At 38.2% G+C, this 60,948-nt stretch overlaps 1 protein-coding gene across 2 annotated transcripts; it reads right to left on the reverse strand.

Moving 5' to 3' along the window:
• Nucleotides 1–8,530: 8,530 nt before the first annotated feature.
• On the reverse strand, nt 8,531–58,545 carry HIKESHI (heat shock protein nuclear import factor hikeshi). 2 transcript variants are annotated; one of them, XM_003254563.2, is made up of 5 exons: nt 58,294–58,545; nt 54,283–54,520; nt 17,079–17,230; nt 9,809–9,927; nt 8,531–8,877 (listed from the first exon to the last, which is right to left on the reverse strand). In XM_003254563.2, exons 1-5 carry the CDS (start codon nt 58,321–58,323, stop codon nt 8,823–8,825), a joined length of 594 nt encoding a protein of 197 aa, XP_003254611.1. In that variant the 5' UTR covers nt 58,324–58,545; the 3' UTR covers nt 8,531–8,822. The 2 variants fall into 2 exon arrangements, with proteins under 2 accessions (XP_003254611.1, XP_030685254.1); XM_030829394.1 differs by lacking the exon at nt 58,294–58,545 and adding an exon at nt 58,177–58,209.
• Nucleotides 58,546–60,948: the final 2,403 nt, after the last annotated feature.

Here is a 60,948-nt window from a genome sequence, read left to right on the forward strand (position 1 = left end):
GCTTCTGCCTCCCGAAGTATTGGGATTATAGGTATGAGCCGCTGTGACCAGCCAGGGTTGCATTTTTATTTTTGACCATAAATATTCCTTCATTTGAAAATAATTTTTCAGGCTGGGTGCAGTGGCTCATGCTTGTAATCCCAGCACTTTGGGAGGCTGAGGTGGGTGGATCACGAGGTCAGGAGATGGAGACCATCCTGGCTAACACAGTGAAACCCTGTCTCTACTAAAAATACAAAAAAAATTAGCTGGGCGTGGCAGTGAGCGCCTGTAGTCCCAGCTACTGGGGAGGCTGGGGCAGGAGAATGGCATGAACCCGGGAGGTGGAGCTTGCAGTGAGCCGAGATCATGCCATTGCACTCCAGCCTGGGTGACAGAGCGAGACTCTGTCTTTAAATAGATAAATAAATAAATAAATAAATAGTAATTTTTCACCTTTAAAGTAAAATTTACCTACTCATAATCTGACTACTTTTAGGTCCTAGTTTTTCATAGAATGAGTTAGGAAGGAAGGACTCCCTCTCCTATCTTCTGAAAGATATTGTAGAGAATTGGAAAAATTTCTTCCTTAAATGTTTGGTAGAATTCACCAGCAAACCTATCTTGGCCTAATGCTTTCTGTTTGGGAAGATTAACTATTGACGCCATTTCTTTAGTAGATATAGTCCTATTCAGATTGTCTATTCTTCCTTTTAAATTTCTCCCTAGTGACCCACGGCTTTTGAAGGATTTTTGTCTCCACTGTCTTTTTCATTTTTTCCCAAACTCCAAGTACCCAAGCCACAAGAAAATAAAATTCCAAACAAGATGAGGCCGAGGCAGGGGTATCAGGAGTTCGAGACCAGCCTGGCCAACAAGGTGAAACCCCGTTTCTACCAAAAATACAAAAATTAGCTGGGTGTGGTGACTCATGCCTATAATCTCAGCTACTCAGGAAGCTGAGGCACGAGAATTGCTTGAACCCAGGAGGTGGAGGTTGCAGTGAGCCAAGATCGTGCCACTGCACTCCAGCCTGGGCAACAGAGTGAGACTCCATCTCAAAAAATAAAATAAAATTCCAAACAAGAAACAAATGCTTTGTTATACTATGCAACCCTATTGTTTACGCAGTTCTCTTTAGGCTTTTAGAAATATAATACATACCTAGTGTACAAATAGTTGTCAGACATTTTATCATTCAAAAGCAGCCCCAAAGGAATATGACAATTTTAATTGATCTTTGATGCTGGTATGCGGTGGGTTACTTGGCCAGTGAGTGACCCTGGCTGATATCAAATATGATATACTTCAACAATTTGATTTCCAATACTTAGCACTAAGAATGCATCAGGCATTATTCTAAAAGTTTTATGTAAATTTATTCCTTATAACAAACTAAAGATATATACTGTGGTCACTTCATTTTACAGATGAAGAAACTATGACACAGAGAGGCGAAGTAACTTGATAAGATCAAAACAGTAAGTAAATGGTATAGCCAAATTTTGAACACAAGCTACCTGACTCTAGAGGCCATAACCTTAACCACTACACTATAATGCAATTTTGTAGTTCTCTAGGCATCACTGAAGAAAAAAAAGACGCTCACATAATTTTTTCTTATTTTGTTTCTTTGGGAAAATAAAGCCAATTGGCTAATGCTATTGAGATCTAAGAAAACTTCTGTTCTTGCTTAGAAATGTTAGTTCTTTTATCCATTAAACACACACAAAAAAGCTGAATTTAGTGATGTCTCATATTATCTCATACATATCTGTCCACCACAGGCTCTAAACAGAAAAGGAGAAATAGCAGGTCATGAAACTGTTTTAATGAATGTTTTAGCCAGAAAATGTATATAAATGACTTTTATTCCATATTTAAACTTAAATTTTTATATAGGTTTTAAGTGTTATCTCTTTTCCACAAATTATTTATTACAAAAAGCTCAAGTTGTATTTAACAAAATGGACTTATAACAAATGTCTTTTAAAAGATTCTAAATTTGTTAATTCTTAAGCTACAACCATAAGGACTTCCTATGTCAGCTTCATTTGTGATTTCCAGATCCTTAGTTAACTTTAAGGATATGAATATTATTTTCTTTCATAAGTAACCTTGGAAAATTGGACAATTTTATGACATGTGCTTTAATAACTGCTGTAGCCATTAACTACCAGGTTAAAAAGGATGTACAGATGGCTTTATGTTGATGTGAATATTTGTTTTGAAGATATTTTTTAAGTGTGGATAGGTAATGGGATGTGTATGCAAGGTAATGAATTTTATGTATTTAGGTAAAAAAGAATTATTTTACCTTAAGGAGAGTCTGGTTATGCTAGCCTAGAAGAGTATTTTTTTTATTATACTTTAAGTTTTAGGGTACACGTGAACAACGTGCAGGTTTGTTACATATGTATACATGTGCCATGTTGGTGTGCTGCACCCATTAACTCATCATTTGGCATTAGGTATATCTCCTAATGCTATCCCTCCCCCCTTCCCCCACCCCACAACAGTCCCCGGTGTGTGATGTTCCCCTTCTTGTATCCATGTGTTCTCATTGTTCAATTCCCACCTATGAGTGAGAATATGCGGTGTTTGGTTTTTGTCCTTGCGACAGTTTGCTGAGAATGATGGTTTCCAGCTTCATCCATGTCCCTACAAAGGACATTAACTCATCATTTTTTATGGCTGCATAGTATTCCATGGTGTATATGTGCCATATTTTCTTAATCCAGTCTATCATTGTTGGACATTTGGGTTGGTTCCAAGTCTTTGCTATTGTGAATAGTGCCGCAATAAACATACATGTGCATGTGTCTTTATAGCAGCATGATTTATAATCCTTACAATGAACTCAAACAAATTTACAAGAAAAAAAAAACAACCCCATCAAAAAGCGGGCGAAGGATATGAACAGACACTTCTCAAAAGAAGACATTTATGCAGCCAAAAAAACACATGAAAAAATGCTCATCATCACTGGCCATCAGAGAAATGCAAATCAAAACCACAATGATACCATCTCACACCAGTTAGAATGGCGATCATTAAAAAGTCAGGAAACAACAGGTGCTGGAGAGGATGTGGAGAAATAGGAACACTTTTACACTGTTGGTGGGACTGTAAACTAGTTCAACGATTGTGGAAGTCAGTGTGGCGATTCCTCAGGGATCTAGAACTAGAAATACCATTTGAAGAGTATTTTTTAAACTTAAGAGTATTCTGGCCAGGCACAGTGGCTCACATCTCTTAACACCAGCACTTTGGGAGGCCAAGGTGGGCGGATCACTCGAGGTCAGGAGTTCGAGAGCAGCCTGGCCAACATGGTGAAACCCCATCTCTACCAAAAATACAAAAATTAGCCAGGCATGGTGGCAGATGCCTGTAATCCTAGCTACTCAGGAGACCGAGGCGGGAGAATCGCTTGAACTCGGGAAGGCTGAGATCACACCACTGCGCTCCAGCCTGGGTGACAGAGCGAGACTTCGTCTCAGAAAAAAAGTATTCAGAGAGTATAGAAGTTCTGAGGAGTAAACTATATTTGACAAGTTAGGGGTTGGAAAGGATCAGAAAATGTGTCAACATTTTTGACGAAGTTGGTTAAATGCGACAGATGTATTCACAGGAAGAAAGGCTTATGAAGCCATTACTACATATTGTTAAATAGAAGACAAGTAACAAGAGTAAAACTATAATCTGGATTTTCTTTCTGATAAAACAGCAAAGCTATCTCTGGTGAGATACAAAGATTTCTTCTATCACTATAACGTTCTATCACTAAGCATTTTGACATATTAAGTCATTTTTTAAAAAAGCTAAAATACTAATTTGGAAAGACTAAAATACATAATAACCCTAGTCACATATTCTTTTATCTTTTATGTTTGTGCACCAAAATTAACTTGATATGGTTCAAATGTAGACTAACAGTTCAACAAATGATGTTGGGAAAACTGGATATTCACACACAAAAGAATGTGCATATTCATTTACCATTCATAAAAATTAACTCAAGATGAATCAAAGACCTAAATGAAAGAGAGAAAACTATAAAACTCTTAGAATAAAACACAGGAGTCAATCTTCACAACCTTGAATTAGGCAAGAAACAAGAAAAGAAAAACAAAGATAAACTGAATTACAACAAAATTAAAAACTTTTGTACTGCAAATGATATCAACAAGAAAGTGAAAAGATAACTCACAGAAGAAAATATTTGCAAATCCTATTTTTAAGAGACTTGTATCTATAATAAACTCCTAGCCAGGCACAGTGGCTCATGCCTATAATCCCAGCACTTCAGGGGGCTGAGGTGTGTGGATCCCTTGAGCACAGGAGAGCCTGGACAACACAGTGAGACTAGATCTCTACAAAAAAATACCAAAAAAAAAGTTAGCTGGGCATGGTGGTGTGCACTTCTAGTCCCAGCTACCGGGAAGCTGAAGTGGGAGTATCACTTGAGGCTGGGAGGTCGAGGCTGCAGTGAACCGTGATCGCACCACCGCACTCCAGTCTAGGCAACAGAGGGAGACCCTGTCTCAAAAAATTGAAAAGAAAAAAGATAAAAAGAAATGAAGTACAGATACATGCTACAACATGGAATAATCTTGAAAACATTATGCTAAGTGAAGGAAGCTAGTCACAAAAGACCACTCTGTATGATTCCATTTATATAAAATATCCAGAAAAGGCAAATCCAGAGACAAAAAGTAGATTAGTGGTGGCTTAGGGATGCTAGAAGCTGGGAGATGGGGATTAACTACTAATGGATATGAGGCTCCTTTTGGAGGAACAAAAATTAGATTGTGATGACATTTGCACAAACCTGAGACTAAACTAAAAAGCATTCAATTGAGACAAGGTCTCTGCTGTTGCCCAGGCTGGTCTTGAATTCCAGGGCTCAAGCAATTCTCTCACTTCACGCTCCAGAGTAGCTGAGATTACAGCTGTGCACCACTGCACCTGGCTCTTTAAATGGGTTACCTTTAAATGGGTTAACTGTGTGAAATATGAATTATATCTCAATAAATCTTTTTAAAATTAAATTCTTTAAAAAAAATTTTTTTTTGAGACAGTCTCATTCTGTCACCCAGGCTGGAGTGCAGTAGCACGATCTCGACTCACTGCAGCCTCCACCTCCTAGGTTCAAGCGATTCTCCTGCCTCAGCTTCCCGAGTAGCTGGAATTACAAGCATGCACAACCATGCCAGGCTAATGTTTGTATTTTTAGTAAAGATGGGCTTTTGCCATGTTGGCCGGGCTGGTCTTGAACTCCTAGCCTCAAGTGATCCGCCCACCTCAGCCTCCCAAAGTCCTGGGATTACAGGCGTGAGCCACCATGCCCAGCCACCTTTATATATTTTTGACTAATATTCATATCTTGTCTCCTCTGATAACTCTTTATAATTTTCGCCTTTCCCAAATTCAGGCACAGTAAGACTATGAAGATGTCTTCTATGCCTGAACTCTTCAGGTTTCCTTCACATTATGGAAGAAAAGACAATAGGAAAAATTGTTTGTCTGGCACTCTACAAATTTTAATTAATCTCAAATCATTTTAAGAGGTTTTTTTAAAAAAATCAAACTTAAAAGAAAAAAAGAAAACTTAACAAATCAAGAGATTAGCCTTCTCACGTTAATGATGCCAGGTAAAATTTGTTGATAAAAATGTTTCAGTGTTTCATTTCGGGTAAAAAGAAACAGGCTCATGTTCATGTAAAGACTAACACAATAACTGTCTACAAGAAGATACATTTTACGAGATTACAGACCAAGAGAATTTTCACTGCATATTGTCCATAATATGTTGTACTCTCATCATCATTTTTTATAAATTGTATTGTTCCTCAATAGTGGATTCCACTCTTCTCTAATCTAGAAAAACATCATTGTCTGCAACATCCTCAACTATCAGCAAACTTAGTCTTCTGGAAGAGACGGGAAAAACTGGCCTCAGTGAAAAATTATCTTAGCAGATACTATAACAAGTAGCATGGCAGTAAACTCCAAGATGATGATCACTGGGTTTATGTTTCCCAACTAAATGACAAGTACCTTCTCCAGACAGCTAAACAACCACTCCATCAGGAGACCTTAAACCAATGATTCTTAGGAATCCTCCAGAAGCCAACATCTTTGGTGGAAGACTGCTAATCAAGACCCTCAAATCAAACAAATGACAATACAAAGTAGACAGCATGGCAACAAGGAAGGCTACAAGGCAACAAGGAAGATTAATTTTCTGATACCTTTGCTACTTTCCCTCTTCTGCTTATTACAGTTTGGTACTCCCTAGAGATTGCCTAAAGGTTTCTCAGTATTCTCTCACATTTATCATTTTATACTTAATTCTTTATGGTGTTTTTTGGCCACCTTAAGACTTTTGAGCAGTTTTCTCAAAATATAGCTACTCCCTGAATCTTTCAAATTCCACCATAAAATATATATGTATATATGTATGTGTATATATACATATTTACAGCTGTGTACATATATGTGTGTGTGTGTGTGTGTGTGTATATATATATATATATATATAGTTCCTTTAAATTCTTGAGGAGGCCAATTAATTCCCACAAGTCCCTTTCGATATTTGAATTTTCTTCATATCATTAACCTCAGTCCTCAGTCTTGTAAAAACTGGATCTTTACCTTAATTAAACAAACATACTTCTGCTACAATCATTACAGCACTGTCAGCAGACAGAATCAATCTCACCAAGGCAGGGGACAAATGCTGGAGCTATCCTCACTGCACTAGTCAGTTTTCTCCAGATTTTCCAGACTTCTCTGTAGGAAACGTTTAACTCCTCTGAGAATATGCCCACCTCAGGGAAACAATTCTTGGCTCACTCCTGTTGTGATAAATATTTATATTTCTACTATCTTCTGTAACCCATTAGGGCATTACTTATGTCAACACCAGGTTTTCACCTGCCTCCTGTACACAAACCTACCTTACATATATAGAATAATTGTTAGATGTTCAGATATTTAAAGCCCTTTTCTTTCCAGCATATCACGTGTCTCCGAGAATAACCAGAAACTTCCAAAATGAGGCAGGTATAGGCTACTCAGGAAAGCTCCCAGAAGTGATGACTCCTTATGCATACTGTGCAAGATACTATTCTAAAAGTAAGAATAATACTAGAAAATGTGGCCCAAAATTTCACTCCCATCATCTGCTCTGGAAGCCCAAGAAACTAGTTCAAATTCACTACCACCCAAGATTATCATGAATAATCATATATTCTTTTGATTTCTTAGCAAACCAAGGAATAGTCTGTGTTTACTTAATACTTCCTGTTGTATCACTACAAAAATCACTGGGAAGTGGCTACCTGACTGTAGAAGAGGCACAATTGAACTTCAGGATGTTTTTTCAGCTTGGGTTTGGCAATCTAGGTCCTAGATACAAGTTGCAGTACATGAATAATCATTTTGCTTCTGGAAATTGTATTGCAATTAGCTGATGTTTTCTGTGCAGAGTATTAAAGACTGTTGTGTAGCCATTGCCAAGTCTCATGATTCAGCAATTGCTATGGTTTGAATACTTGTCCCTTCCAAAACTTACGTTGAAATTTTAACTCCAATGTGGCAGTACTGAGAGGTGGGGCCTTTAAGAGGTGAATGGATCAAGACGGCTCTGCCCATAGGTTAAGTTATCACAGGAGGGGAACTGGTGGATTTATAAGAAGAGGAAGAGTGACCTCGGCTGGCACAAAAGCATGCTCAGCCCCCTCACTGTGTGATACCCTGCACTGCCTAAGGACTCTTCAGAGTCTCCCCACCAGCAAGAAGGTTCTCACCAGCTGCAGCCCCTTGGCCTTGGAATTCTCAGTCTCCATCATTGTAGGAAAAAAAAAAAATCCTTTTCTTTATCAATTACCAACCCAGCACTTTGGGAGGCTGAAGTGGGAGGATTGCTTGAGCCCAGGAGTTCGAGCCTAGTCTGAGCAACACAGTAAGACTGTGTCTCTACAAAAACATCAAAAACATTAGCTGGGTGTGGAGGTGCACGTCTGCGGTCCCAGCTACATGGAAAGCTGGGGCAGGATGAGCACTTGAGCCCAAGAGGTCATGGCTGGAATAAGCTGTGATTACGCCACTGCATTACAGCCAAGACAACAGAGCAAAACCTTGTCTTAAAAAAAAAAAAAAAAAATTTAAGTCAAAAAATTACCCAGTTTTGGGTATTGTTATAATCAACAAAAAAATGAACTACTAACCATCCATTAACAAGAAGAATCCTATATTCTAAACATAAATACCTAACAGTATTAAATAAAAGCTGACCAATATGGCAATTTTATTAAACTTATTTGAATCTGCAGATACAAAAAGTGACAGCCAACCTGTATTAATTGGAAAAACTGACAAGAAATAATCTCTGAAAATAATTTTTCCATATTTAAAAATGTATATTTCATATGTTTTTCAAGCCTCCCAAATTTTGAGATAGGTAACTGAAAAGATAACTACTCCAGCAAACTTCTGTTTCATTTCAATAAATGAATGATTACGCATGCAATGGTATTTGGCACACTACTGTTTGGAATAGGTTTTATTTTTTAGTAAAAAAATGAATCATAGCCAAAACAAAATGTTTTCCCTCTGAATAGTATTTAAAGCTTAAGGGGAAAAAAGTCTTTAATGATGAACATGTTTTCATTTTTCAATGTTTTTAATTTTTAATAAAGATTTTTAATTAAGCTTCAGTCCCTAAGCAGTTTTTAAACTTAGGTTTCATGATCCTTTGACTTCATACTTTTAGATGGAGTCAGTTATCTTCAAAACATGACCAATTTCAGAATCCATTAAAAATTATTTTATTCAAATTATGTTTTCCAAAAGAGAGGGTTCTGTGCTAGTCGTCTTTGAAAGTTTTCATACCTAGAAAAGAAAACACATATATTTACATTCACAAGAAAATTAAAATAGGATCTTTCATTAACTGCCAAATGACTTATCCAAAACAATTTTACATGTCATTTCTAAAAAGCTATAAAAAAACTAAGAAGATAATCTGGAAATGTAATTATTCTTATAAAAAGACAGCAAGCATAGGAATTTAAATATCGGGGCAGTTTTGATTAGCTTTTATCAGAGAGCACAAATCATAAGAAATAATTGTTTATCTTCTGGAAATTTAAGAGCTAGAAGGGACCTAAGGAAAAAAATCAAATTCAACTCCTATTTCCTCATTCCACAGATGAGCAGATGAGAGAAATTTGCTCAGGGTCACACAGCTACATTATGCCAAAATTCAAACCTAGTGCATTCCAGTGCTCTCCATGCTACACCATGGTACCACTTCTCAACAAACTCTTCCTAGGCATCCTCCCATCTCTAGGATACTCAAAGTGAAAAGAAATATCTATAAAACATGGGAAAGTTGGAAAATAGATTCATTAGCCATTCATGTACACGGTGCAGTATAAACTACTCTTGTACCCTAAAGGTACATGTTTACTGTAGATCTTCAAAACAACAGAAAAAAAGTTTTGATTGATATTTCAAGTCTCATAGATGGTACTTCTAAATGAAAATACACAAATACTTACAAGCTTTAATAGTGGTCCCTAAAACATAGGCAATTATATTTTCCTGTCTTTAAAAATTCATGATGGCTACTATATAACAAAATATTTAGGGTAAGAACTGTTTCTCATCAGATCTCTATAGTACATACTTTAATGGCATGCAGTGCTGATGTCCACAATAAAAGAATATGTTTAAATGTCAAAAAAGGAATATATTCACAGGCAAAATAGATATTCAGTTATAAAAAGCCTTAATATTAGAGACAGAAAATGCCTCATACCATTTCAGAACCACATTTGCTGGAATGAACATTTCAGATGGGCTTGGTGTCATCTGGGCCTGAGAGACAGCAAATGATGAAGCAAAATTGTAGAAATTGTCCAACATCTTTTGTGTGAACTGAAAAGTTAATAGATTAATGGATTATACTAAATACTTCATTTAGAACTCAATATTTTTAAATTAAAAATGTTCTCACATTAACTTGTTTATAAAGAGTGTCAGTTCTAAGACAGTCTAATGCTGAAAGTTGGCTGGGTGCGGTGGCTCATGCCTGTAATCCCAAAACTTTGGGAGGCTGAGGCAGGAGAATCACTTGAGGCCAGGCGTTCAAGACCAGCCTGTGCAACAAAGTAAGGCCCTGTCTCAAAAAAATAAAATCAAATAAATGAATAAAAAAGAATGTTAAGAGCAATCATACATACAATGACACTGTGAAATATGCTACTCACTTTGGGGAAAAAAAAAAGAAAAAAATTTTTCTTCAAAATATTTTCTTTCATCTCCACGTCTGCATCCACTGTGTCCCTTCTCAATTATCACTCTCCTCAAATCAACCTGTTTTCTCACATAAAATAGTAACCATCTCTAAGAGGCCTTTTACCTGCCAGAAAGATAAGAGTTTACGTATTATAAAGGAGCAACTGGTTATTTCCATTGCTGGAAAGAAGATAAAGGCAGCACTATTCCATTTCCTCTGTTTCCTAATCTGTTTCTTTTTTTTCCTTGACTCTAAAATGATCAAATTCACTAACAAACTCCAAGTCTCCTTGGTAGAAGCTAGAAGTAAATGGATTCACATTTCCTGAGAATCAAATGGGCTTAAGTACTAACCCTAAAAGTAACTGAACTTCTGAAGATAATACTACCTTCTACTCACTCAAAAATAATCTTCCCAGCATCACTTTCTCAAATATACAAAATCAGCCATACTGTCTCTTCTCTACACAAGAGAATTGATCTTATTAGGTTTTTTTTATTTTGTTGTTGAATAATATGAAGGCAGTATAATCCAAGAGACTCTACTGTGAAGGTACCTGATTAATATCAAAAGCTCAGTAAAGTCACTAACAGTTTGTTCGTTTGTTTTTGAGACAGGGTCCCACTCTGTCACCCAGGCTGGAATGCAGTGGCACAATCATGGCTACACTGCAGCCTTGACCTCCCAGGCTCAAGTGATCCTTCTGCCTCAGCCTCCCAAGTAGCTGAGACTATAAGCATGCACCACCATGCCTGGGTAATTTTTTATCTTTTTATAAAGACGGGGTCTCACTATGTTACCCAGGCTGGTCTCAAAATTCTAGGCTCAAGCAATCCTCTCATCTCAGCCTCCCAAAGTGCTAGAGTTACAGGCATGTGCCACTGTACCCAGACTAAAGTCACAACTAAAAGATCAATATTAGGAAAAAAAATAATAAACAGCACTAAAATCACAACTAAAAGATCAATATTGGGAAAAAAAATAATCAACAGCAGTCCTCCACACCAGTGACAATAATTTTTAAGTGTAACTTTAAAAAGATTCCATTCAGAATATAAACAAAGCATTTTCTCCAATACCTAGAAAAAATGCTAAGACAAACTAATAAGATTTTTGTGGAAAATATTATAAAGACTACTGAGGGACAGAAAAGAAAACAAAAGGACCTATATATACCATATTCAATGGAAAGATATACCATGTTCAATGGAAAGATATAACATGTCACATATGGGAAGACAATGTGGTAAAGGTGGCCAATTCTCCCCAAATTAAACCTATATATCCAATGTTATTACCAACAAAATTCCAACAAGTTTCTTCATGAAACTTGACAAGCTAATACTATTTCATGAACAAGCTGATATAATTATTATGAAGAATATCTACACAATTATTATGAAGAATACCTATACATATTTTGATGACTATGAGGAGGAACTTGCCCCACTGGCAAAGAGACAGGCAAATAAACTAATTGGAATAAAAGAGAGAGCCCAGAAATAAACCTAAGCATATATGACAAAGATGCTATTACTCATGGTTAAAAAAAAAAAAAAAAAATGGGACTAATTACTCAATTCATGGGGCTGGGACTAGTTTTCCATAAGGGGAAAAATGAATTTAATTCCCTTACCATACTGCACACAAACATATTCAAAAAGTAAACCTTAAGGCTTTAAGAACTAAAAGAGAAGATCTTAGGCTCTGCTTGAGGCCAGGAGTTCAAGACCAGCCTGGGCAACATAGCGAGACCCCCACATCTCTATGCGCGTGTGCGTGCGCACACACACACACACACACAAAGGGGCTGAGAGAGAGAGAGAGAAGAGAACATCTTTACATCTTTGCATATCAAGATAGAGAAGGATTTCCCAAACATTAAAAAACCCACAAATCCACAAATCATAAAAGAAACAATACATTTATCTATATACAAATATAGTATATCTGTATGTAAAAGTCATTACAAGCAATGTTAAAAGACAAGCACCATGCTAGAAGGAGAAAAATGCAATGTATTTACAAAGGATTATTATCCAGAACACATAAAGGCATCTTAGGTTTTTTTCCCAAAAGAGTAAATTTAAAAAGTGCCAAAAGCAATACAACAGAAAATTGGACAAAATATATAAAGTCAATTTCTATAAAAGGAAATACAAACACAGCCCAAAAGTGTGCAAAGATGCTCAATATCACCAGTAATCAAGAAACACAAACTAAATATGATATCCTAATTTTCACTCATCAGTTTGGCAAAATTTTAAAGGTCTGATAAATGTTAGTGAGAACATATGAAAAAGGAAATGAAAAAAACTTTGGCTCATTTATACAGTGGCATACTATGAAGCAATCAAAACAAAGTATATTCCATGTATCAACATAGATAAATCTTTAAAATAATGTTGAATGAACAACAGCAAGTTATACAGAATAATACTATTTATATTCATTTTTAAAACATACAAAAGAACAAATCAACAAGAAGGAAAAACAAAGGATTCAACACAGAAGAGAAACAAAAAGACTTTCTGTAGTAATGGTGAAAGGAAATAATACCTTGTCTATGGCTATACAATAGGTCCAGAGAATAGTCAGTCAACAGTAGAACAAAAAAGAAAGGACAGTCTGGGCAACATCATGAGGCCCCATCTCTACAAAAAATTAAAAAGTTAGGTGGGTTTGGTGATGCTTGCCTGTAGTCCCAGCTACTTGTGGGAAGATTGATTGAGCCTAGGAGTTTGAGGCTGCAGTAAGCGGTGATTGCACCACTGCGCTCCAGCCTAGGCGACAGAGTGAGAGCTTGTCTCAAAAAAAAAAGGAGAATTCCAAGTGGAATGTTTCCGAGACCAATTTGAAACTGATATGTTTAAATAAACTGAATGAGAATTTACACTTAGTAGAGTTTGAGCATAAATTAGAAGTAGAAACATAGAAATCTATGCAAAGGAAAAAAATGAGGAAAAATGAAAAGTTATACAAGAAAAGAAATGTAATCATTGTACCACACATAGCTCAGTGCTGAAAAATATCTACCTTCTCATAATATTGTAAACTTTTAATACTGATTTAACAAAAATGTATACTGATAAGGTGAGGAGAAAAGAAGTGTGTACATGTTGGGAAGCAGGGAAGTGAGAGTTTCATCATGTCTTATATTAGTAAATAAATAGAAAATATCTATAACAGAAAAACTAACAGATTAAGCAAGGTTTTTTCCGATATATGGAAATAATAGACACTAGGAAAAATAGATTAAAAAGGGGAGGGGAGTTGAAGATCATAGCTTCTAAGTAGCAAAATAGAAGTAGAATGTAAGAGTCATAACAGAGGACAGCTGTTTCACATATTAAACTATTTGAGGCCTGGCACGGTGGCTCACGCCTGTAATCCCAACACTTTGGGAGGCCAAGGTGGGTGGATCACGAGGTCAGGAGTTTGAGACCAGCCTGACCAACATGGTGAAACCCCATCTTTACTAAATATACAAAAATTAGCCAGGCCTGGTGGCACACGCCTGTAATCCCAGCTACTTGGGAGGCTGAGACAGGAGAATCGCTTGAACCGGGGAGGCGGAGGTTGCAGGAGCCGAGACCGCGCCATTGCACTCCAGCCTGGGCAACAGAGTGAGACTCCTTCTCAAAAAAACTTTGACTAATATCCAGAATCTACAAAGAACTTAAACAAATTTACAAGAAAAAAAAACAAACAACCCCATCAAAAAGAGGGCAAAGGATATGAACAGACACTTCTCAAAAGAAGACATTTATGCAGCCAACAGATACGTGAAAAAACGCTGATCATCACTGGTCATCAGATGCAAATCAAAACCACAATGAGAAACCATTTCACAACAGTTAAAATGGTGATCATTAAAAAGTCAGGAAACAACAGATGCTGGAGAGGATGTGGAGAAATAGGAATGCTTTTACACTGTTGGTTGGCCTATAAACTAGTTCAACCATTGTGGAAGACAGTGTGGCGATTCCTCAAGGATCTAGAACTAGAAATACCATTTGACCCAGTGATCCCATTACTGGGTATATACCCAAAGGATTATAAATCATGCTGCTATAAAGACACATGCACACGTATGTTTATTGCGGCACTATTCACAATAGCAAAAATTTGGAACCAACCCAAATGTCCATCAATGACAGACTGGATTAAGAAAATGTGGCACATACACACCATCGAATACTATGCAGCCATAAAAAAGAATGAGCTCAAGTCCTTTGCAGGGACATGGATGAAGCTGGAAACCATCATTCTGAGCAAACTATCGCAAGGACAGAAAACCAAACTCCACATGTTCTCACTCATAGGTGGGAATTGAACAATGAAAACACTTGGACACAGGGCAGGGAACATCACACACGGCGGGTGGGCCTGTCGTGGGGTGGGGAAACAGGGGAAGGGATAGCATTAGGAGAAATACCTAATGTAAATGACGAGTTAATAGGTGCAGCAAACCAACGTGGCACATGTATACATATGTAACAAACCTGCACGTTTTGCACATGTACCGTAGAACTTAAAGTATAATAATAAAAAAAAACTATTTGACATTTAAACCAAATACATGTAATACTCATAAAAATTTGGAGTAACTAAGTAATTAAATTAGAAACATGTTTAAACATATACAGATAGTATTATACATATGTTGTGGATACACAGGAATTTTTTTAAGTTCTAAAATATGAATAGGAAAGATATAAAAAGTTAGAAGGTAAAAGGGAGGAAGAGAAGCAGGCAGCAGTGGGCTATACCTATAATGCCTTAATTTCTTTTTTAAAAATTAGTGGCAAATAAGACAAAATGTAACAGTTAAATCCAGCGGGAATTACACACTTCCTCCAGGGGGAAGTCTTAATGTATACCCCATCATAAAGAGAGCTCTGTAAAAACAGGTGTTATCCTATTTTGTGGACCTATTTGTATCTATGCGTGCTTAGAAATGCCTGGTACGGGCTGGGCGCAGTGACTCATGCCTGAAATCCCAGCCCTTTGGGAGGCCAAGGCGGGCGGATCACGAGATCAGGAGATCGAGACCATTCTGGCTAACAGAGCAAAACCCCGTCTCTACTAAAAAATACAAAAAAAAATTAGCTGGGCATGGTGGCGGGCACCTATAGTCCCAGCTACTTGGGAGGCTGAGGCAGGAGAATGGCGTGAACCCAGGAGGCGGAGCTTGCAGTGAGGCGAGGTCACGCCACTGCACTCCAGCCTGGGCTACAGAGCGAGACTCCGTCTCAAAAAAAAAAAAGAAAAAGAAAAAAAGACATGCCTGGTACAGAGTAGTTACATAATAACTATTTGTGGAAAATATAAGTTACTCTATTTTCTCTGTATTTAAAATATTTCATAATACATTTAATTAAAACTATAGTTTTATTTAAAAACTCAAATAATTTATAAACATGTACAGTAAAAAAGTCTTCTTACCCTTCTCCAGGGATAACATTTTAATGTGTATTTTGCAGACACTTTTAAAATACTGTCTACACAGGATACTATGATTATTTTATAGTTTGTTTTCAGCACAGCAGTTTATTTGTAAAATTATGGGAAAAAAACATTTTTGAGACCCAGAGTCTGTTATTCTCAATTCAGTCCATTTTCAAAGATGTGACAAATCCACCTTTAAATTCATGACCACAACCTTCAAAAGTGCACCTCTGGTACTGCCAGGCAAACACATATGGTTTCTCTAATCCATTCACTCCTCCTCTGCTAGAGGACTTATTTAATAGTCTTTTTTTATTTCAATTTCTACTACCTCAGTCTTAGCTCATGATCGTCCTTTCTATTGCACTAAGCAAGAAGAAATCAGGAGAGAGCCTGCACAAGTTCTCATCACCACATCTACCAGCCTCCTGAATCTGTACCCATATATCCATTATCCTGTCTAAAGTGAAGACCTCCATATATGCTATTTTCTACTCAAGGACACTGCTTTAGCAGTTCTCCTTGCTCTCCTACATCATCAATTTTTCCTGTTGACAATAGGCTAATAAGTCAGGAACAGAAAGACAAATAGCATGATTGATCTCACTTATATGTGGAATCTAAAAGTTGAACTTACAGAAGCAGAGAGTAGAATGGTGGTTGCCAGGGTTTGAAGAATGGAGGAGAAGGGAAAATGAGGACATGTTGGTCAAAGGGCACAAAGTTTCAGTTCAATGGAATGAATAAATTCTGAAAATCTATTGTACAGCATGGAGAATACAGTTACTATTAATGTATACTTGTAATTTGCTAAGAGATCAGATCTTAACTGTTCTCTACAAAAAAATGATGACTGTGTGAGGTGACAGATATATTAAGTAGCTTGATTTTATTTCAAAATATAGGCTGGGTGCGGTGGCTCACACCTGTAATCCCAGCACTTTGGGAAGCCGAGGCAGGCAGATCACCTGAGGTCTGGAGTTCGAGACCAGCCTGGCCAACATGGCAATACCCTGTCTCTACTAAAAAAAAATACAAAACTTAGCCAGGTGTGGTGGCATGCGCCTGTAGTCCCAGCTACTCAGGAGACTGAAGCAGGAGAATCGCTTGAACCTGGGAGGCGGAGATTGCAGTCAGCCGAGATTGCGCCACTGCACTCCTGCCTGGGCAACAGAGCAAGACTCCATCTCTCAAAATCAAAATAAAACAAAACAAAACGTAAACATGTATCAAAAACATCACACTGTATACCCTAAGTTATATATGATTTAAACTTGTATATTATACCTTAATAAAGCAGTGGAGGGGGAGATAAAGAACGAAATGTGTGTTGCATTACCTGAGTGAATGAGTCAACTGAGGATACGGCAGCATTACCTACAGGGGTCTGCTGAGCCATACTATCCAATAATTCCACTGAAATTCCAATCTGAGCAACAGATGGAGTTCGGACAATATTCATGGCTCCAAAAGGATGTTGGCTTCCTTCTCCTGCAAGAAATTAACATATGCCACACATTTCAAATTTAACTTGTAGTCACATAATTTCCTTTGTAAATTTGTAAAGAACCTCTGATTTATATACATGAAAAAGTTTTCTTATGTCCAAGTTTGTCTCTTTTTAGATAAATGCAAAAGGCTAGTTTTTAGCATATTAACAAAGAATAAAAGAACTAAAAGTTTCCCACCAGAAAAATAGCTGTTACATTTCTAAAATGTATTGAAACTACTGCAGCTAGACACAGACAGTAACAGAGTGTGGGAAAAATAAATAATTAATATAGAAGACTCCCTTTAGCATTTCTTATAGAGCAGCTCTGCCAGCAATGACTTAGTTTTTGTTTATCTAGGAAAGTATTTCTCCTTCATCTCTAAAGACAGTTTTGCTGAATATATAATTCCTGGTTGAGAGCTTTTTTTTTTTTTTCCCTTTCAGAACTCTGAATATGCCAATCCACTACCCTCTAGAAGACTATGGGGTCTCTGATGAGAAATCAGCTATTAATCTTATCAAGGATCCTTGTATGTGATGAGTTACTTCTCTTGATGCTTTCAACATTCTCTCTTCACCTTTTGACAGTTTGATTATCGTGTGTCTTGGTGTAGTTTATCCTACACCAAGCTGGAGTTTCTTGAGCTTCTTAAATGTGGTTAATGTTTTTCCTCAAATTTGAGAAGTTTCTGAGCATTATTTATTTAAATATTGTTTTAGCCTGTTCAGGCTGCTATAACAAAACACTATAAACTGGGTAGCTTATAAACAATGGAAATTTATTTCTCACAGTTCTGGAGGTTGGGAAATCCAAGATCAAGGAACCGGCAGATTTGGTATCTGGTGAAGGCCCATTTTCTGGTTCAGACAGTGCCTTCTCACTGTGTTCTCACATGGTAGAAGGGCAAGTGATCTTCTTATTACTCTAAGAGTGGTAATCCCATTCATGAGGGCTCTACTCCCATGACCCAGTCACCATCCAAGTCCCTACCTCCCAATACCTTGGGGGTTAGGATTTCATCATATAAATTTAAAAGACCTCATCATATAAAAAGACACAAACATTCAGACCATAGCAAATATTCTTTCCAGCCCTCTCACCTTTCCATATGTTACTCTCATTACAGTGTCTGCTGTGCATGTTGGTGCCCTTGAGGGTGTCTCACAGGTCTCTAAGGGTCTGCTCTTCAAACTGGATATTCCAATTAATTTATCTTCGAATTCACTGATTCTTTCTTCTGTCTACTCAATTCTGCTATCTAAACCCTTTAGTGAACCGTTCAGTTACTGTACTTTTCAGCTATAAACTCTGTTTAGTTCCTTTTTATAATTTCTATATTGATATTCCCTATTTGATGATGTATCATTCTCCTGGTTTCCTTTAGCAATTTGAGCATAATAAAGACAGCTTACTTAAAGTCTTTGTATGTGCTTCCTTGGGGGAAGTTTCTGTTCGTTTCTTCTGTATAAGAGCCTTACTTTGTTTCTTTGTATGTTTCATAATTTTTCGTAGAAAACTGGACATTTTGAATATTGCAATGTGACAACACTATAAATCGGATGTTTCCGCCTTCTAGGGGTTTGTTGTTGCTGTTTGTTGTAGTTGTTTCCTCATTTAATGACTTATCTAACTAATTTTGTAAAGTCTGTTTCTTTGTTATGTGTGGCCAGTGAAGTCTCTGTTCCATTAGTTAGTAGTCTGCCAGTGATTAGAAAGAAATTTCCTTAAACCTCTGCAACCAAAAAATTCTGCCAGTCTTTGCAGATGGGCTCTGCATGTTGGGACATGCCTTCAGTATTCAGCCAGGCAGTTTATAACTCCACCTTAGTCTTCACTTCCTGCTTGTGCAGAGACTTAAAGTGAGCCAGAAGAGAGAGCTCTGGGTCTTCTCGGGTCTTTCCTGAGCATGCACAAAGCTCTGGGAATGCATATACCCTTCTAGATTACCAAGAATATGTCAGAGAATTTCAAAGCCCTTATTCCCCAAAGCACCTCGTTCCCAACCTTTCTGGTTAGTTTTGGTTTACTCCAACTGTTTTCCTTTGCCTCAGCCAACAGTAACTAAAACATATGTCTGTAAATACTTTTAACAAACACCCCCAAGGTAGTTACTTTTCCATCAAGAGTTCCAAGTTAGGTGACATAAAGGCAGACCTCTTTTTTTTTAAACAGTCTTCTAGCAAGCCACCAGACAGATGAAAACAAGTTAATTACAATTCTTTCTGAATTAGGTCTATCCTGGTCCCTGTATCAGTACCAGGAATGGAGACTGTTATTTTCAAGGCTATCACTGAATGGAGAAGCAGATGGGACCAGGGTAGCCAAATGCCACAAAGCTCACTGTTCTTACTGCGATTCAGTGTATTTTCTTGATTAAGTGTTCCCCTGATTGCTACAAGCTTTTGGTTAGTTACCAGAGTTCCAAAAAAGTTGATTCTGGGTCAACACACAGTTGCTCATATCCAGCCACTTTCAGAGGCTGAGGCAGGAGGAATGCTTGAGCCCAGAAGTTTGAGACTAGCCTGGTCAACATGGGGAGACCCCATCTCTACAAAAATTAGCCAGGCGAGGTGGTGCATGCTTGTGGTCCTGGCTACTTGGGAGGTCGAGGCGGGAGGATCGCTTAGGCCTAGGAGATTGAGGCTACAGTGAGCTGTGATCTTCTGACAGTGTTGTTGCTTTTATGGAAGACTGGATTTTCTGGAGCTCCTTACTCTACCATTTGATCTCTTTTAAATCTAGAATTATGCTAAAATCCAGAAAACATATCATTATCAAAGCATATCATCAAATAGACGCAAAAATAATAAATTATAAATTGTAATACAAAAACAGAAGAGCAAGCAAAATATATGACCTAGTCTTAATATAAAAAACAAATGTAAATTAGATCAAGTTCTTTAAAACACTGTTAACAGTAAATACAGCAGCTAATTTTTTTTAAGACTCTTTCTCAAAGCATCCCTCCTCCATGTAAATCAAGAGCCTAACACAAAACACAACTCAGAGGAAAAATTCCTACAGGGAGCTAGTTCTTTACTCTCAGTATACAAAGGAAAAGCAGTCACCATCATTTGTTATTTGCATCTAATGGAAACTTTACACACACACACACACACACACACACACACACATATTTTATAAAGCATGTTGAGAAGAAATCAGGAAATAGTGGAAAACAACTTTATTAGATTTTTTCTAAGTATTTAAGTATAGCAAATCCAGATAGTCATTCCACATTTTCCTTGTTTTTAAGACATAGCTGAAATGGGCTATGTCCTGTGAATACAACTGCCCATCAACCATCATGGATAAACATGGAACACATCCATCTTATGGAACACATCCATTTTATAAATTTCATAAGTCAGATATCTAATATTAAAGTTACAGCTTATGGTTGTATCTTGTTCTTTTTTTGGCATCTACATTGCCATAATATAATACCTGAAAGCTTGAAGTTTTGAAACCTTTAACGGCTCATAATTTGTTGACGGAAGGACGGCTATCCTCTGATCTATATTTTGCAAAATATTTTCATTTGTAGATTTAAAACCATTATTTAGAATGATCAAGCCAATGATTTTTTTTTTCATTCCTACACCTACTTCCTTCCAATCACTATTGTATACACCCCTGCTTTCAGCATTTGTCTACTTATAAAACCATATCCAGTCTATTTTGGAGCACAAATATAAGAGATAAAAGAATAGCAGAACACATCCTTTACTATTTGTCCATGACAAAATATTATGTGAGAAACTCCTTCTTCTTAAATGACTGAATAGAATACCATATTTATTCTTTTGTTGTTGTTGTTGTTGTTGTTGTTGTTGAGACAGAATCTCACTCTGTTACCCAGGCTGGAGTGCAGTGGGACGATCTTGGCTCAATGCAACCTCCGCCTCCTGGGTTCAAGCAATTCTCATGCCTCAACCTCCCGAGTAGCTGGGATTACAGGCCTGTGCAACTACGCCTGGCTAATTTTCAAATTTTTAGTGGAGACAGGGTTTCACCATGTTGGCCAGGCCAATCTGGAACTCCTGACGTCAAGTGATCCACCCATCTCGGCTTCCCAAAGTGCTGGGATTACAGACATGAGCCACCACACCCGGCCTCATATTTTCTCTTGATCCTTAAAAATACACTGTTCAATCATCAAATTTTTAGTTGAGAAAACTCATATGATGAGATCTTATTTGAAGATTCATGGTAGGTAATTTTGCTTATATGATCCACTTTACCATCGTCATCAGTGTAGAATGTACCTTTTAGTATTCATTTCCTGATTTGTCTAATAATTGTGAAACTTCTTCCTCTGTCAGTTTTCTTCTCTTTGCCATTATGAACAAAATATTTAAAAGTATGAATTTACATTCTGTTCAATAAAAGCTAAAAAGAGACCATAAAGATGGTGTCTCCAGTCTCCTTTTATATTACTTAAAAGATGGCATAATCTTTTGGGCAATGCAACATGAAAATTGTAGGTTAATGCAATGACAAACCAAGGCCCACAGGCCAAATCAGTCCCACAACCTATTTTGTATGACGTGGGAGCTAAGAATGGTTTTTAAATATTTAAAGGGTTGTTTAAGAGTAGTATGCCACAGAGATCAAATATAGCCCACAATGCCTACAATATTTTCTAACTGATCCTTCACAAAAAAGTTTGCCAACTTCTACTCTAGCTAATTCCAACATTTTTCTTTTTTTATTTTAGACCCTTTTTTTAAGTATAGTTTTGATGAGTACTGATAAAATAATTTCCTGGATGAAATAACAAAATGCTTCAATATATAGGTAAAATAAGACCAGTAATATCCCCAAATGCTTCTTAGATTTACAAAGTGGTCCATATGGTAATTGCAAGATAAAATGAGTTTTATTATATTAAAAAACATATAAGTAAATGTTATCTCTATTCTTTATTTTTTTTTTCCTCTCTGTGCTTTAGAAAACCTCTACAAAAGAATAAAACTCATGAAGTACCAATCCTTCTAATGGATAAAAATGCTCAAAAGAGAAATTTAAAAATTAAAAGTAAGTCCACTGGTTGAGATGTCTGTAAGTGTGCATACCAGCAAAGAGATGAGGACTAAAGAAAACAGTTATGGGCCGGGCACGGTGGCTCACACCTGTAATCCCAGCACTTTGCGAGGCCGAGGCGGGCAGATCACGAGGTCAGGAGATCAAGACCATCCTGGCTAACACGGTGAAACCCCGTCTCTACTAAAAAAATAAAAAATAATTAGCCGGGCATGGTGGCAGGCGCCTGTAGTCCCAGCTACTCGGGAGGCTGAGGCAGGAGAATGGCGTGAACCCAGGAGGCGGAGCGCCACTGCACTCCAGTCTGAGCGACAGAGCAAGACTCCGTCTCAAAAAAAAAAAAAAAAAACAGGGCAAAAAGAAGGAATTCACTATGCAGTAGCATTTCACTATGATGACATAGCTAAAAAACTACACAGAAACAACTTAAATATGCCTGCTTGAAAGCATTCCTAGTACTGAATATACAAATTTAGAAATATGTATTTCTAAAAACTCCTTGCTTCATTTCTATTGATACCTAGACAAACCTGAAATTACATTTTCACTAATGTATATTCTAAGACCTATGTGACTCTCAAAGGTTTATCGATAATTTTAAACCAGATAAAAATATAATTTATCTGATACCGTAGTATGTCTGAAATGTACTTAATGAAGCAAGTATCTAAAGTCCATCACTGTGCTCTATAGAGCACAAAATAAAAGATATAAAACATCCCTATTCTCAAAGCTTACACCCTAATGTGGCGGGGGAGGGAAGGAAGTAACAGTCACGTAACCATTCTGAACTGGTTTCATTATCTGGGCAATTTCTTTTCTTTTTGAGACAGAGTCTAGCTTTGTTGCCCAGGCTGGAGTGCTGTGGTGTGATCTTAGCTCACTGCAACCTCTACCTCCCAGGTTTGAGGGATACTCCTGCCTCATATTCCTGAGTAGCTGAAATTACAGGTGTGTGCCACCACGCCCAGCTAATTTTTGTATTTTTAGTAGAGACGGGGTGTCACCATATTGGCCAGGCTGGTCTCGAAGTCCTGATCTCAAATGATCCGCCCGCCTTGGCCTCCCAAAGTGCTGGGATTACAAGCATGAGCCACTACACCTGGCCCTATCTGGGTAATTTCTAACATCCTTTCTAGTGCTGACATTCTATGATTTTACGAAAATATAACAACCATTTATTGAGTACCAACTGTTTACAAGGTACTACTATACATTTGTGTACATTATCCCTAATTTAAAAAAAACTTGCACTGCAGGTATTATCTCCATTTTACCTGAATTCTCCTCTGTAATTAAAGGTCTTGGTCAAGATTATACAACCATTAATGAGTATCACTGAGATCCATAACGAAGCATATCACTGTTCATAGCTGTTACAGGTTTTTAACAGATGTTTATGTTGTTATAAGTGGAAACCAATACTCAGTTGACCCTCTATCTGAATACTGAAAAGACTATCAAGTTTTCTCACGCATCTGACAATTTATGATACTGCTAAGGCTAGAAACTACTTTCAGAACTTTGGTAAGATATTTTAAGAAAAAAAATTTCAAAAAGTACTGACAGTACAAATATAGAACTAGAAAAAAATACTTTAGGTACAAGTGATTTCTAATTTGTCAGAAAAGCAGGCTAAGGCTAGTCAAAGAACTTCACTGAGGAGACTTAGGTAGTCCATTGAGAAAATTCTCAGGACAACCTGGACCTGATCATGAAATGCTTCTCTGGACCAGATTAAATCAAAACAAAAGTGAGTAAATGATATTTTTGCTTCTTGTTATTCAACTCTGAAGGATGTGCAAACTCTAGACTTTGAAGAAAACATGCAGAGTATCTAAATAGAGCTTTTGGCTTCCTGTTATCTAACTCCCTTGCATGCTATCAAGGACTGCAATGTTGAATTTTGGTACGAATATGATGAGAATGAAGATAAATATCCTTAATTCAAAATAAGTCACCAAGATTTTTGCCCTAAAGTTTTTGTCATTATATTCAGAACTTCATTAAGTGGTGTGACAAACAAGGAAAACTTGCTCGTAGGAGACAAGACCCTATAAAAATTACCAAGTCTGGTTTCATGGTTGTCAAATATAAACGTTTATTTCTGTAATATTAATTCTTGGAACACTGAAAATTTAACAATGTATATGGTAACCCCTAGAGGAACCACTAAAAAACTAATGCAAAGGTATACAGCGAAAGAACCAAAGATTTATGGGCTAAAAAACACGCAATCCAAAAGAATGCCAAAAAAGGGGAGAAAAAAAAATAACAGCAAGATAAAAATATAAACCTAACCATATAAATAACTGTAAATATTAATGGACTAAACACCCTACTTAAAAAGCAGAGACTAAGAATAAGTTAATAAAAGAAAAGGCAGCACCAAACTACATGCTATTTAAGAGACAGAGATTTACATTAAAACCAAAAGGTAAAAGTATGTTATAAAGGAAATTTATGTTAAAAGAAAAAATATAGCATGTAAACACTATAAGAAAGCTGGAGAAGCTATAAATTTTAGATGAAGCAGACTTTGAGACAGTATTATTACTGGAGATAAAAGATTTCATATTGGTAAAAGAAACAATTCATCAATTTATACAAACTCAGAAAGCAGAGGAAGAAAAAACCATTGTTATGCATTTATGTTTATCTCATTGCACTCTTACCACTTCTATTCAAAATGGTGTCCGAAGGCCTAGACAACACCATAAGGCAAAAAGAAAAAAAAAAAAGAAATCACAGGCATAAAAATTGAAAAGAAAGAAGTAAAAAGTTTTTTTCATACACACGATCATCTGTACAGAAAATCCTAAAGCTACTAGAGCTAATTAGGGAGTTTAACAAGATATTCAATATATTATACCCTTTCCTTCATCCTTCAGGATACAAAGCCAGTATACAAAAATCAATTCTACTTCTATAATACTAGCAACAAATAATTGGAAATTTAAAATGTTTTGAGATTTAGAAAAAAAGCCAAAATGCCCAACAAGGAATGGGTAATCAAACCACAGCTTACCAACAAAATATAATTCTAGACTACCAATTTAAAACAAATAGGAAAAAAAGTGGGTGGACTATATCCTCCAGATCACCGTTTCTGAAAGCTTTTTTTCTTTTTAACTCATCACGTTTTCCTTTTAAATAAAGATAAAAATCTCATCTTCTTTTCCTATCTTAACTCATCTAAACATAAGAATGTATCTGTTCATCACTTTACTTGGTTAATAGGAAAGGAGTGGAGGAAAAGAAAGGGTAACTAAACATTTAGTACTTTTGGAACCCATCAAAATTTCATAACCCATTATGAGGTAATATTAAGTAAAAATGGCTGAAAACAGCAGTTACAAGCATGTGAGGAGCGTGCATGCGCACGCACACACACACACACACACACACAAAACACAATGGAAAGAAATGTGGGGCCGAGCACAGTGGCTCACACCTGTGATCCCAGCACTTTGGGAGGCCAAGGCAGGTGGATTACTCAAGACCAGGAGTTCAAGACCAGCCTAGCCAACATGGTGAAACCTCGTTGCTACTAAAAATACAAAATAGGGTCAGGTGTGGTGGCTCACGCCTGTAATCCCAGCACTTTGGAAGGCCGAGGCAGGAGGATCACGAGGTCAGGCGTTCAAGACCAGCCTGGCTAAGATGGTGAAACCCCGTCTCTACTAAAAAGACAAAAATTAGCCGGGCGTGGTGGCAGGTACCTGTAATCCCAGCCACTCAGGAGGCTGAGGCAGAGAATTGCTTGAACCTGGGAGGCAGAGGGTGCAGTGAGCATACACCTCCAAGAGGTTGCATGCCACTGCACTCCAGCCTGGGCAACAGAGCGAGACTCCGTCTCAAAAAAAAAAAAAAAAAAAAAAATTAGCTGCGCATGGCGGTGCGTGCCTGTAGGCCCAGCTACTCAGGAGGCTGAGGCACAAGAATCACTTGAACCCGGGAGGCGGAAGTTCTAGTGAGCTGAGATCGTGCCTCTGCACTCCAGCCTGGGTGACAAACTGAGACTCCGTCTCAAAAAAAAAAAAAAAGAAACGAAATGTAAATGTTGTTTTCTCCTTAAATTTACTTTAGGAAAGGAAAATACTACACTTAGAATAGTAAACGAAAAATCTGAGTATCTAGATCCTAATCCCTGCTCTATTTCAGGAACACTAAAAACTTTCTAGATTTCAAGAGCCTTAACAGTAAAATTAAGGAATTAATTATTTTACGGCCTTTCATTCTGATATTTCATGGCTTTCTGTTATATTTGGCAGGGATATGCTCTATTAGTTTTTCACATAGTACGAAGTACACTGTACCTTTACTAAGATTCTAAAAACTGTCATGACAATCATGATCCATTACCCATTCAGGATCCTTCCTCCTATACCATTTGTTTTAAAGGCCATTTTAATCCAGGAACTTAGTTCCACTTCTAGGAGTTTCTTCTACAGAAATACAGTACTAGAAACTATGTACAAAGATATGTGTAAGAATATTTATTGTAGCATTACTAGTAAAACAATTAAAAAATGGAAACCCAGATTTCCATTAATAGGGAATTAAAGTACAGTATTGCCATATAACATATACCTGTTTGAAAGCAGTAGATCTATGCATACCCACTAAAAGTCAGCAGACTCTCTGAGCAAAAAAATTAACTTCTCTGAAATTCAGTGTCTTGAAAACCAGACGCTTGGCTGGGCACAGTGGCTCACGCCTGTAATCCCAGCACTTTGAGAGGCCAAGGCGAGTGGATCACGAGGTCAGGAGATCAAGACCATCCTGGCTAAGATGGCAAAACCCCGTCTCTACTAAAAATACAAAAAATTAGCCAGGCGTGGTGGCAGGTGCCTGTGGTCCCAGCTACTTGGGAGGCTGAGGCAGGAGAATGGCGTGAACCCGGGAGGCGGAGCTGGCACTACACTCTAGCCTGGGTGACAGAGCAAGACTCTGTCTCAAAAAAAAAAAAAAGAAAGAAAGAAAAGAAAACCAGAGGCTTATTAACACCAACCTCTTGAAGATGGCCGATTAGGAACAGCTCCAGTCTACAGCTCCCAGCGCGAGCGACGCAGAAGACGGGTGATTTCTGCATTTCCATCTGAGGTACTGGGTTCATCTCACTAGGGAGTGCCAGACAGTGGGTGCAGGACAGTGGGTGCAGCGCACCATGCGCGAGCCAAAGCAGGGCAAGGCATTGCCTCACTCGGGAAGTGCAAGGGGTCAGGGAGTTCCCTTTCCTAGTCAAAGAAAGGCGTGACAGACGGCACCTGGAAAATCGGGTCACTCCCACCCTAATACTGCGCTTTTCCAACGGGCTTAAAAAACGGCACACCAGGAGATTATATCCCGCACCTGCCTCGGGGGGTAATATGCCCACGGAGTCTCACTGATTGCTAGCACAGCAGTCTGAGATCAAGCCGCAAGGCGGCAGCTAGGCTGGGGGAGGGGCGCCTGCCATTGCCCAGGTTTGATTAGGTAAACAAAGCAGCAGGGAAGGTCAAACTGGGTAGAGCCCACCACAGCTCAAGGAGGCCTGCCTGCCACTGTAGGCTCCACCTCTGGGGGCAGGGCACAGACAAACAAAAAGTCAGCAGTAACCTCTGCAGATTTAAATGTCCCTGTGTGACAGCTTTGAAGAGAGTAGTAGTTCTCCCAGCACACAGCTGCAGATCTGGGAACAGGCAGACTGCCTCCTCAAGTGGGTCCCTGACCCCCGAGCAGCCTAACTGGGAGGCACTCCCCAGTAGGGGCAGACTGACACCTCACACGGCCGGGTACTCCTCTGAGACAAAACTTCCAGAGGAACGATCAGACAGCAGCATTTGTGGTTCACCAAGATCCACTGTTCTACAGCCAATGCTGTTCTGCAGCCACTGCTGCTGATACCCAGGCAAACCGTCTGGAGTGGACCTCTAGCAAACTCCAACAGACTGCAGCTGAGGGTCCTGTCTGGTAGAAGGAAAACTAACAAACAGAAAGGACATCCACACCAAAAACCCTTCTGTACAACACCATCGTCAAAGACCAAAAGTAGATAAAACCACAAAGATGGGGAAAAAACAGAGCAGAAAAACTGGAAATTCTAAAAAGCAGAGCACCTCTCCTTCTCCAAAGGAACACAGTTCCTCACCAGCAACGGAACAAGGCTGGACGGAGAATGACTTTGACGAGTTAAGAGAAGAAGGCTTCAGACGATCAAACTACTCCGAGCTACAGGAGGAAATTCAAACCAATGGCAAAGAAGTTAAAAACTGTGAAAAAAAATTAGACGAATGGATAACTAGAACAATCAACGCAGAGAAATCCGTAAAGGAGCTCATGGAGCGGAAAGCCAAGGCTCGAGAACTACGTGAAGAATGCAGAAGCCTCAGGAGCTGATGCGATCAACTGGAAGAAACGGTATCAGTGATGGAAGATGAAATGAATGAAATGAAGCGAGAAGGGAAGTTTAGAAAAAAAGAATAAAAAGAAACGAACAAAGCCTCCAAGAAATATGGGACTATGTGAAAAGACCAAATCTACGTCTGATTGGTGTACCTGAAACTGACGGGGAGAATGGAACCAAGTTGGAAAACACTCTGCAGGATATTATCCAGAAGAACTTCCTCAATCTAGCAAGGCAGGCCAACATTCAGATTCAGGAAATACAGAGATCACCACAAAGATACTCCTCGAGAAGAGCAACTCCAAGACACATAATTGTCAGATTCACCAAAGTTGAAATGAAGGAAAAAGTGTTAAGGGCAGCCAGAGAGAAAGGTCAGGTTACCCACAAAGGAAAACCCATCAGACTAACAGCGGATCTCTCGGCAGAAACTCTACAAGCCAGAAGAGAGTGGGGGCCAATATTCGACATTCTTAAAGAAAAGAATTTTCAACCCAGAATTTCCTATCCAGCCAAACTAAGCTTCATAAGTGAGGGAGAAATAAAATCCTTTACAGACAAGCAAATGCTGAGAGATTTTGTCACCACCAGGCCTGCCCTAAAAGAGCTCCTGAAGGAAGCACTAAACATGGAAAGGAACAACCAGTACCAGCCACTGCAAAAACATGCCAAAATATAAAGACTATCAAGGCTAAGAAGAAACTGCATGAACTAATGAGCAAAATAACCAGCTAACATCACAATGACAGGACCAAATTCACACAGAACAATATTAACTTTAAATGTAAATGGGCTAAATGCTCCAATTAAAAGACAAAGACTGGCAAACTGGATAAAGAGTCAAGACCCATCAGTGTGCTGTATTCAGGAAACCCATCTCACGTGCAGAGACACACACAGGCTCAAAATAAAGGGATGGAGGAAGATCTACCAAGCAAATGGAAAACAAAAAAAGGCAGGGGTTGCAATCCTAGTCTCTGATAAAACAGACTTTAAACCAACAAAGATCAAAAGACACAAAGAAGGCCATTACATAATGGTAAAGGGATCAATTCAACAAGAAGAGCTAACTATCCTAAATATATATGCACCCAATACAGGAGCACCCAGATTCATAAAGCAAGTCTACAAAGAGACTCAGACTCCCACACAATAATAATGGGAGACTTTAACATCCCACTGTCAACACTAGACAGATCAACAAGACAGAAAGTTAACAAGGATACCCAGGAATTGAACTCAGCTCTGCAACAAGCAGACCTAATAGACATCTACAGAACTCTCCACCCCAAATCAACAGAATATACATTTTTTTCAGCACCACACCACACCTATTCCAAAATTGACCACATAGTTGGAAGTAAAGCACTCCTCAGCAAATGTAAAAGAACAGAAATTATAACAAACTGTCTCTCAGACCACAGTGCAATCAAACTAGAACTCAGGATTCAGAAACTCACTCAAAACCACTCAACTACATGGAAACTGAACAACCTGCTCCTGAATGACTATTGGGTACATAACAAAATGAAGGCAGAAATAAAGATGTTTTTTGAAATCAATGAGAACAAAGACACAACATACCAGAATCTCTGGGACACATTCAAAGCAGTGTGTAGAGGGAAATTTATAGCATTAAATGCCCACAGGAGAAAGCAGGAAAGATCCAAAATTGACACCCTAACATCACAATTAAAAGAACTAGAAAAGCAAGAGCAAACACGTTCAAAAGCTAGCAGAAGGCTAGAAATAACTAAAATCAGAGCAGAACTGAAGGAAATAGAGATACAAAATACCCTTCAAAAAATTAATGAATCCAGGAGCTGGTTTTTTGAAAAGATCAACAAAATTGATAGACTGCTAGCAAGACTAATAAAGAAGAAAAGAGAGAAGAATCAAATAGATGCAATAAAAAATGATAAAGGGGATATCACCACCGATCCCACAGAAATACAAACTACCATCAGAGAATACTACAAACACCTCTACGCAAATAAACTAGAAAATCTAGAAGAAATGGATAAATTCCTCGACAAATACACCCTCCCAAGACTAAACCAGGAAGAAGTTGTATCTCTGAATAGACCAATAACAGGCTCTGAAATTGTGGCAATAATCAATAGCTTACCAACCAAAAAAAGTCCAGGACCAGATGGATTCACACCTGAATTCTACCAGAGGTACCAGGAGGAGCTGGTACCATTCCTTCTGAAACTATTCCAAGCAATAGAAAAAGAGGGACTCTTCCCTAACTCATTTTATGAGGCCAGCATCATCCTGATACCAAAGCCTGGCAGAGACACAACCAAAAAAGAGAATTTTAGACCAATATCCTTGATGAACATTGATGCAAAAATCCTCAATAAAATACTGGCAAACCGAATTCAGCAGCACATCAAAAAGCTTATCCACCATGATCAAGTGGGCTTCATCCCTGGGATGCAAGGCTGGTTCAACATACGCAAATCAATAAATGTAATCCAGCAATATAAACAGAACCAAAGACAAAAACTACATGATTATCTCAATAGATGCAGAAAAGGCCTCTGACAAAATTCAACAACCCTTCATGCTAAAAACTCTCAATAAATTAGGTATTGATGGGACGTATCTCAAAATAATAAGAGCTATCTATGACAAACCCACAACCAATATCATACTGAATGGGCAAAAACTGGAAGCATTCCCTTTGAAAACGGGCACAAGACAGGGATGCCCTCTCTCACCACTCCTATTCAACACAGTGTTCGAATTTCTGGCCAGGGCAATTAGGCAGGAGAAGGAAATAAAGGGTATTCAATTAGGAAAAGAGGAAGTCAAATTGTCCCTGTTTGCAGATGACATGATTGTATATCTAGAAAACCCCATTGTCTCAGCCCAAAATCTCCTGAAGCTCATAAGCAACTTCAGCAAAGTCTCAGGATACAAAATCAATGTGCAAAAATCACAAGCATTCTTATACACCAATAACAGACAAACAGAGAGCCAAATCATGAGTGAACTCCCATTCACAATTGCTTCAAAGAGAATAAAATACCTAGGAATCCAACTTACAAGGGATGTGAAGGACCTCTTCAAGGAGAACTACAAACCACTGCTCAATGAAATAAAAGAGGATACAAACAAATGGAAGAACATTCCATGCTCATGGGTAGGAAGAATCAATATCGTGAAAATGGCCATACTGCCCAAGGTAATTTATAGATTCAATGACATCCCCATCAAGCTACCAATGATTTTCTTCACAGAATTAGAAAAAACTACTTTAAAGTTCATATGGAACCAAAAAAGAGCCCGCATCGCCAAGTCAATCCTAAGCCAAAAGAACAAAGCTGGAGGCATCACGCTACCTGACTTCAAACTATACTACAAGGCTACAGTAACCAAAACAGCATGGTACTGGTACCAAAACAGAGATATAGACCAATGCAAAAGAACACAGCCCTCAGAAATAATGCCACATATCTACAACCATCTGATCTTTGACAAACCTGACAAAAACAAGCAATGGGGAAAGGATTCCCTATTTAATAAATGGTGCTGGGAAAACTGGCTAGCCATATGTAGAAAGCTGAAACTGGATCCCTTCCTTACACCTTATACAAAAATTAATTCAAGATGGATTAAAGACTTACATGTTAGACCTAAAACCATAAAAACCCTAGAAGAAAACCTAGGCAATACCATTCAGGACATAGGCATGGGCAAGGACTTCATGTCTAAAACACCAAAAGCAATGGCAACAAAAGCCAAAATTGACAAATGGGATCTAATTAAACTAAAGAGCTTCTGCATAGCAAAAGAAACTACCATCAGAGTGAATAGGCAACCTACAAAATGGGAGAAAATTTTCGCAACCTACTCATCTGACAAAGGGCTAATAAGAATCTACAATGAACTCAAACAAATTTACAAGAAAAAAACAAACAACCCCATCAAAAAGTGGGCAAAGGATATGAACAGACACTTCTCAAAAGAAGACATTTATGCAGCCAAAAAACACATGAAAAAATGCTCATCATCACTGGCCATCAGAGAAATGCAAATCAAAACCACAATGAGATACCATCTCACACCAGTTAGAATGGTGATCATTAAAAAGTCAGGAAACAACAGGTGCTGGAGAGGATGTGGAGAAATAGGAACACTTTTACACTGTTGGTGGGACTGTAAACTAGTTCAACCATTGTGGAAGTCAGTGTGGCGATTCCTCAAGGATCTAGAACTAGAAATACCATTTGACCCAGCCATCCCATTACTGGGTATATACCATATCCAAAGGATTATAAATCATGCTGCTATAAAGACACATGAACACGTATGTTTATTGCAGCACTATTCACAATAGCAAAGACTTGGAACCAACCCAAATGTCCAACAACGATAGACTGGATTAAGAAAATGTGGCACCTATACACCATGGAATACTATGCAGCCATAAAACATGATGAGTTCATGTCCTTTGTAGGGACATGGATGAAACTGGAAACCATCATTCTCAGCAAACTATAGCAAGGACAAAAAACCAAACACCGCATGTTCTCACTCATAGGTGAGAACTGAACAATGAGAACACATGGACACAGGAAGGGGAACATCACACTCCGGGGACTGTTGTGGGGTGGGGGGAGGGATAGCATTAGGAGATATACCTAATGCTAAATGACGTGTTAATGGGTGCAGCACACCAACATGGCACATGTATACATATGTAACAAACCTGCACATTGTGCACATGTACCCTAAAACTTAAAGTATAATAATTTAAAAAATTTAAAAACAAAACGCCAACCTCTTAAGGTTGATGTGAAAGATAAATATATAATACATATGAAAACCTAGTACACTGCATTACACATAGCAGATATTCAATATATGCTACCCTTTCATTCATTTTTCAATGATTATAACACCTTCCTAATTGGTTTCTCTGCCTCTAGTCTTAATAAGATTCCCCAAGCCATTCCAGACAATTATTTTCCCAAAACACCATTTTGTTTTGGTTTGGTTTGGTTTTAGAGAAGAGATCTCACTATGTTGACCCACGCCAGTCTCAAACTCCTAGGCTCAAGCAATCCTCCCACCTCAGCCTCCCGAGTAGTTAGGACTACAGGCACACGCCACCATGCCCAGCTCTAAAACACCATATTAAGATCTTGCTCAAACACTTGCTTACAAGAAAAAATTTAAACCCCACATAGCATGACCATCCATACGACAGTCCCAATTTACCTTTAAAACCTCACCTTTCACTCCACCCAAACAGGAACCTATCATGCCACCCTTAAAAGTCTTCTCCTCACTGTCACTTGAAGATGCACTGTATTATTTCTAGTTTTATGACTTTAATCATCTCCAAGTGTGATTCCCATCCACCCACTTCCGTCCCATCCAAATCTTATTCATATTTCAAGTTCATGCTCCAGTCTAGTCTTCCATAGAGACATTCTCATTTATCTCAGCTCACTATTCTGTCTCCTCTGAACAATGTCTTGGTGTGATATTTAACATTCACACACACATGCAGATGCTGAAAGTAGGCATCAAGTAGACGTTCAATAATTACCTGATGAATGAGAACACAACAAAGTCTTAACTACATAAACAGATACATTTTTCTTCTGTAATTTACTTAACAGAAAGGCCTAAAGTAACTTCCCAAGCTTTCACAATGTAAACAGATAGTTACATAAACAAAAGACCTTATAGCCACACATATTAGAGTACCTGCAGGTTCCCACTTTTTATTTTATTTTTTATTTATTTATTTATTATTTTGAGATGGAGTCTCCCTCTGTCGCCCAAGCTGGAGAGCGGTGGCACGATCTTGGCTCACTGCAACCTCCGCCACCTGGGTTCAAGCGATTCTCCTGCCTCAACCTTGAGAGTAGCTGGGATTACAACCATGCACCACCATGCCCAGCTAATTTTTATATTTTTAGTGGAGACAGGGTTTTGCCATGTTGGCCAGGCTGGTCTTGAACTCCTGACCTCAAGTGATCTGCCTGCCTCAGCCTCCCAAAGTGCTGGGATTACAGGCGTGAGCCACAGCGCCTGGCCTAAAGTTTTTAGTTAAATGTCCCTTCTATATTACAGAGACCAAAACCAGCATCTAAAGCCAAAACTGTGAGGAACCTGTTTAAACCTTCCCAAATTTTCCAACTACCAAACCTTATCTAAGCATGTGCCTTTTTTTTTTCCGAGACGGAGTCTCAGTCTGTTGCCCAGGCTGGAGTGCAGTGGTGCCATCTCGGTTCACTGCAACCTCCGCCTCCCGGGTTCAAGCCATTCTCCTGCTTCAGCCTCCCGAGTAGCTGGGACTACACGTGCACACCACCACGCCCAGCTAATTTTTGTATTTTTAGTAGAGATGGGGTTTCACCATATTGGCCAGGCTGGTCTCGAACCCCTGACCTCATGATCCACCCGCCTAGGCCTCCCAAAATGCTGGGATTACAGGTGTGAGCCACCTCACCCAGCCACATGTGCCACTTTTTTGTTATTTTAGGATTTCATATCCCATGTTCAAAAAAAAAAAGTTTCTTCTTGTTTCTTAGTATCAAAACATTTTTTTTATGTTTTCAAATTTAGTCCTACCTGAGTTCTTAATCATCACCCACAGATTGTTCCAGCAACAGGGTAAAATGTATTTATCACATAACTCCTTTTCAGAACCCAGGAGTCACAAAGAATCATCCCTCAAGCAAAACAAAACTCGCAGTAACTGGCTTTAAGACACCCTACAAGTACATGTAATTCTCCCAACAGAGCTCTCTTGACCTCTCCAACCAAAACTGTTCTGTGTGAAGTTAAGAAATCTGTTCACATCTGGCCGGGCGCGGTGGCTCACGCTTGTAATCCCAGCACTTTGGGAGGCCGAGGCGGGCGGATCATGAGGTCAGGAGATCGAGACCACGGTGAAACCCTGTCTCTACTAAAAATACAAAAAATTAGCCGGGCGTGGTGGCGGGCGCCTGTAGTCCCAGCTACTCGGAGAGGCTGAGGCAGGAGAATGGCGTGAACCCGGGAGGCGGAGGTTGCAGTGAGCCGAGATTGCGCCACTGCACTCCAGCCTGGGTGAGAGAGCGAGACTCTGTCTCAAAAAAAAAAAAAAAAAAAAGAAATCTGTTCACATCACATCATTCAGTACAGAATCATAAGCACTGCCAAAATTTTTCTTTTTTTCTTTTTTTTTGAGACAGGGTCTCACTTTGTCATCCAGGCTGGAGTACAGTGGTGCGATCTTGGCTCACTGCAGCTTCATCCTCCTAGGCTCAAGTGATCCTTCCACTTCAACCTCCTAAGTAGTGGGACTATAGGCATGTACCACCATGCCTGGCTAATTTTTTTATTTTTTAGAGAGACAGATTCTCACTGTGTTACGCAGACTGGTCTGGAACTCCTTGGCTCAAGTGATCCATCCACCTCAACCTCCCAAAGTGCTGAAATTACAGGCGTAAGCCACCATACCTGGCCCCAAATTTCTTAACATGAAATTTGTTTCACTTGAATAACTCTCTACCCTCCAGCTCCCATAAAATTATGCTAGACTTGTTACTTAATAAATTCTCAGTTCAATCAAGTGCCTGAAGTTACTTCAGCAAGCCTCTCCCTAACCCTGATGTGCTAGTTAGCTAGGTTTTCCCAATATAATCAAACTTAAACCCACAAGCTTGAAAGGGCACCTGAAAGGCTGAAAAATATAAACCTATTACAAATTCACCTATTCTTATATTTTAATGATATACCATTTCCTACTATGAATACTAGGTCTAATCTATTATATATAAATTAAGAATTCTGATAGTTCAAACATTCAAAAAGTTTTCCAAACAACTAGTAAAGAACCACCCAAAACATTTTAATAGCATTTTATCATTTGTTTAATGTTGGTATGCACTAAGTCTCTAAATATATTAAGTTGCTTTATTTTTCTCTAATAAAACATTGTGCTTTACCATCACAAATATTGCCCTGAAAATTTGTTTTCATGAATAAAACTATGAATAGTCTTGTTATAATGGAAATGATGAGAAACAATTTATTTTTTAAAAAGCCAATGGGCCAAACATGTTGGTGTGCATCTGCGGTCCTACCTACTTGGGAAGCTGAGGTAGGAGCACTGTTTGAGCGCAGGAGTTCTAGGTTGTAGTGCACTATGCTGGTTGGGTGTCCACACTAAGTTCGGTAGCAATATGGTGCCCTCCCAGGAATGAGAGCCCATCAGGTTGCCTAAGAAGGGGTGAAACAGCCTAGTTCGGAATGGAGCAGGCTCAAAACTTCATGCTGATCAATAATGGGATCATATCTGTATACAGCCACTGCACACCAGCCTGGGCAACATACTGAGACCCCGTCTCTTAAAAAATAAATAAAAATAAATGTAAAAATAAAATAAAAAGCAGACAATAAAAGAACTAGTATTATCATAATGAAAACAAACCCATTTTCCCATACTGGATCAAGTATTACTCTGGGATTGAGTTTTAGACTGCTTAACTCTACAAGAGAAAACATATGTCACTTAGAAACTATTAAAGTTTCAGATACAGTAATTGGATTAACCCATTTTTTATTGAACTTTCTCCAGATTGGATGAAATAATACAATAAGGAAATGTCTGGGTTCTTATGATCCTAAAGTGCCTCCCCAATCTCTTATGTGTCACAAGAGAAAAGACAGCCAAAAGTACAAAAAGGATAGAACACTTTTCACTGTTCCCTAAGCATCTCCTGTAGGGAATAACCAAAAAGAAATACTGTGCCCCATTCCAAACTCAAAACATTGGCAAAACTGTGGCAAGAACAGGGAAAGATGGGGGAAATTAAATTGACAATTTGACTGGTATGTCTCCAAAAACAACAAATGTGTCCTGGTCTAGTGGCTGGTGACCAATTTCACCTTAATCAATGCAATGTACTCTGGGTACAAATTAGCTTGCTTCTCCTACTCTATTGCTTATGATTATTATATAAATAGATATAAGTATCCATTTAATCTTTCATGTTTTCCAACTGAATCTTTCTATATTTTCCAACTGATATCATGTTTGTCAAAAAAACTATAAAAGTATCTATTTACATTTATTTGTTTCTTTTTAAAATCAATACATAAATACTCATATATTTGTATTTTACTTCTTTTTTTTAAGACACGGTCTCACTCTGTCCCCCAGGCTGGAGTGCAGTGGTATGACTGCAGATCACTGCAACCTCTGCCTCCTGGGCTCAAGCAATCCTCCTGAGGCCTCAGACCCCCAAGTAGCTGGGACCAGAGGCATGAGCCACCACAATCAGCTAATTTTTTAATTTTTTGTCAAGATGGGGTTTTGCTACGTTGCCCAGGCTGGTCTTGAACTCCTGAGTTCAAGTGATCCACCCGCCCTGGCCTCCCTAAGTGCCAGGATTACAGGCATGAGCCTCCGTGCCCAGCCTATATTTTACTTTAAAATAAGCAGTTGAGAGCTCCCAAGTGAGTATCAAGAGAACATGCTTGATGAAGGATCCAGAAAAATATGTTCATGATTTTGTCTTTTCAACAAATGTTGGAACCACTAAATATCCATTTGCCAAAAAAAAATTCTTTTGACAAATACCTTGCAATAAATATTAAATTTAATTCAAATTGGATCCCAGTTATAAATGTAAAATCTAAAACTACTAAAACGTCTAGGAGAAAGTCTTTGCAACCTTGGGTTAGGCAAAGATTTCTTACATCAAAAGCACAACCCAGAAAAGAACAAACTGAAAAATTAGACTTCATCAAAATTTAAAACTTCTCTAAAAACACTGTTAGAGGGGATGGGAAAAAACAAAAACACTGTTAGAGAAAAGACCAGCCACAGACTGGGAAAAAAATATTTTCAAATCACATACCTGATAAGGAACTTGTATCAAGAATATATATACACACATGGCTGGGCGCGGTGGCTCACGCCTGTAATCCCAGCACTTTGAGAGGCCGAGGCGGGTGGATCACGAGGTCAGGAGATCGAGACCACGGTGAAACCCCGTCTCTACTAAAAATACAAAAAATTAGCTGGGCGCAGTGGCGGGCGCCTGTAGTCCCAGCTACTCCGGAGGCTGAGGCAGGAGAATGGCATGAACCCGGGAGGCGGAGCTTGCAGTGAGCCGAGAATGCGCCACTGCACTCCAGCCTGGGCGACAGCGAGACTCCGTCTCAAAAAAAAAAAAAAAAAAGAATATATATACACACACATATATATACACATGTACATATATATACACACACATATACACATATACATATATACACATACACATACACACATATAGAACTCTTAAAACAACTTTAAGAAAACAACCCAATTAAAAACATGTAAATGATTTGGATATTAACCAGAGAAGATATATAAATAGCAAATAAGAACATTAAAAAATGCTTGGAGACTGGGCATGGTGGCTCACACCTGTAATCCCAGCACTCTGGGAGGCTGAGGTGGGTGTATCACTTGAGGTCAGGAGTTCAAGATCAGCCTGACCAGCATGGTGAAACTCTCTCTACAAAAACAAATATAAAAATCAGCTGGGTGTGGCAGTGCTCACCTGTAATCCCAGCTACTCGGGAGGCTAAGGCAGGAGAATTGCTTGAACCCGGGAGATGGAGGTTGCAGTGAGCTGGGATGGTGCCACTGCACTCCAGCCTGGGTGATAGAGTGAGACCTGGTCTCAAAAAGAAAAAAAGAAAACTGCTCAATATAGCTGGTCATTAGAAGAATGCAAATTAAAACAACAAGGGAATACTACCACACACCTATTAGAATGCTTAAAACTGACCATACCAAGTGTTGATGAGAACATGGAAGAACTGGAACTTTCATACACCATTGGTTGAAATGTAAACCAAGGCCAGGTATGGAGACTCACGTCTGTAATCCCAGCACTTTGGGAAGCTGAGGCAGGTGGATCACCTGAGGTCAGGAGTTCGAGACCAGCTTGACCAACATGGTGAAACCCCATCTCTACTAAAAATACAAAAATTAGCTGGGCATAATGGCGGGTGCCTGTAATTCCAACTACTCAGGAAGCTGAGGCAGGAGAATCACTTGAACCTGGCAGGCAGAGGTTGCAGTGAGCCGAGATCATGCACTCCGGCCTGGGCAACACGTGGTCTCAAAAAAAAAAAAAAGAAATGTAAAACAAAACAACCATGTTGGAAAGCAGTTTGACAATTTCTTAGAAGGTAAAACATTTAATTACCATATGATGCAGCCATTCTACTCCTAGATATTAACCCAAGAGAAATGAAAGCATAGGTCCCTACAAAGATTTGCAGACAACTGTTCACAGCAGTTTTATTTTTATGAGCCAAAAACTAGTAACAACCCAAATGTCTATCAGCAGGCAAACAGCTAAACAAATTGTGGCATATCCATACAATGGAATACTACCCAGCAATAAAAAGGAATGAACACCATATAAAAGTGAAAAAAACGGGCCAGGCACAGTGGCTCACACCTATAATCCCAGCACTTTGGGAGGCCAAGGCAGGTGGATCATGAAGTCAGGAGTTCGAGACCAGCCTGGCCAACAAGGTGAAACCTCGTCTCTACTAAAAATACAAAAATTAGTCAGGCATGGTGGTGCACGCCTATAATCCCAGCTACTCGGGAGGCTGAGGCAGGAGAATCACTTGAACCCGGGAGGCAGAGGTTGCAGTGAGCCGAGATCACACCATTGCACTCCAGCCTGAGCAACAGCGTGAGACTCTGTCTCAAAAAAAAGAAAAAAAAGTGAAAAAAATGAACACCACAATCAAAAGGATCGACATAACATGAATGACTGTAAAAATAATTATTCTGAGTAAAAAAAGCCAGACAAAAAAAAAGAATGCATACTGTATGACTTCATCTATATAAAACTCTAGAAAATGCAAACTATTTTATAGTGACATAAAGTACATCAGTGGTTGCCTACAGTGGAGAAGAGGTGGTGGAAACAGGTCCATTCATTGATTGTGGTGACAGTTTCACAAATGTAGATATATCAAAATTTATCAAACTGCACACTTCAAATATGTGCAATTAACTGTGTGTCAATTATACATCAATAAAGCTACTATAATCTGTTAATAAAAAATAAATTTTCTTTGTTTTGCTTTTTGAGACAGAGTTTCACTGTTGTCACCCAGGCTGGAGTGCAATGGCACGATCTTGGCTCACTCCAACCTCCACCTCCCAGGTTCGAACGATTCTCCTGCCTCAGCCGCCCAAATAGCTGGGATTACAGGCACCTGCCAGCACACCCAGCTAATTTTTGTGTTTTTAGTAGACAGGGTTTCACCATGTTGGCCAGGCTGGTCTCAAACTCCTGACCTCAAGTGATCCACCTGCCTTGGCCTCCCAAAGTGGTGGGATTACAAGTGTGAGCCACCACGCCCAGCCCTCTTTGTTCTTTACAAGATTTCTTAAGAAAGGATAAAAGCCTGCTTAAAAAGGAAACTGAAAAATTAAAATTGGGTCCAATGGATTCTGATGGTATATCAATAGTTAGAATACATCATATATAAATCAAATATATCTAAACACATATATCCATGATTTCATAATTCTTTAAAAAAATTGTTTAAGTATCTTTGAAGGATGCTAGGGAATCAACTCATTTTTGAACATTCATACATAAAAAGAAAGAATGAAGCATTTATCCTGCCTTTCCGATGACAACTCCATCCCTGGGTAACAAAACAGTAGATATGCAAGTTTATCTCTACAGACTTTACAGATAATAAATAAAATGACAAAATTAGAACACTATCATTTTGAACCCCTACTGAATTAATAAATTACAAACAAATGGCTGCTAAGTTTCACACAAAAACATATCCATATATGTACTTCCTGGTGGAAAAAAACACCACCACCTATAAGAATCCTGCCAAAACTTAGAAAACTAAAATCTGATTAAACCTCTAAGCCCAAGTAGTTTCTTGGAAATGGAGAAGAGAGAATACATTATCTTTGTATAAAAGACACTTGAGAGATCAACCAATTGCCATGTAAGGACCTTACATGGATGTTGATTACAAGTATTTAAAAACTTATATAAACATAAAACTTTTGAGACCACTGAGAATTTGAACACTGATTACAGATATTCAATTTGGTATTAAAAAATCATTTTGGGGCTGGGTGCGATAACTCAGGCCTGTAATCCTAGCACTTTGGGAGGTTGAGGCAGGTGGACTGCTTGAGCCCAGGAGTTCGAGACCAGCCTGGGCAGCATGGCAAAACCCCATCTCTACAAAAAAAAAAAAAAAAAAAAAAAAAACACAAATTAGCCAGGTGTGGTGATGTGCACTTGTGATCCTAGCTCCTCAGGAGGCTGAGGTGGGAGGATCACCTGAGCCCTGGAGCTTGAGGCTGCAGTGAGCTGAAATCTTGCTACTGCACTCTGGCCTGGGCCACAGAGTTAGACTGGTCTCAAAAAAAAAAAAAATTATTTTTAGGCCCGGCACAGTGGCTCATGCCTATAATCCCAGCACTTCTGGAAGGCCAAGGCAAGAGGATCACCTGAGGCCAGGAATTTGAGACCAGCCTGGGCAACATGGCAAGACCCTATCTCTACAAAACATAAATCAGCCAAAGTGGTGGTGCATACCTGCAGTCCTAGCTACTTAGGAAGCTAAGGCAGGAGGATTGCTTGAGCCCAGGAGTTTGAAGCTATAGTGAGCTATAATCTGGACATTGCACTCCAGCCTGGAAAACAGAGTAAGACCCTGTCTCTAAAACAAACAAACAAAAAATTATCTTTAGATGTGATAACAGTATTACAGTTTTTTTAACTGTCTTTTAAAGACATACATTAAAATATTTACAGATTACATGTTGTAATTGTAGAATCTGCTCTCAAATAATATGAAAAGGGAGAAGTAAATGGGCATCTAAATAAAATAACATTGTCCATGAGGTGGTCATTTCTGAAGCTGGAGGATGGGTAGAATGGGGATCAATATTCCACTTAAATCTGGTTTTCTACATGCCTGAATTTTCTAGTAATAAAATTTTTTTAAATAACTTCAATTTATTTTGTAACTAAGGTACTAGATAAAAATTATAAATAAATAAAATTGACAAAGGCCAATATCCTCTCTCATATTGTCTTTGGCCATTATTGGTATGAAGGTTATACTGGCTTCAAAATTTATTAAACTGAATAACTTTGCCTCTTTCTGTATTCTCTGAAAATTATATAAAATATGAACAATTTGTTTCTTAAAGGTATAGTAGAACTTTGTAAACCCATCTGATGGCTGCATGAGGAAGGAAGAGGTATGTTTTTAATTGCTGATTTTAATTTTATTGATATTACATCTATCCAGGATTTCAATCTACTCTTGAAAGTAAATTATTTCAGTTTTGTTTGGTATATTCTTCTAGAAAATAACCAATTTTGTCTGTTCCTATGTCATTTCAAATGTACTGGCATAAACTTTATAAATTTTATTTGAAACTCTATTAAACTTGTAGTTATTGTTCTTCACATTTTTAATAATATTATTTGTGCTTTCTTTTTCCTTGATTCATCGTTTTTCATTCTTGTTTTTTTTCTATCGCCCAGGCTGGAGTACAGTGGCGTGATGTCGGCTCACTGCAACCTCTGCCTCCCTGGCTCAAGCTATTCTCCCGCCTCAGTCTCTCGAGTGCTGGGACAACAGGTGTGCACCAGCACACCTAGCTAATTTTTTGTATTTTTAGTAGAGGCAAGGTTTCACCATATTAGCCAGGCTGGTCTCGAACTCCTGGTGATCTACCTCCCTCGGCCTCCCAAAGTGATGGGATTACAGGCATGAGCCACCACACCCAGCCCTTGATTCATCTTTTTAGAGGCTCATCTTTTCATCAGTCTTTTCAAAGAACCAGATTTTGGTTTCATTGAGCCTCTCTATTGTTTGTTTTCCATTATTAATTTCTACTTTTAGCATCATCATTTTCTTCTTTCTTTGGAATGCTTATGTTAAATACTTAGATCATTCAATTCAACCTGACTTTTTTTTGTTTCTGTTTTTGAGACAGAGTCTTGCTCTGTTGCCAGGCTGGAGGGCAGTGTTACAATCTCCGCTCACTGAACCTCTTAGAAATACTTAAGTCTTCCTAGTAAATTATCTCATTCCTTGTGAATGAATCTCTTTATCCTTGATAATACTTCTGCCTAATCTAATTTTTCTTAAAATTCATATACTTATACAAGCTTTCTTTTGGTTCCTTGTGTTAGAATGTTTCAGATTCATGGCCGGGCATGGTGGCTCACACCTGTAATCCCAGCACTTTGGGAGGCTGAGGCAGGTGGATCACAAGGTCAGGAGATCAAGACCATCCTGGCTAACAACGTGAAACCCTGTCTCTACTAAAAATACAAAAATTAACCGGGTGTGGTGGCGGGCACCTGTAGTCCCAGGTACTCTGGAGGCTGATGCAGGAGAATGGCATGACCCCCCAGGAGGCAGAGCTTACAGTGAGCCGAGATTGTGCCACTGCACTCTAGCCTGGGCAACAGAGCGAGACTCTGTCTCAAAAAAAAAAAAAAAAAAAAAGGATGTTTCAGATTCATTACTCATAAACAGCAATATAATTATTTTGTTTGCTGCCTTTAAATAAAAATATCTCATTCTGGAATCTGTTTTCTCTGGTAAGTTTAATCTGTTTACATTTATATAAACACTTATATAAACTGATTTATATAACTGATATAGTTTAAATTATTTCCAATGCCTTATTTTGTTTTGACTACACTATGTTTTTTCTTTGCTTTCCTCCTTTTTTAAATTTATTTTATTTTATTTTACTTTTTGAAGATGGAGTCTCACTCTGTCGCCCAGGCTAAAGTGCCGTGGTGGGGTCTCGGCTCACTGCAACCTCCACCTCCCAGGTTCAAGCGGTTCTCCTGCCTCAGACTTCCAAGTAGCTGGGATTATGAGCTCCTGCCACCACATCCAGTTAATTTTTGTATTTTTAGTGGAGACAGGGTTTTACCATGTTGGCCAGGCTGGTCTTGAACTTCTGACCTTAAAGTTATCCACCTACCTTGGCCTCCCAAAGTGTTGGGATTACAGGCATGAGCCACTGCACCAGACTTTCTTTTCTTTTTCCTCTTTTCCTACATTCTAGTGGACTGTTTTCTCTTCTACCTTTCCTCCACTTACTCTAATGATATGGAAGGTGCACTTTTTTTTTTTTTTTTTTAATGGAGACAGTCTTGCTATGTTGCCCAAGCTGGTCTTGGACTCCTAGGCTCAAGTAATCCTCTCACCTTGATCTCCTGAGTAGCTGGGGCTATTGGCACGTGCCACCACACCCAGCTTACTTTTACTTACATTTTTAATAGGATTACTTCTAAGCAGAATCATTATTATTACTCTCCTTTTTAAGAACCAAACCTCAAAAAACAGTAACTCAGGTTACCACCCCTATCTTATATGTTTTTTTCTGGAACAGTAATAATTCTTGTGTGTTTGTTATGCTGTTTTATACAATCAAGTTGTCCAGATTTGTCTATAGGTTTACCAATTTCTGTGCTAACTTTGTGTCTTGCATCCTTTTCTATGCTCTGGGTTCAATTTCCTCTTATAAAGTACAACTACCTCTGGTAAGTAGTTCTTTCGCTAATGATCTGAGTGGTAAACTCTTCATCTCCATCTGAAAATATATTTCTTCACTTTAGAATGACAGTTTTCAAAGTTATTTTATTTTTCCGGCCAGGCATGGTGGCTCATGCCTGTAATCCCAGCATTTTGGGAGGCTGAGGCGGACGGATCATGAGGTCAGGAGTTCGAGACCAGCCTGACCAACATGGTGAAACCCCGTCTCTACTAAAAATATAAAAATTAGCTGGGCGTGATGGTGTGCACCTGTAATCTCAGCTACTTGGGAGGCTGAGGCGGGAGCACTGCTTGAACCCGGGAGGCGGAGGTTGTGGTGAGCTGAGATCATGCTATTGCACTCCAGCCTGGGAAATAAGAGTGAAACTCCGTCTCAAAAAAAAAAAAAAAAAGAAAGTTATTTTATTTTTCCTTGGCACTTTAATGATATTATTCTATTTGGTTTTGGCTTCTATTAATGCACTTGATAAGTCTGCTAAACTAACTGCTGTTCAGCTATAAATGACTTTCTCTAGCTGCTTTATTACTTTATATTTAATGTTCAGTAATTTTACTAGAATGTACTGAATTATCTATTTATATTTTTCTAATTACAGATACACTGTCTACTTCTAGGCACAACCAAAGCGAAGAATAAAAAATGATTTAAAAGTGACTACCATCTTAATTTTCCCAAAGATCGTTCAAATACTATGCCATATGTATAAAGGGTATGTGTACCATGAATGCCCTAGGGCAGAAGTTCTCAAACTTTAGCTTGCAACACAAACATTTGGGAACTTATTACAGTACAGACTTCTAGATTCCACACCCAATTTCTGAGTCACCAGGTCTGCAGTCTTGCCAGGAATTGGCATTTCTAATAGATTCCCAGGTGATGTTGAAACTGCAGATCAGGAAGGAGCTCATGCTTTAAGAACCATAGCCTTAGGGATTTATGATAATTACCTCATGAAACCCCCACTGAGAAGGACTATAGGGACTTAATCTGCTCCTTAAACCTAGAGATTAGTATTTATCATCAATTCTAAACAATTTTTAGCTTTAAATATTGCTCTCTCCCATTTCTTTCTTTTTTTTTTTTCTTTTTCTTTTGAGATGGAGTCTCACTCTGTCGCCCAAGCTGGAATGTAGTAGCATGATCTTGGCTCACTGCAACTGCAATCTCCACCTCCTGGGTTCAAGCGATTCTCATGCCTCAGTCTCCCGAGTAGCTGGGACTACAGGCACATGCCACTATGCCTGGCTAATTTTTTGTATTTTACTATACAGGGGGTTCCACCATGTTGCTTAGGCTGGTCTCGAACTCTTGAGCTCCGGCAATCCACCTCCTCGGCCTCCCAAAATGCTAGGATTACAGGCATGAGCCACCACACCCAGCCTCCCATTTCTCCTTGTAGAATACCAACTATATAAAACAGTAACAGCTACCTCCTCTGTGAGGAGGTAGAACTGTCCCAGTTCATTCTTCACGGAGGCCTCAGAGCAAAATAAAATCTGTTATCATTCCTTTACCCAAAATTGTTCACTGGCTTCTCGACACCTACAAGAGCAGTTGTTTTTGGGGAGAGATACATGAATGGGCTTCAGAGTAGACGCAAATATTTGAGTATTTACATTATGGTACACATACTTTCTAGAATACTATGGAATAGGTCTGGGACCTAAGCATGTTAAAAACTGCTGACCTATTACATTCCCAATGAGTCAGTGTGCTACATAAAACTTCATAATCCATGCCTATCTTTCTCGCATATACCCTGATGTCACTCTGAGCACACCATGCTTTCGAACTTTCACCTTATGCCCCATTACCTCCACCTAGAAAAGAATGCCCAATAGATCTCTCACAGGCCTGACAAAGTCCTACTTGTCTGCCAAAGAGCTCCAACATCACCTCCTCCAGGAAAGCTTCCCCAACCCACTTAAGAGTTAATTGCTACGTTTTCTATTCTCCCTGCGTACTTTGTACAAACATCCACTATTACTTTTCACCATTCCAATTACTGGTCTACAGAAATGTCTTCCTCTATGAGTTATCTCAGGCAAGAACTTAATCATTACCTTTATATCCCCATAACAGACACACAAATGTTTGGTAAATATACAAACATGTTACCTACATGGTACCTAAATATAATTTTTCCTTGGACTCCATAAACAGTTTCTAGGAGAATATATATTTTTATTTTAAGAATTTTCACGCCTGTAATCCCAGCACTTTGGGAGGCCAAGGTGGGTGGATCACCTAAGGTCAGGAGTTCAAGACCAGCCTGGCCAACACTGTGAAACCTCATCTCTACTAAAAATACAAAAAATTAGCAAGGTGTGGTGGCGGGCGCCTATAATCCCAAGCACTCAGCAGCCTGAGGCAGGACAATCACTTGAACCCGGGAGGCGGAGACTGCAGTGAGCAAAGATTGTGCCATTGCACTCAGCCTGGGCAACTAGAGCAAAACTCCATCTCAAACATAAAGAAAATAATTAAAAATTTTTAAAAAGGAAATTTCAGGTCTGTCTTCATCTAGATTTTCAAGGGAACCAGAGTTTCAATAGATATAAATGGCACCTAATCTAGTTTCATTCTCACATTTCTTCACAAAATGCCGCAAAGAATTACGGCTCTGCAAACGCCACAAAGATACTCCCTGAGAAGAGCAACTCCAAGACACATAATTGTTAGATTCACCAAAGTTGAAGGAAAAAATGTTAAGGGCAGCCAGAGAGAAAGGTTGGGTTATCCACAAAAGGAAGCCCATCTCACTAACAGCAGACCTCTCAACAGAAATTCTACAAGCCAGAAGAGAGTGGGGGCCAATATTCAACATTCTTAAAGAAAAGAATTTTCAACCCAGAATTTCATATCCAGCCAAACTAAGCTTCATAAGTGAAGGAGAAATAAAATCCTTTACAGACAAACAAATGCTGAGAGATTTTGTCACCACCAGGCCTCCCTTACAAGAGCTCCTGAAGGAAGCACTAAACATGAAAAGGAACAACTGGTACCAGCCATTGCAAAACCATGGAAATTGTAAAGATCATTAATGCTAGGAAGAAACTGCATCAACTAATGAGCAAAATAACCAGCTAACATCATAATGACAGGACCAAATTCACACATAACAATATTAACCTTAAATACAAATGAGCTAAATGTTCCAATTAAAAGACACAGACTGGCAAATTGGATAAAGAGTCAAGACCCATCAGTGTGCTGTATTCAGGAGACCCATCTCACGTGCAGAGACACACATAGGCTCAAAATAAAGAGATGGAGGAAGATCTATCAAGCAAATGGAAAAGAAAAAAAGGCAGGGGTTGCAATCCTAGTCTCTGATAAAACAGACTTTAAACCAACAAAGATCAAAAGAGACAAGGCCATTACATAATGATAAAGGGATCAATTCAACAAGAAGAGCTAACTATCCTAAATACATATGCACCCAATACAGGAGCACCCAGATTCATAAAGCAAGTCCTTAGAGACTTACAAAGAGACTTAGACTCCCACACAATGATAATGGGAGACTTTAACAACCCACAGTCAACATTTGACAGATCAACCAGACAGAAAGTTAAAAACGATATCCAGGAATCGAACTCAGCTCGGCACCAAGCAGACCTAATAGACATCTACAGAACTCTCCACCCCAAATCAACAGAATATACATTCTTCTCAGCACCACATCGTACTTATTCCAACACTGACCACATAGTTGGAAGTAAAGCACTCCTCAGCAAATGTAAAAGAACAGAAATTATAACAAACTGTCTCTCAGACCACAGTGCAATCAAACTAGAACTCAGGATTCAGAAACTCACTCAAAACCACTCAACTACATGGAAACTGAACAACCTGCTCCTGAATGACTACTGGGTACATAACGAAATGAAGGCAGAAATAAAGATGTTCTTTGAAACCAACGAGAACAAAGACATAACATATCAGAAACTCTGGGACACATTCAAAGCAGTGTGTAGAGGGAAATTTATAGCACTAAATGACCACAAAAGAAAGTAGGAAAGATCTAAAATTGACACCCTAACATCACAATTAAAAGAACTAGAGAAGCAAGAGCAAACACATTCAAAAGCTAGCAGAGGGCAAGAAATAACCAAGATCAGAGCAGAAGTGAAGGAGGTAGAGACACAAAAAACCCTTCAAAAAAATCAATGAATCCAGGAGCTGGGTTTTGGAAAGATCAACAAAATTGATAGACTGCTAGCAAGACTAATAAAGAAGAAAAGAGAGAAGAATCAAATAGATGCAATAAAAAATGATAAAGGGGATATCACCACCGATCCCACAGAAATACAAACTACCATCAAAGAATACTATAAACACCTCTATGCAAATAAACTAGAAAATCTAGAAGAAATGGATAAATTCCTTGACACATACACCCTCCCAAGACTAAACCAGGAAGAAGTTGAATCCCTGAATAGACCAATAACAGGCTCTGAAATTGAGGCAATAATTAATAGCCTACCAAGCAAAAAAAGCCCAGGACCAGATGGATTCATAGCCGAATTCTACCAGAGGTACAAAGAATAGCTGGTACCATTCCATCTGAAACTATCCCAATTAATAGCAAAAGAGGGAATCCTCCCTAATTCATTTCATGAGGGCAACATCATCCTGATACCAAAGCCTAGCAGAGAAAACAAAAAAAGAGAATTTTAGACCAGTATCCCTGAGGAACATCAATGCAAAAATCCTCAATAAAATACTGGCAAACTGAATCCAGCAGCACATCAAAAAGCTTATCCACCACGATCAAGTTGGCTTCATCCCTGGGATGCAAGGCTGGTTCAACATACGCAAATCAATAAATGTAATCCATCATATAAAAAGAATCAAAGACAAAAACCACATGATTATCTCAACAGATGCAGAAAAGGCCTTTGACAAAATTCAACAGCCCTTCATGCTAAAAACTCCCAATAAACTTGGTATTGATGGCACGTATCTCAAAATAATAAAAGCTATTTATGAGAAAGCCACACCCAATATCATACTGAATGGGCAAAAACAGGAAGCATTCTCTTTGAAAACTGGCACAAGACAGGGATGCCCTGTCTCACCACTCCTATTCAACATAGTGTTATAAGTTCTGGCCAGGGCAATCAGGCAAGAGAAAGAAATAAAAGGTATTCAATTAGTAAAAGAGGAAGTCAAATTGTCCATGTTTGCAGATGACATTGTATATTTAGAAGACCCCATTGTCTAAGCCCAAAATCTCCTTAAGCTCATAAGCACTTCAGCAAAGTCTCAGGATACAAAATCAATGTGCAAAAACCACAAGCATTCCTATATACCAATAACAGGCAAACAGAGAGCCAAATCCTGAGTGAACTCCCATTCACGATTGCTTCAAAGAGAATAAAATACCTAGGAATCCAACTTACAAGGGATGTGAAGGACCTCTTCAAGGAGAACTGCAAACCACGGCTCAACAAAATAAAAGAGGATACAAACAAATGGAAGAACATTCCATGCTCATGGACAGGAAGAATCAATATTGTGAAAATGGCCATACTGCCCAAGGTAATTTATAGATTCAATGCCATCCCCATCAAGCTACCAATGACTTTCTTCACAGAATTGGAAAAAACTACTTTAAAGTTCATATGGAACCAAAAAAGAGCCCACATTGCCAAGACAATCCTAAGCCAAAAGAACAAGGTTGGAGACATCACACTACCTGACTTCAAACTATACTACAAGGCTACAGTAACGAAAACAGCATGGGAACCAAAATAAGAGATATAGACCAATGGAACAGAATAGAGCCCTCGGAAATAATACCACACATCTAAAACCATCTAATCTTTGACAAACCTGACAAAAACAAGCAATGGGGAAAGGATTCCCTATTTAATAAATGGTGCTGGGAAAACTGGCTAGCCATATGTAGAAAGCTGAAACTGGATCCCTTCCTTACACCTTATACAAAAATTAATTCAAGATGGATTAAAGACTTAAATGTTAGACCTAAAACCATAAAAACGCTAGAAGAAAACCTAGGCAATACCATTCAGGACATAGGCATGGGAAAGGAATTCATGTCTAAAACACCAAAAGCAATGGCAACAAAAGCCAAAATTGACAAATCGGATCTAATTAAACTAAAGAGCTTCTGCACAGCAAAAGAAACTACCATCAGAGTGAACAGGCAACCCACAGAATGGGAGAAAATTTCTGCAATCTACTCATCTGACAAAGGGCTAATATCCAGAATCTACAAAGAACTTAAACAAATTTACAAGAAAAAATCAAACAGCCCCATCAAACAGTGGGCAAAGGATATGAACAGACACTTCTCCAAAGAAGATATGTACATAGCCAACAGACACATGAAAAAATGCTCATCATCACTGGCCATCAGAGAAATGCAAATCAAAACCACAATGAGATACCATCTCACACCAGTTAGAATGGCAATCATTAAAAAGTCAGGAAACAACAGGTGCTGGAGATCATGTGGAGAAATAGGAACACTTTTACACTGTTGGTGGGACTGTAAACTAGTTCAACCATTGTGGAAGACAGTGTGGCAATTCCTCAAGGATCTAGAACTAGAAATACCATTTGACCCAGCCATCCCTTTACTGGGCATATACCCAAAGGATTATAAATCATGCTGCTATAAAGACACATGCACATCTATGTTTACTGTGGCACTATTCACAATAGCAAAGACTTGGAACTAACCCAAATGTCCATCAATGATAGACTGGATTAAGAAAATATGGCACATATACACCATGGAATACTATGCAGCCATAAAAAATGATGAGTTCATGTCCTTTGTAGGGACATGGATGAAGCTGGAAACCATCATTCTGAGCAAACTATTGCAAGGACAGAAAACCAAACACTGCATGTTCTCACTCATAGATGGGAACTGAACAATGAGAACACTTGGACACAGGAAGCGGAACATCAGACACCGGGGCCTGTTGTGGGGTGTAGGGAGTGCGGAGGGATAGCATTAGGAGATATACCTAACGTAAATGACGAGTTAACGGGTGCAGCACACCAAAATGGCACATGTATACATATGTAACGAACCTGCACGTTGTACACATGTACCCTAGAAGTTAAAGTATAATAAATAAATAAATAAATAAAAAGAATTATGGCTCTGCAATGTCAACAGAACCAAAAGAACATTGGCGGGGTGATCAAATCTCGTTCAATGATCTTAACAGAAGAAAATAAGTACTTCTATTCTATTTGCTGTATACAAGTCTATCTGGTTTATCTTCTCACTTAGCACATGCATGTGTGTATATATATATTTTATATATAATATATATTTTATATATAACATATAATATATATAAAATATATTATATAGTTATATGTATTATAAATTATACATAAAATATATTATATATTATTATATATTAATTATATATAAAATATATTAGTTATAACATATATAAAAATATATATAATATATATTTATATATTGTATACATTATATATAGATACATAATATATATTTTATACATTATATATATTTGATATATAATATATATTTTATACATTGTACATATTTTATACATATTTTATATATAATATATATTTTATACATTGTATATATTTTATACATATTTTATATATATTTATACATTATAGTTTATATATAACATATATTTTATGCATTATATATTATATATAATATATATTTTATACATTATATATATTTTATACATATTTTATATATATTTATACATTATAGTTTATATATAATATATATTTTATGCATTATATATTATATATAATATATATTTTATACATTATATATATTTTATACATTATATATTTTATACATTATATATTTTATGTATAATATATATTTTATATATATTTTATATATATGTTTTATATATAATATATATTTTATATATATTATATATATTTTATATATTTTATATATATTTTATATATTTTATATATATTATATATATTATATTACATATAATATATATGATATTATATATTATATATATATAATATATAATATATATATATTATATATATAATATTATATATAATAATATATATATAATATTATATATATATTATATATAATATATATTTTATATAATATATATATTATATATAATATATATTTTATATAATATATATATTATATATAATATATATTTTATATAATATATATGATATTATATGTAATATATATTTTATATAATATATTATATAATATATATTATATATTATATATTTTATATATAATATATAATATATATTTTATATATAATATATTTTATATATTATATATTTTATATATTATATATTTTATATATTATGTATATTTTATATATTATATATTCTATATATTCTATATATTTTATATATTATATATTTTATATATTCTATATATTTTATATATTATATATTTTATATATTCTATATATTTTATATATACTTTTTTTTTTTTTTTTGAGACAGAGTCTCGCTCTGTCAGCCAGGCTGCAGTGCAGTGGCACAATCTGGGCTCACTGCAAGCTCTGCCTTGCAGGTTCACACCATTCTCCTGCCTCAGCCTCCCAAGTAGTTGGGACTACAGGCGCCCACCACCACGCCCAGCTAATTTTTTTGTATTTTTTTAGTAGAGACAGGGTTTCACCGTGTTATCCAGGATGGTCTCGATCTCCTGACCTCATGATCCGCCCGCCTGGGCCTCCCAAAGTGCTAGGATTACAGGCATGAGCCACTGCGCCCGGCCAAAAAAAATATTTTTATGAAGGTTATACTACACAAAATGAACAACAAGAGGAGCCAAGGAAGTCTTTCACTATTTTTCAAATGTTTCTGTATTGTCTTTTTTTTAAAAAAAAATAATGTTTTGTATTACTTTAACAACCAGAAAAACACAATCGAAAGGGGAAAAAGCCATATTCCATGTTATGCTATTTAAGAAAAAAGTTTGATTAATTATAAAACTACTTTAATATATTATTCTTACCAGATTTAAGACCTGAAATTTTGAAGATGGCACTTGGCTTCCCATTCGTGACAAATCCTAGGAGTTGCCATACTGGCATTCCATTTGAATCAGGATAAGAAAAGTAGACAGATCCTCCCATTCCCTCAGGAAATGGGATTGTTCCCAGCATAAAAACCACAACATGGTTGATACTTTCATAATCAGGTAAGTCAAAAACAAATTTATCCTCTGCCACTTGCTGCGCAGCTGTTTGCACCTAGAAAATAAGAAACTTGTCTCAGTTCGATAGTTCTATGAGTTTCTGTAACTCTTAACAGTATCATTTGTAAGTTATATTACCAGCATAATCCATTAGTCTTTTTACCAAATAGAATGTTAAACCTGATAGTCTTAAATACATACTTAGTTTTACAATCATAATCTACTAAATGCAATCTTTTAAAAATATAACTCGGGTGGAGCACAGTGGCTCACACCTGTAATCCCAGCACTTTGTGGGAGGCCAAGGCGGGCAGATCACCTGAGATCAGGAGTTCAAGACCAGCTTGGCCAACATGGCAAAACCCCATCTCTCCTAAAAATACAAAAATTAGCCAGGTATGGTGGCTCATGCATAAGTATTCCCAGCTATTCGGGAGGCTGAGGCAGGAGAATCGCTTGAACCCGGGAGGTAGATGTTGCAGTGAGCTGAGACCATACCATTGCACTCCAGCCTGAGCAACAAGAGCAAAACTCTGTCTCAAAAACTAAAAATAAAATAAAAATAAAAATAAATTATTTCAGAGGTGCCCTGAAAGGATTTTACTTACATAAAAAATAACTAGGCCAGGCACAGTGGCTCTTGGCTGTAATCCTGGCACTTGGGGAGGATCACCTGAGGTCAGGAGTTCGAGACCAGCCTGGCCAACATGGAGAAACCCCATTTCTACTAAAAATACAAAATTAGCCAGGCGTGGTGGCACATGCCTGTAATCCCACGTACTCGGGAGGCTAAGGCAGGGGAATCACTTGAACCCAGGAGGTAGAGATTGCGGTGAGCTGAGATCGCACCATTGCACCAGCCTGGGTGACAAGAGCTAAACTCCGTCTCAAAAAAATAAATAAAAATATCTATAGCTTCAGAATGTTGTAAAAATGAAAGGTTATTCAAAACACATCACCTAAGCTCTCACCCTCCAGCTTAAAGATAAAGGGGCCAGGCACAGTGGCTCATGCCTGTAATCCCAGCACTTTGGGAGGTCGAAGCAGGCAGCTGGCTTGAGCTCAGGAGTTCGAGACCAGCCAGGGCAACATGGCAAAATCCCATCTCTACAAAAAATACAAAAATTAGCCAGGGGTGGTGGCACGTGCCTTTGGTCCCAGCTACTCGGGAGGCTAAGACCAGATAATCACTTGAACCCGGGATGTCAAGGCTGCAGCAAGCCAAGGTCCCGCCACTGCACTACAGCCTGGATGACAGAGCGTGACCCTGTCTCAAAAATAAACAAAAGAAAGAATCTCAGGTAATTAAAATAGGTAAGCAATCCAGAAGTAATTAGGCAATCCTCCTTATTCACAAATCCTGTATCTGAATTCATCTACTCACTAAAACTAACTTGTAATCCCAAATCAATGCTTGCTGCATTTCTGCAGTCATTCATGGACATACTCATGAGAACAGTAGCAAAAAATGTGAGTTGTAGGGCTGGCGCAGTGGCTCACGCCTGTAATCCCAGCACTTTGGGAGGCCAAGGCGGGTGGATCACCTGAGGTCAGGAGTTCCAGATCAGCCTGGCCAACATGGCGAAACTTAGTCTCTACTAAAAAATATAAAAATTAGCTGGGCATGGAGGCACCCGCCTGTAGTCTCAGCTACTCAGGAGGCTGAGGCATGAGAATCGCTTGAACCTGGAGGCGGAGGTTGCAATGAGCGGAGATCACACCATTGCACTCCAGCCTGGCTGACAGGGTAAGACTCCGTCTCAAAAAAAAAAAAAAAAAAAAAAAAGTGAGTTGTGCAACTCACACACTGGCAGCTGAGGTGGAACATGCCATCTTGTTTCAGTCCTCATAATATGAAAAAGTGTCCTTTTCACAGTCTCATCTATTTAAAGCATTTTTGTGATTTTTGTTGGTGTTCGTGCTGTTTAAAATGACCAAGTTCAAGTGCTGGCTAGTCTTCCTAAGTGCAAGAAGGCTATGACATGCCTTACAGAGAAAATATGTGTGTTAGGTAAGTTTTCCCTCTATAATATCCTATCTACTGATACAAAGAAACTTAAGAAAAATATACTGCTATGTAATTTCAACTATCTATTAGTTATAAAGTAGTATCAACTGCCTGCCCTAAATTAAGTCCCAAGATAGAAAGGCTGAGTGTTCCTAAAGTCAAATTCTGATTCCGTCTTCAGAAGTATTCTGACCCACTTTAAAATCCTCCAGCTCTAGTATAAAGAATAACACAAAGGAAGAACATAAACCAAATGGCCTGTATTAGTATTAAATTCAATTTCACCAGTCTTTGGCATGCATATAACCTAAAAAGCATGGGAAACTATTACTTATGAGTCTTGAAATAACCACCTGGCAAAATAAATATTTCTTAAGTGTCAACTTTGTATAGGTACTGAACAGTCTGCAAATCTGTATCATCACACTCTAATTTTTGACATTAAGAAAAGGTGTATCTCTTTAAGAAAAAAATCTTAAGAAATAAAAACTGGGTTCATAAGTTTAGATAAGTGGATTTTTCTTATAACAGAGTCATGTAGTTAAGTTTTGAGATGCCACTAGGTCTATTTGTCCTTCACTTTGATGTGTCCTAATACTCCATAATTAAAGGACCAAGTATCCCCAATATATATAGAGGCAGGTATCACCATAACTAAATTTCCTTCCAAATTAGTTGACAACGTGAGAGATACATGGATTCCAAATAGGCTTTTTATTCTTTAAGAAACACAATTTTAATGTCATTCATCAATAACACTCACTCGTCTGAGTCACACAATCATTCCAGATTTGTCCTTTCTTTTTCCCTATTAAGAGCAGGGCAAAATTATCTCACCAGGATTATGAATTACCACCATCACCACAGCGGTCTCCCAGTCATTCAAGAGACAAACTTTATGAGGCTAGTCAACTCCAATTTATCTTTCTGGCTTCTTAGAACTGTATATGTACAGAATACAATACATTATCAAAACTTGATGGGAAAAAAAGACAATTCAGCAAAGGGACTGCAACATTTTAAAAAGCCAGGAGAAAAAAGAAGGAAAAATACTTCTAGGGGAAAGGAATCGGGCCTGAAAATTGATGTCTGTGTGGTTTCTAAGGAAACAAACAAGATTCACCTTCCAGATTATTCCTAAAGAATTCCAGGTGTTGTTCTCATTTACTCTAACAATTTGGCAAGGTAAGTTATCTATTTTAACCAATAAGGAAACACACTACTCGCATCCTTCTCTGGTTATCTCAGATACGGCTCACACATTAAGTTTCAGCCAACTTCCAATTAAATTAAGCATATTTTTGCTCGGATTCTTCCAAAGGGACCCAAAAGATATACATTCCCTGAGCACCTTAATCTTTGAAAAACGGTTTGCTATAGACCAGATTCAATCCCAAATTCACCTCCACCTCAAGTTAATAAAGGAGGTATTTATACTGGCGATTGAACTTAGTTCCGTAACTGCAAAATGTCAAAGATAAAGACCATCTCACGAGTTATGAGGATTAAGTTCAAAGTGCCAAATAAGCGCCACACATAAGGCTGAGTGACCAAAGGCGTGCATAGCACTTAGCCCAGTACTTGGTACAAAATGCACACTTAATAAATGCCAACTTATACTGTGACTACTATTCGAAAGAATCTGCATAGAGCTGAGCAAAGGAGAGCACCCAGCTTCCCACGCTCCAGCCTCACATACGCACCCAAAATACAGTTAAGTGGGCTTCCCCGCATCCCTAGCGCCTGCGCACCCTCCCTGCCGCACGGCTTCGCCCTCGGTATCCTGACCCCTTCCTGATACCACCCGGTCCCATCCTCACCAGCCTCCCCGCCACCAAGCAGCCAAACATGGCGACGGCAGCTCCGTTCAGCCGGCAGTGACCTGAAGCCGGCGACTAGGAGTCCCGGGGCTACTGCCCTAGTCGAGACTAAGAACCTTCCAGAATTTGCGGGAGGGTGTCTGCCCCTCCACTACATAGTGACTGGGCCAGCGGCAGGAACGCCTCTGCCCCCGCGACCTCTGACCTTCTCTTCCTAAGCAGCACGCTGCTCAGGCAACAAGTACTTCCGGGGCTTACACCCGGTTTCCCCACTAAGGAAGAAAGGCGGGCCAGCGCCAGTACAAGACTACAAGTCCCAGAACAAGTCCCAGAGGGCACTGCGCCGGTTTCCGGGAAGGTAAACCCGGAGGCTTTGCACACTGGGATCGGTAGTCCGGGTGTTTTATGGCCACACAATCTGTGGATCCCTGATTTCCATGTACAATCCTCGGAGGAGATGCTTCTAACGTTTCTGTGACATCTGAGAGAGATTAACGGTGCACTTTTACAATAATCACGTCACTAGATCTTTACAAAAACCCTATGAGGTAAGTATTATAATCCAAATTTTATAGGAGTGATCAGCCTCAAATCTTTACGCAGCAGTAAATGTTGGAGGCTGAAATCAAGTCCTAATCCAAATCCGGGTTTCTTTCTGCTACACAGTATCTCAGAAGTATTAATCTTTAACCAATTGTTTTGTACTTGTCTACAATTTATAGTAGTTCTTTCCAGCTTCACTTAGTTCTCCCACTCATTTGCTGTACAATTGTGGACAAGTTGTAGATGTCTTTGTGCTTCAGTGTCCCTCCTTTGCAAAAGACAAATAATGTGTCTATCACCTAGGGTTGCTGTGAGGAGTAAATGAGCTAATATGTATAAAACACTTAGAATACTGCTTGGCTGTGCTTAATTAGTGGGAGTTTTATTGTAAAAATGTCTATTTTTTTTTCTATATGGATTTGCAGAAAAGGTTCATAGGAAATACAAAACAATAGCCAAAAAAAAAAAAAAAACTGGCATTAAGTACTGATTGCCACCAATACTTACTCTCCCTTTCACAGCTCCAATTCCTTTTCTTCTTGAATAGGATAGTAAAGGGTCTCTGTCCAATTTGAAATATCTGAGCTCGGCCACCAGCCGTAAAGCAGGTCTGTCTTCCCAGTTCTCAGTTTATATATGGGGGATCAGTGTTTGGAACAGTCCTCTGGCCTCCACTGTGGATCCCTAAACTGATCACCTATCTTATCACCGATACTCCTTTGAGATAGCTGTGCCAAAGGTGAAGAGGTAGGAAAGGATCTACCAATGTTTCCAACTTGCCACCTAAAAAGTCCTAGAACCTTCAGAATAAAAAGGCCATTCATATGAAGACCACTTCATAAATTAAGGCACCCACACTACCTGGGTTCCGAGCCCATCTCTGCCATTTATTAGTTACATAATCTCAGGCAAGTTAATCTAACACTCTCATACCTCCTTTTCCCCATCTTTAAAATGAAGTAATGGTAGTATCTATCTCATAAAGTTGTTTTGAGGGTTCTTACATGTAAAGTACTCAATAGTGGCCAGAATGTAGCTTACTCAATAAATGTTAACATTTAGCATTATTGCCTTTCCTAACTAATTTTCCATGTCTTCTTCATACCCACCTTGTGCACTAGCCATACTTTTGAATTCTCTGAGCAACTCCTACTTTTAAATTTGTGTGTGCTTATACAACTTGTTTTATCTCCCTGTAATATTCACTTGGTTATTTCTTACACATCCTCTCAGTTTTCTTCACTAATCTTTCTATGACCCACCTGATAGTCATTTCTTCTCCTACCAAGCAATCTTATTTAATGGACTGAGAACTAGCTAGCTTAGAATTTTTTTATAAATTACAGATGCTGTTTATTAATTGTCTCAATCTCTGTTATGTGAAATTTGAGCTTTTTCTCCATTTTGCTGGTGAACTCTCTTAGTTATAGATTGTACAAAGAGTTAGAGGCAGTGAGTATAGTATCATATCTCTAGAGTAGCCAGTATTCCAGCTACCAAACTATATTATTTGTACATACAGTAGTTCTTTGTAACTTCTGCGGGCAGAACTAGATACAGTGTGAGGAAGTGAAGAAAAAATGTTTCAGGGAAAAAAATCTTTCCAATAATCAGAGCTCTCTGAAATAAGGATAGCCAAGGAATAGAGTGAACGCTCCTATTCACATTGATACTTTAACCAATGCTGAAATCCACTTACATTGTTGAGGAGACTTATGGAAAATTGGGGAAATTGGCTGAAAACCTCAGAGGTACTTCCCCCCGTCTCAAACTATATGATTCTATGGAGTAAGAACCAATTATAGTTTAATTGTGGCCAGGGTATCAGGGATTCTGAATCTTGATTTTAGCTCTTCATTAATTAACCTAATGATGAGATAATTTATCATTTTGGCCATTACGTTTCTTCCAATTCTAGGTTGAATTCTGACTTGAAGAGAGCAAAAAAATATTTTTTCTCTTCTCTGAAAAATTTTTCTTTACAAAACAAGAACAACAAATAGACACACAAACTCTGTCTTCCCTGAACTGGGAGATATCTGTAACCCCAAGTCACAATAGATATCAATGGAAAGTAGATAAAAGAAAGGCAAATAACTTAGCAGAGGAGTG

This window comes from Nomascus leucogenys, chromosome 15, assembly GCF_006542625.1.
Source record: "Nomascus leucogenys isolate Asia chromosome 15, Asia_NLE_v1, whole genome shotgun sequence".
NCBI lineage: Eukaryota > Metazoa > Chordata > Mammalia > Primates > Hylobatidae > Nomascus > Nomascus leucogenys.

Bases quoted from the DNA above. Each gene is read 5' to 3' on its own strand.
- HIKESHI (XM_003254563.2), bottom strand. From the start codon at position 58,323: ATGTTTGGCTGCTTGGTGGCGGGGAGGCTG. The intron at 54,521-58,293 runs GTGAGGATGGGA...CTTATTTTCTAG, and splicing joins GCTTGGTGGCGGGGAGGCTG to GTGCAAACAGCTGCGCAGCA. The intron at 9,928-17,078 runs GTAATGCAACAC...TTAACTTTTCAG, and splicing joins CAGTTGACTCATTCACTCAG to TTCACACAAAAGATGTTGGA.